Source organism: Candoia aspera, chromosome 1, assembly GCF_035149785.1.
Source record: "Candoia aspera isolate rCanAsp1 chromosome 1, rCanAsp1.hap2, whole genome shotgun sequence".
Lineage (NCBI taxonomy): Eukaryota > Metazoa > Chordata > Lepidosauria > Squamata > Boidae > Candoia > Candoia aspera.
In genome coordinates, this window is record NC_086153.1 from 341,086,875 (window position 1) to 341,158,426 (window position 71,552).

General features: G+C 47.4%; 1 protein-coding gene and 1 long non-coding RNA gene across 4 annotated transcripts; both read left to right on the plus strand.

Moving 5' to 3' along the window:
- The first annotated feature begins 1,883 nt into the window (after nucleotides 1–1,883).
- On the plus strand, nucleotides 1,884–23,253 carry LOC134488488 (vomeronasal type-2 receptor 26-like). Of its 3 annotated transcripts, none has more exons than XM_063290946.1 (8): nucleotides 1,884–2,128; nucleotides 10,926–12,028; nucleotides 14,258–14,549; nucleotides 14,823–14,923; nucleotides 15,041–15,868; nucleotides 17,787–18,005; nucleotides 18,540–18,669; nucleotides 21,846–23,253. In XM_063290946.1, exons 4-8 carry the CDS (start codon nucleotides 14,852–14,854, stop codon nucleotides 22,748–22,750), a joined length of 2,154 nt encoding a protein of 717 aa, XP_063147016.1. In that variant the 5' UTR covers nucleotides 1,884–2,128; nucleotides 10,926–12,028; nucleotides 14,258–14,549; nucleotides 14,823–14,851; the 3' UTR covers nucleotides 22,751–23,253. The 3 variants fall into 3 exon arrangements, with proteins under 3 accessions (XP_063147016.1, XP_063147017.1, XP_063147015.1); XM_063290947.1 differs by having other exon boundaries at nucleotides 14,375–14,549; XM_063290945.1 differs by having other exon boundaries at nucleotides 10,926–14,549.
- A 31,714-nt stretch (nucleotides 23,254–54,967) lies between these two features.
- On the plus strand, nucleotides 54,968–58,425 carry LOC134490961 (uncharacterized). Its single transcript, XR_010067264.1, has 3 exons — nucleotides 54,968–55,049; nucleotides 55,929–56,814; nucleotides 58,326–58,425. It is a non-coding gene; the product is annotated as an uncharacterized LOC134490961 (long non-coding RNA).
- Nucleotides 58,426–71,552: the final 13,127 nt, after the last annotated feature.

Consider the following 71,552-nt stretch of genomic DNA (forward strand, 5'->3'; position numbering starts at 1 on the left):
GCAGGTGCCCGGGGCCTGCTGAACACTTAATCCCTAAGCTTCCTTTGCTGATGCCTCAACTGAGTAATTCTGGGGGTGGAGGGGCAAGGAGAGGTTGAAGGGCTAGAAAACATGTCCAATGAAATCAACCCCTTTGTGAGTCAAATTCCGGAGATCATCCCACCCCACACTGCAGGGGCTTAGGACTCAACTGCTCCCTCCAACCAACAATGACTGGATCTGGACACACAGAAAGGAGGAGAACCACTGCAAGATCGTGCCGCTCCCTCCCAATCCCCAAAGCCAGTCCATAATGATACCATGGTCAATGGTATCGAAAGCCACAGAGAGATCCAGGAGAGCTCAGTCACTGGCACCACCCCTGTCCTGAGTCCTCCAAAGGGTCATGGGCAAGTGTGACCAATGCTGTCTCAGTACTGTACCTGGGCTGGAACCCAGAGTAAAAAGGATCCAGATAATCCACTTTATCAAGGGTCTTCTGAAGCTGAGTGTCAACCACCCGCTCAACAACCTTCCCCAGAAAGGGAGGTTGGAGACTGAGCAAAGGTTTTATAACATGGTTGGATCCAAGGATGGCCTCTTGAGAAGGGTGCACGCTATGGCCTCCTTCAAGGCAGACAGTACGACCCCTCCCATAAAGAGGAATTAACCATTGCTTGGAGTGATGGAGTAAACAAATACCTGAACAAGACCTCCAAACGACCGAGGCCCTGAATTCAAGTAGCCTCCTTAATCATTTGCTTAGGCATCTGCAGATGCTGGCTCACCAGTTATCTTAAATCAGCACTTGTATTGTTGAATGGGAACTAGGAAGTAGCTAACCACAAAAACTGTCTTGTGTCGACCTCCACTTTATTAACTGTGTATTCTCATTAGAATCAGAAAATGTAACCCATCTTATCAAAAATAGGATGATTGACACTGGACAACATTACTGGTCAGCATCTATTCTCCAACTCTATAAAGGTTGTTTGAACTCCTAAAGTCAGCAGAAAATTGTGGTCTGTCCCCAGCGCTGTTCAACTAAACTTGGCTCAAGCAGATTGTGTGGTCTCCACTTGTACAATGAGTCATGGAGAATGTTCTCCTTCAGGACCCAACCACATGCCACCTCCCAGGAGGCCTTAACCAGCCAGGAGGGGCAGGCATCCAGAACACAGTGGCTGAGCTCACAGTGACAACGATCCTTTCCACATCCTCACAATCAGCCAGCTCAAACTCCTTCCAGAAAACAGGACTCAGACATGGCTCAGTCACTTCCAAAGGATCTCCCCAGTCAGAGTCCAACTCTGAGCAACTTTGTCTGAAAGAAGCGGAGAATTCTTCACAGCAGCCCTGTAAGGGGTCCCCCAGCTCTTTCTTGCCCAGGAGGGACCTGGACCCTCGAAATAGGACTGCTCAGTTCCTATCTGCAGATACAATAAAGGCCGAGAAGTAAGTGTTCTTCACCACCCTTATCACCACATGATAAGTCCTAATATAGGCTCTGACCTGTGCTCCGTCACCTTCACTCTTTGTCTTCCTCCAGTAGTGCTCTAGGCATCTCTTGTGCCATTTTCATCTCTCGGAGCTCTGTGTTAAACCATGGTGTTCTATGAGATCCACATGCACAGAGAGTCTGCATAGGCAGAATTCAATCTAGGGCCCCCATCACGTGCTCATTCCAAGCCACCATGAGGGTTTCTGTGGAACCACATGCCAAAGCTACAGGAAAAACACAAAGCTTGCCCTGAAACCCCACCGGGTCCATCAGACCCCTGGGGTGGGCCAAATAGGCCTCACCTCCCTGCAGTGAGTGGTTACTTCAGTGGTAACTAGGGCCAAAAGGGAGTGATCTATCTATGGCAAGGGATTGATTTTAATTTCCCCCAAATTCAGATCCCAACACCACTGCCCCCAGGCAAAAACCAGATGCAATGTGTGACCTCCCGCATGAGTCGGGCCATGAAGAAGATGAACGAGGTCCATGGTTGCCATGGCGGTCATGAACTCCTATGCTACCTCAGACCCTGGACTCAGAGAAGGCAAGCAGGAGTCCCCCAGAACCATAAATCTGGGGAATTCCACTGCCAACCCAGACAGAATCCAGGAGCACAGGCATGGATGCTGCTACACTGCAGGAAGGAAGGTAAGTGAGCAGCAGTACCCATTGGTCCCTACTGTCCAACCTCACAAAGGTTTCACTCTAATCTGGAGTTATGGCTGATGCCTGTGACCACCACAGTGCCTTCCCTTCCTCTCTCCCCTCTCTCCCTATCTGAATGGAGTTGACACTGTACAGGTAGGTCTCGATTAGTGCAGTTAATATATCCCTTTGTTTTCTGCCTTTGGGGCTGGGTTTGGTCCAAGCGAGACTGGCTTTGTGTCACAGCAGCCAAGCCCAGCTGAGGTTTTGTTAAAACGGTGTCAAAAATGTCAGCTGCCTGTCCATCATTTTGAGGGAGACAAGAAAGCGCATCAGCTAAAAAGTTTCTCTGTCCTGGGAGGTACCTTAACTGGAAATTAAAATGGCTGAAAAACCGAGTCCAACGAATTTGCTTAGGGCTAAGTCGGTGAGGAGTGCGGAGTGCTTCTAAGTTTCTACAATCCGTCCACACCTCAAAAGGAAATTTGGCACTCTCCAGTAGGTGGCGCCAAGTCTCTAGAGCTGCCTTAACAGCAAAAGCTTCCTTTTCCCAAACATGCCAGTGTCGCTCTGCCTCAGAGAATTTCTTGGACAAATAAGCACAGGGTTGCAATTTATTTTCAGGGTCCTTTTGTAACAAAATAGCCCCAATGGAGGTGTCAGATGCATCCACTTGCACCACAAAGGGACGATTGGGATCTGGGTGCTGCAAGATAGGCTCAGCTGTAGAAAGCAGTTTGAGTCTCTCGAGTGCAGCCTGACAATTGTCAGTCCAGTGCAGCACAGCCCCAGGATTTTTAACTTTTTGGGTTTCGCCTTGCCCCTTTGTTTTTAATAAGTCAGTCAGAGGCAGCGCTATCTCCGCGAACCCTGGAATGAACTGTCTGTAAAAGTTGCTGAACCCCAGAAAACTTTGTAATTGCCTTCTAGTACGAGGTCATTCCCAAGCTAAAATTGCTTGTATTTTGGCTGGATCCATCTCAATGCCCCGTACAGATACCCTATAACCAAGGTAGTTGAGCTGTGTTTTATGGAATTCACATTTAGATGGTTTTGCATACAGCTTTGCCTCCCTAAGCTTGCTCAGGGCCTGCCTCAGAAGGCATTCATGCTCTTCCTCTGTTTTGGTGTAAATCAAAACATCATCCAAGTAGACCAACACCCCTTTAAACAGATGGTCATGTAGTACTTCATTGATTAATTGCATGAACACTCCAGGTGCCCCTGCTAGCCCAAAAGGGAGGACTTTGTATTGGAATGATCTCAATGGGCAATTAAAGCAGTTTTCCACTCATCCCCTTCTTTTATACGAATATGAAAATACGCCTCTCGCAGATCTAATTTGGAAAAGATTTTTCCTTTGGAGAGGTGAGCCAACATGTCCTTCATGACTAGGAGAGGGTATTTGTTCACAATGGAAACCGCATTTAACCCTCAGTAGTCCATGCAAAGTCTCAAAGTGTCATGCTTTTTTTCCCTGAATAATACCGGTGCCCCTACTGGGGAGTTGGCAGGCTCAATGAATCCACGCACCAAATTCTTATCGATAAAGTCCCTCAGAGCATCCAACTCCTGGTGTCCCATCTGTCGACAGCATGGTGGATTCCTTCTCCAGTGTCAGTGGGAATCGGTGCTTCCAGGATGTCCCTGATGTCCCTGTGCTGGTTCTCCCTTCGACACCCCACTGCTCTCTGACTCCCCCGAATCTGAATCTGAATCCGATGACTCTTTTGGAGAGTTCAGGGCAGCAGATGGCTCCGATGAAGTGTCTTGCCTTCCGCTCCCAATTGCAGGTTCAGGAGCTGAGCTGGTGGGCTCCTCAGGTCCTTTGGTGCTCATTTGCAATTCAGCCATCGTTAGCTATAATCCCTCACAAGAAGTGGTTCTTGGTAGGAGCTAACAGTTTTATAGGATTCTCAGCTTTATGTAGTGATTGCCTATTCAAAATCACCATCAGACTCACACAGGGCTTTCATGGATATCTGATTTAATAATGAATAGTATGCAGGATCACAAGCAAAGCTGAGAATAGTAAAAGCGTGGGATGTCTCCCAATAAATCCCCAAGCAACTCCCAATCCCTCCCCCCAAAGTCAGTACAATTCCATGCCCCAGGTGCCCCTAACGGTTCCTGCCGGTCTGCGGGAAATGTCCTTGACAAGGCGAGATAACCCAAACATGCATTCCTCATTCTTCACTCCTCGCATTGCAGCCTGGTACAAGGAACAGGAGCAGCCCCCTCCCGTACAGCAACTCATGACAGCCCCATGGCATGGGAACCCGTTACGATGTTTTTCAGGAACATTGGAACGGTAACCATGACACCCATGAAATGGTTGCATTATTTGAAATTGTACTATTTGAAGTGATATTTCTATGGAAGATATGGTAATTGGGGCCATCTCAACAGAAATAGGCAATGAAAATTTTCAGACATAGATGTTTATATGTATATTAATGAAATATTGCAGTAAAGGCTAAAAAGAATATACTTACAATTTAAATTTATTGTTAACAAATTCATAGAGTAGTTATAGCAAGAAACATAAAAACAAAACAATTCTAAATATCATTCCTAGAGGTAAGCTTATTTATTTATTTATTTATTTATCATATTTTTATCACCACCCATCTCCCTCATATGGGGGATTCTGGGAGGTTCACAATAAAACAGTTTAAAATTAATAAAATCTTAACAATATCATTAATCTACAAATATCTATATCAATAAATAAATATAAAATGAATGAGATCCAAGTAATGGCAGAATACCACCCAGAGGGGAGCAAGATTGATCTCGGCAGGACTAAGGAGCCAACCAACCCCAAGAGTGGCTCTTCCTCTCCCCACTCCAGGCATGGTGACAAAGCCAGGTCTTCAATCATTTCCTGAAGTCCAAAAGAGAGGAGGCTAGCCTCACTTCTGGGGGAAGAGTGTTCCAAAGGGCAGGAGCTGCTGCAGAGAAGGCCTGCCTCCTGGACCCCGCCAGATGGAATTCTCGTTCAGACGGGGTCCACAACGTGCCCTCTCTGCATGACCAGGTGGGACAGGTTGATGTAACAGGGATGAGACGGTCCCTTAGGTAACCTGGACCCATGCCATGTAGAGAGCATTACAGTAGTCTATATGGGAGATGACCAGGGCATGAGTGCCTCCATCCCGCTCCCACCAGAGATCATCCATAAGTGTGACCAATGCCGTTTCTGTCCCATATCCGGGCCTGAAACCTGACTGAAAGGGGTCTAGATAATCTGCTTCCTCCAGAACCCTCTGGAGCTGCAGTGCCACCACCTTCTCAACCACCTTCCCCATAAAGGGGCGATGGGAGACTGGACAAAACCTATCCAGCATGGTAGGGTCCAGTGATGGTGTCTTGAGGAGGGGGCATACCAATGCCTCCTTAAAGGCTGCCTCATCTCCTCATAGATGTTTGCAAACCACACAAAGCTGATACAAATTTTCCTTTTTTAAAAATTTCCCCTATGTGTTTTATAATATTGTGCAATGTAGATTCAGGTATTCCAACATCTTTCTCTTGTATGAGGATACAATAGGCTTCCCTTTAGTTTGTCCAGCTCTTCCCTTCCCTTCCCTTCCCTTCCCTTCCCTTCCCTTCCCTTCCCTTCCCTTCCCTTCCCTTCCCTTCCCTTCCCTTCCCTTCCCTTCCCTTCTCTTCATCACAACCATTGTGTTGGCAGTCTTCATTAAAAATTACAACACCCTGATCATCAAGGCCAGCAATTGAGATCTCACCTGGTCTCCCTCCTGTTCTGGTTCTTTTTTCTTTCCTCTTCATTGGTCAGCCCAGGAACCTCCTCATCTCCTTTGACAAAATACTTTTTCCAACATCTTCTCCATGGCCATTTCATCTGTGTTGGTAACATCTCTAATGGAGTTTGGGCCTTCGTGGCTACTAACCTAGGAAATTGGGCAAAGAAACTCTTGAGGAAGCAACCTACAATCTTGGCCTGTCCCTTTGTGCAAGCACCTCCTGGCTGGCAATCCCCCTCCCTATTTTGGACTTTCATTCTGTGGTGGGAGAAATTGTGATGGAATGCAATGAAGGGTTGGCCACCGTGTTTTATGCTGTCCTGGGCTACATGGGCTTCCTAAGCCTCATCAGTTTTATGGTGGTCTATCTGGCTAGGGTAGGGAGGGGACGCGGTGGCGCTGCGGGTTAAACCGCTGAGCTGTCGATCAGAAGGTCGGTGGTTCAAAACCGTGTGGTGGGGTGAGCTCCCGTTGTTAATCCCAGCTCCTGCTCACCTAGCAGTTCGAAAACATGCAAATGTGAGTAGATCAATAGGTACCGCTTCGGTGGGAAGGTAACGGCGTTCCGAGTCGTCATGCTGGCCACATGACCCGGAAGTGTTTATGACAACGCCGGCTCCAAGGCTTAGAAACGGAGATGAGCACCGCCCCCTAGAGTCGGATTCGACTGGACTTTACGTCAAGGGAAACCTTTACCTTTACTATCTGGCTAGGAAACTGCCTGACAGCTTTAACGAAGCCAAGTTCATTACTTTTAGCATGCTGGTCTTTTGCAGCATTTTGGTCTTCTTTCTCCCAATGTATTTGATCACCAGAGGGAAATCCATGGTGGCCATGGAGATCTTCTCCATCTTGGCCTCTGCAACTGGTCTCCTGGGTTGCATCTTTCTCCCCAAAGAGTACGTTTTAGTCCTGAGGCCAGATATGGACAGCAGAAGCAATCTAATGAGAAAAATTAAGTAGGAAATGTGACAAGTAATCAAGTTACACCTCTTCTCTGCAAGCCCATTACTTGTCAGTGTGCTTCTGTTTTCAATTCAGGGTGCTGTTAGTGACCTATCAAACCCTTCAGGGCATGGGGTTGGGTAACTTGAGGGCCGCCTCTCCCTGATTACGTCTACTCATCCCATTAAGTCCAGTGGGAGAGGAGTGCTCCAGGTCCCATCTATTAAGGAAGGTCATTGGCAGGCACAGGGAGAGAACCATATCTGTCATGGCACCCCTCTTTGGAGCATCATCCCCCCAAACATTAGATTGGCCCAGATTCAGCTGCCTTTCACAAGGCCTTACAGATATGGTTTGGTCACTGATCTTGGGGGTCCAAATGTGTGGCATGGCCTGTGCAATGGTTATATTGATTTGTTGTGGTAGATTTTTTTTAACCTCAGCTGTTGATTATATGTGGGTTTTCTTTTTAGTGTTATCTGTTTCATGGTATTTTGAACTGTGTTAGACACCTGGAGTCATGAAATTGAGATGGACGGTGGTATCAATTGCATAAATAAATAATGGACGGCACCGAGAGCATGAGCTGGTGCACCAGAGGGCTTGCCATTGCTCTGTGGATAACTCTGTATGTGTGAGGGTGTGTGAGTGGATGGGGGGACCTCTATTCCAAGCTGGGGACTCCGGAGGTGCAGGAGTGGGGCTAGGTGGACTTGGAGTCTCTGGGGGTTATAGGGTGGGTTGTTCTATTGAGGTGGTGACCGGTAGGGGATGTTACGGCAGGAGCCAGAGGGTGGGCCATCTTTGGGGAAGACACCCCCGGTGTTTGTTACCGGTGGCATGTTCCAGACCTCTGTGCTCAGACCCAGGCCCTGGTCAGCAGATTAATAGGGGCCCTGGTCTTCAGCTGCTGCTACTCAATGCCAGGTCTGTTAACAACAAAGCCCCCCTCATATGCGATTTGATCACTAAGGAGGGGGCAGACCTGGCATGTACTACTGAAACCTGCCTGGGCCTTGAAGGGTGGGGTGCCTCTTTCGGAAATGTGCCTGGCTGGGTTTATGGTATGGCACCAGCTGAGACCTCAGGGCAGGGGAGGAGGGGTGGCAGTTGTCATCCGGGAGTCTCTGGTGGCCTTCAGGGGCCCTGCTCCACAAGTGGCCAGCTGTGAGACCCTGTTCTTCAAGTTGGGTGCCTGAGAGCAGTTGGGAGTGTTGCTGCCATACCAGCCTCCCTGCTGCATGGCAACCTCCCTGCCTGAGCTGCTGGAAGCAGTCTCAGGGTTGGTGGTGGAGTTCCCCAGACTCATGGTTCTGGGGGACTTCAACCTGCCATCCCTGAGACATGCCTCAGAGGTGGCTCGGGAGTTCATGGCTACCATGGCAGCCATGGGCCTGACTCAGATTATTCAGGACCCGACTCTAGACAGTGGCCTCACCCCGGACTTAGTTTTCTTGACAGAGCAGTGTCAATGTGACCTGAGGGGAGATTTACAGCTATCCCCATTGTCATGGTCAGATCACGCCCTGGTGGCCCTGAGATTTTCTTATGCCACCCCCCTCCACAGGGAGGCTGGACCCATTCGATTGGTCCACCTCTGGCAACTGATGGACCCAGTTGGGTTTCAGAGGGAACTGGGGGTTATACCCGATGATCTGCTGCATGATCCAGCAGAGGTCCTACCCACTGCCTGGAATAGGGAGGCGGCTGGGGCCTTGGACAGGATCGTGCCTGTGCGACCTCTCTTACCTCAGCATACCCGATGCTCCCCGTGGTTTACGGAGGAGCTGAGGGTTCTGAAGAGGATTAAGAGATGACTAGAGTGCCGCTGGAGGAAGACAAAGACCGAATCTGACCGAACACTGGTTAGAGCCGCTATTAAGGCCTACCTGGTGATGATAAGCATGGCGAAGTGTCAATACTTCTCTGCCCTTATTGCGTCTGCAGAATGCCACCCAATGGCCCTGTTTAAAATCACGCAATCTCTGTTGGGGAAGGTGGGCACAGTGACCCACGTACAGGGCCGTGTAGAGGAGTTTTCGGAGCTTCTGCAAGACAAAATCACTCGGATCCATTCTACATTAGATTCCAAGTGTGAGGCATGGTCTGTGGAGATACCCAGGGATTGTACTTACCATGTTAACTGGGAACAGTTTGATCCTGTTGGACACGAGGAAGTGGACAGGATCCTCCAGACAGTAAATGCCACCACTTGTCATCTAGACCCATGTCCCTCCTGGCTGGCGAAAGCAGCTCGGGAGGTGACATGTGGTTGGGTCCAGGCGATGGTCAATACATCCTTGAGGGACGGGGTGTTTCCAACTGCCTTTAAGGAGGCGCTGGTATACCCTCTCCTCAAGAAACTGTTGCTGGACCCTACTATACTGGAGAATTTTTATCCAGTCTCCCACCTCCCCTTTTTGGGGAATGGTTGAGAAAGTGGTGGCATTACAGCTCCAGAGGGTTCTGGAGGAAACGGATTATCTAGGCCCCTTTCAGTCAGGTTTCAGGCCTGGATATGGGACAGAAACGGCACTGGTCACACTTATGGATGATCTCTGGCGGGAGCGGGATGGGGGTAGTGCATCCATCCTCGCTCTCCTTGACCCCTCAGCGGCTTTCGATACCATCGACCGTGATATCCTTTTGGGTCAGCTCAGGGAGTTGGGGGTGGTGGCGTGATTCTACGCTGGTTCACCTCCTTCCTCCAGGGCTGGTCGCAATTGGTGGTGATAGGGAGTGGGAGAACAGGGTTTGGTTATCTCTCCTCTCCTATTCAACATCTACATGAAACCACAGGGTGAGGTCATCTGTAACCATGGGATGAGGTATCATCAGTATGCTGACAATAATTGTATATCTCCATCCCAGGTGAGGTAAGTGATGCCATAGCTGCCCTTTCCAGGTGCCTGGGGGCTGTGGGAGCCTGGATGGGGAACAACAGGCTTCAACTGAACCCTGGTAAGATGGAGTGGCTGTTGGTTAAGGGCTCTTCCATATCTGAGACTTTGTCATCTTTGGTTTTGGATGGGGCTGCACTGCCCCAGACAGACCTGGTGCATAACTTGGGGGTCCTCGTGGACTCATGGCTCCTGCTTGAAGAGCAGGTGGCAGCCATGGCCAGAAGGGCCTTTGCACAGCTGTGTGTTGTGCACCAGTTGAGCCCTTTCCTGGATCGGGAGGCCCTTCGAACAGTCACTCATGTCCTTTTTATCTCTCATATAGACTACTGCAATGCGCTCTACATGGGGCTACCCTTGAAGAGTATCCGGAAGCTTCAGCTGGTTCAGAATGCGGCTGTATGGGCTATTTTTGGCACCCCTAGAAGGGTGCATATAGTACCTTTGCTACATGAGCTGCATTGGATACCAGTTTGCTTCTGGGTCCACTTCAAGGTGTTGGTTATCACCTTTAAAGCCCTACATGGCATGGGACCAGGTTACCTGAGGGACCACCTCTTCCCCACATCATCAGCCCGTCCCACCCAGTCATGCAGAGAGGGCATGCTGTGGACCCCGTCGATAAGAGAATTCCATCTGGCGGGGTCCAGGAGGTGGGCCTTCTCTGCAGTAGTGCCTGCCCTTTGGAACATCCTGCCCCTGGAGGTGAGATTAGCCCCATCGCTCCTGGCCTTTCGGAGGAGTGTGAAGACCTGGCTCTGCCAGCTGGCCTGGGGCGGGGAGGAGAGGAGTCATGTCTGGGGTTGGCTAGTGCCTTGAAGTGCCCCTCCTATACAACAACTGAATGAGACCATAGCCATCTGGATTTTATTATATTTGGTAGCTCTGAGAAATTGTTTTATAATGTGTTTTATATTGAAATCTTATTGTGTATTTATTGTTTTATATTGTAAGCCACCCAGAGTTCCTCTGCTCAGAGGAGATGGGCGGTGACAAATCTGACAAATCAATCAATCAATCAATCAATAAATGAACAGGAACCCCCAGACTGTACACCAGTCCCAATGGCAGCAGTGCAATGTCATGCAGGACCAAAGGCGGAAAGTCCCCCAGAACTGGGAGCATCAAGCCCTGACAATTTTGGTTTTGCTAGGATTAAGACTGACCCTGTTCTTCCCCATCCAGGTCCCATCAGCCTCTGGGTGCTGGAGCTAGACCTTGACAGCATCACTTGGTCAGCCAGGGAACAACAGGTGCAAGTGTATGACATCATCGCAGTGAGGATACCTGATCTCGGACAGAGGGCCTCCCTAGAGCCATGGAGTCCTGTGGCCCCCATCCCACTTGAGCAGCAAGTCTATCCTGGTTATTGATATTGACAAATGTCTCTGGCTCCAACCAGTTATCAGGGACACTGCTGCAGTGTTTAAATTAGTCTAATATCTTAAGTGACTGTGTACCCCCACCACCTGCCACATTGCCCCTCAGCCCTCGCTGTATCTCAACCAACTATGGCCCAGGCCAGACTCCATCTTGGGTCCAGGTGCTCAGTTTCAGGCATGCGAAATACCCACCTGCACCCTCACTCTCAACTGCATCTGCTCCGTGGATCAACTACAAACATGTTTTTCCCCTTCTGGTGTATGAAGAGAAGCTATTGCTAAGTGGGTAGGATGTTACCCTTCCTTGCAATTATCAGAAGAACAGTGATTATTAGTGTATTCCCAGTGGATTTCTACCCACAAAAGTCTTCCAAGATAAAACTTACTTAAAAGAAATAAGCTCTGAGCTCTCCCAAGGGGGCTGGACATGTCAGCTCAGCTTTTCTTGCAAAGCGGTCATTTCTTGCAATCAATGAAACTTAACTGGACTCAATTTTCTCTTTGGCAACAGCTCAAACACAGGTAGGACAAAGCACCCTTGATCTAAATCTGCTGCGAGGCCATCCAGGTGGCTCAGCCTGCTTCTTTTGTGCTCAAGCCCTGGTGAGATTTTGCGGGGGCCACCCGCAGTTCACGTTCTAAAGAGACATTGATTTTTGATCGAGGAGGGAAGGCAAGAATAATGAATGGGCTGCCTCACCTGCTGCTTCTCTTTTGGCTCCTGCCTTCAACGACTCGTAAGATAACGGAAACTGCATGTGTGTTGAGGAACCCTTTGCAGACTCCAGAGGACTACTACAGGCCTGAGGATCTCATTATTGGGGGGAATCTGCCCCTGGAAACCATTTTTGACACTATAATAAGGAACTTTCAGAAGGACCCATCACTGATCCCAATTATATCAGGGTAAATTTCACCTGGAGGGGAAAGGGATAAAAGATTCATCATCATCAGGTTTACTACAGCCCCAAGGCCAGATAAAATAAAAATATGTAATAATAGTAGTAATATATATATATACCCACACATTATTACATATATGTAATAATCCACACACACACACATGTATATTTTACACATACACATAGACATACATCAGAGGAACAAGAAGTATGAGAAGACCTAAAAATAATTATGAATAGAAATACAAAAATGAATCAAAATAAAATAATATTTTAAGAAATTCTAAATCTAAGTAAGAAATTCTAAATCTAAGCATATCGTCCAGATGATAGGACAGTACTGGGCAACCTGGGAGGATATTTTCAGGTCCTTGTCTGAAAGAAGTAGCATTAAATAGAAATCACACTCCCTGTCTGGAAATTTCTTCAATATAGGATATATAAGGGTCTGTCTAGAGTCCTTATATAGGGAACAGTATGATCACATATGGCTTAAAGTTTCTATTGAGCCATCACCACATGGGCACAACTGAAGGGGCATAGGAGAACCCTTGAAACATCCAGAAAGAGCTGCTGAGGACAGAGTGTCCAGCCTGGCTCAAGTGAAAGCTTTGCAGAATTTCAAAATGGTAATGGATGATGATTAGGAGGCTGGAACGAACCTTTCTGGAAGAAAATGACAACCATTGGGGTGTAGCACCTTACTTAAATTTGTTTGGAGATCTATATCCCAGATTCGTTGTTTCAGGGCAGTTCTAGCATTATCGAAACCTAACAAGCACAGACTTTCCATAGAGAAGCCCAGCTACTGGATTGTAACTAAGGCTTTTTAAAGCCACGACGATTTAAAAAGATCTCTGAATACTAATGGAGCTAAACATACAGGAAGTAGAATTAACTTTAGCCAGAAGGTAAGAAGAAGAAACCATGCTCTGGCATCCAGTGAAACTATACCTATTTCTACCTGTCGGATAGCATTTTTGATACGTTTGGAACCATCAATATGGCTCTAATGAACTTATTCTGAATGGTTTCAATAATATTAAGCTTTGCAAGGAAGTGAATTTGGGAGTCGTAGAGAAGCTGAGGGACTAGCTTAGCTGGAAAAGCCTAAAAGCTGCAGGAATATAATGGGCTCCTTTTGAATGGTAAAATCTTACAATAAGTGAAGTACGCCATGTGACACTTGCATTCCAGGATAAGGAAGCCTGGAACTGCACTGCAAGATACTCATAGGTGTGCATCTGTTCCAGGGGAGTCCTATTTTTGTGAATCTTATGACAGTGTTAGGCAAAAACTAAGATTTTAGTTTTCTGATAATTTATTGATAGTTTTTGTTCTGTGCCAAATAAAGCTGGTTCTGTAAGTGCTTTTCTCATCCCCACCTGCGAAGGAGACATAATGACTACACCATTGGCATACAGTAGTGCCGGAATCACACAGTCAGCCAAAATGGGTGGATGATGGGCTGGAACAGAAAGCACTTATGGGATTTAGATATAACTTCAAAAGTGGTGGAGCTAATATGCAACCTTGTCTTACACCTCTTTAAGTTGGGACTGTTTTAGATAAGTGTCCCCAAGGGGGACATCTAACTTTCAGAGAAGTGTTTGAAAAAAAGTGACTGGATAAGCAGAAGCAGCCTTCGGTCAATAGTGGAATGTCTCAGCCTGTCCGAGAGTCTCTCCCTTGGTATTAGGGAAATGACTGGCCTAGTGAAGAGGTTGGCTCATAATATTAATTTGGACAGAAAGTCAGGTTGAAAACTCAGAGAAAAAGCCAATCCATTTACAGTGTGGAGCTGCTGGAAAAAAAAGACAAACCCAGATTTGGAATCATTCGTGCTCTTTTGCAACGGCCTTTAGTAAATCTATGTTGTGACCTCCAGTGGAGTATTGGGAACAGCTGAAAAAGCTCTTCAGAAGGACAACCAAACTGTCCAAGCTACCTTAGAGGTTACTCATGTGGATGGGTCATGGCTGTTTAGAGTTGCAAATGTGGTACTTCTTAGCCCTGATCTGCATTTACCATGGTTCCAAGGCAGTATCATCTACATAGTATTCTTAATCACATTTATTCTGTCCAAAAGCTCACAACAAACTGATTCACCACCTCAAAGTCCAGGAGGAAACACAAACACACACACACACACAGAGACACACACAAGGAAAGGCAAACGCCACCAGCACACACAAGCCTCCCTGTCATATTCCCAAATGCTTTCTCATTGTAGCATTACGCCCAGGAACTACCAGCTGTTTCTGGCCTTGGTACTTGCAGTAACGAAGATCAACAAGGATTTGGTTCTCCTGCCCAACGTCACACTCAGTTTCCGTATCTCTGACAACAGCCAGTCTGTGAGGAGGATCTCCTTGAACAGCCTCTCTCTGCTCTCCACACGAGGCCGAATGGTTCCAGGCTACAAATGTGACAGGAGGGACACCCTGCTTTCCGTCATTGGTGGTCTCGACCCCAAATCCTCAAGGCAGATGGCCTCCATCTTCGGCATCCTCAAGGTCCCACAGGTAAGGATAGATAGAACAGAAGTGAACACAGAAGCCACAGATGAAGCCAAAGTTACTTGGAGGGAAAATTTGAAGTATGTGATTTTGGGAGGTCATATTATAGTTGAACTTATTTTTATACTTTTTGTGTGAGGATATCTTTCTTTATACCCCCATCCCAAAGCCTGTAAATAATAACAACATATTTCTGAAATACTTTCCTGGATGAATTTCTTCCTAAATGATTCTTTGTAAATGTAACCACCCTTCAATCCATTTTCTTGTCTGAATCAGGTTGATGATTTGTTCCCTTGGCTTCTCACATGCCAGAGCCAGGCAAACTAGGTCAGTGGTGGCTCTTCTTGAGGAGGGAAGAAGCATTGCTGCTGCTCAAAGTGAGTCAGCCTGACTGCTGGGCAATAAACCACAGAATGCTGACCCTCAACATCAGCATAAAATTTGACCTTGTCTTGAAAAATTCACTTGTAAAACAAGACTTTCCTTTTCTGCAGCTCGGTTTTGACTTCGAGTTCACTCAGGCAGACAGAACTGTTTTTCCTTCCTTTTTCCGGATTAACTCCAATGAACTTCCTCAGTATGTGGGTTTAGTCCAGCTGCTCCTACATTTCCAGTGGAATTGGGTTGGGCTTCTGGCCCCTGAAGATGACCGTGGAGAACGTTTCATCTCATCCCTGGTGCCAATGCTCAAGGAGAAGGAGATCTGCTTGGCCTTCAGTGAGATGTTGAGAGTTAATAACCTGGGTGTGTTGACATTTGTTCTTCCCAAAACATGGTTGAAAGCTGAAGTGATTCTTCTGTTTGGAGACTCCAGTAGTGTTACTACTATATACCTGGCTGTGGATCTTTATGAACAACAGACTAATATTTCATTTGGAAAAGTTTGGATCCTGACTTCCCATTGGGAGATTAGTTTTATAGCATCTCAAGGAACGGTGCAAACTTTAAAGCCCTTCCATGGGGCTCTGCATTTCAGGGACCACACTGGTGATGTCCCAGAATTCAGGCACTTCCTCCTGTCTTTAGACCCCTTGAACCCCCAAGGAGACGTCTTTCTCCCTCCCTGGTGGGAATGGGTCTTTGGGTGCAGTTTCCTGAAATCAGGCAAAATCCCTCAAGAGGGGGAAAAACCATGTACAGGAAAGGAGAATTTACAGAATATACCTTCTTACATTTTTGAAATGAGCATGACAGGTGAAAGTTACAGCATCTACAATGCCATTTATTCTGTGGCACATGCATTACATGCAATGTATGGATCAGGAGCACGACCAACCATGATGAGGCTTGGAAAGAGGATCTCCAATGTCCAGTCATGGCAGGTAATCTCTGGCTCTTTGTCCATTCAAAAGATCTTCAGAGAGCCAGCTTCCCATGGGTGTTGCTTGATTAACTTTTGAAATATTTCCATGCTTCCCATCTAACTAAATCTCAAAACAAATTGAAACAACAGTAATATGAATGAAGGATCGTCTTTTGATGAAAAAGGGCCAGAGGGGGTCAGAGAAGTAAGCCCAACCAGTTGTTCATCAGATCCATGGAGGAAAGACCTTCCTCTCAGGTCCTGCAAGGTCTCCAACAGTTGCCTGAGTTTCAGGAGGTGACCATTCCAGGGAGGAGGTGCCAGCCCAGAGGAAGGGGGCAATCTGGGTGCGTTTGCGCAAGATGCTCCAACAGGCCAGTTGAACTCCTACTGCCCACGTTTGCAGGACCACCTAAGTTTCCTTTAGCATGTAGCCTGAATCCAACCTCTAGAAAGACACTAGGCTCATATGTAAGTCAGGGACCCTGCTTGGCCCCTGGCCAGGCAGGGCTGCTACATTCAGAAAGCGTATCAATGACTGGAAGTTGGTGAGGACATGGGGGTCTAACAGGGTTCTTGCATCAATTATCTACTCTTTCTCAGAACAGGATTTGTCATTTATAAGATCTTGGGCCAAGATAGACATTGGTAAAAGTATGTAGCCAAGAATTACAGCAGCCAAACTAAACAATAACATTCTGAGTGTGGCATTAAAATCTTTTAACGTTAGGGATTATTCTATAAAAATTGGAGTTGAAGAAACCATGATAGGAACACCCAATGACAGAACCCTTTAGCAGTCTTGGGGTCAATCTCTCATGCTCCATGGCAGATTCCTGTGATTTGATGCTTCTCCAGGTCACTCAGATATCCACCACGCTAACATCTCCAGCTTTACAGACCTGTAATTCTCTCCTAAGATGATGGTCACCACAGATTGAGAGAAGCCTTGATGTCCCGTTCGTGATTTTCAGGCAGTTCCCTCAGTTCCTCAGGGTCTCTTTTCCTGCTTTTCTTTACATGAAAAGACCTGCTTTTCATGTAACAGATTCAAATCTGATTTCTGCCACATTTAAGAAGGATTGGGATTTGGAAAAAATCCTGGTTGAAACCCAGGGTGCAGTTGGAGAAGGCAACAGTGAATCCCATGTATCATTCCTGTTTAGCTGGAACAGTATGATTCTTTCTTCTAGAAAACCTGTAGCTCAAAGACACAGAGGAAGAGCGTAATAGTCCCCGCTTAATAACCATTCATTCAGTGAGCATTTGAAGTTACGATGGCGCTGAATGAACTGTGCTTACGACCAGTCCTCAAAGTTACGGCCGTTGGAGCACCCCCGCAGTCACGTAATCAAATTCACTATCTTGCCCCCATCTCTGCCCTTTTGGCCCCCTGTGCTCCGCAGTCCCTGCCCACCCTGCGCTCTGCCACCCCCAGCTGACCTTGGCCATCTTCTTGCTCCTGCTTCCGATAAAGCACACTGGGCCTGGCCCTTCACGGGGTGGCTGCTGGCTGCATGAGGCATTCTGCCAAAGGTCGTGCATGATGGTTTCCTCAGGAGACCTCAGGAGAAAGGGCCAGGCTGTATGTTCCTTGTCAGCAGCGGGAGGAAGAAGGCAGAGAACATCAACTGCGGCAGTGGAGTGCAGGGTGGCAAACCATGCTGCAAATTAGGGTCGTTAAGTGAGGACTACCTGTAGCTGCCTCACATGCAGAGTCCAAGTTCCAATCCCAGCACCAACTGGTTAGCGGGCAAAGCCACTGGTCTGAATTCCCCAGCAGATCTTCCTGGCTGATGTTTCAGGATGGCATACCTGTTCTTCTGAAGACTTTCTGAAGATGGAAATGTGGAAATGAATAAGTGATGCATGCATGATAGAAGCCAAGATGTCTCATTTCTACTCCCCCCAGTTCCTAAGGGTCTCTTTTCTTCCAGATTCTTCCCTATTTGAAGAACGTCCGGTTCAACAACAGTGCTGGAAGCGAAGTCTCCTTCTCAGAAGATGGACTGGGATCAGCTCGTTATGATCTTCTCAACTGGCTTTTCCTGCCCAATCAATCTTTCGTCCCCGTGACAGTTGGCCGAATAGATCCTGGGGCTCCACCAGGCCAGGATTTCACCATTAACTCTGAGGCAATCATCTGGGCCCCAGAGGTGGGCTGGAAGGAAATATTCTGAATAAAGGGAGAGAGTCATTCTCTCCTGGGATGCAGAATGTCCTCCTAGCTCAGAAGAGGTCTATCAGATCAGAATACATAGCAGCCATTTCATGAAAAAAACCCTTTGCATGCAATACATTCAAGTCTGATTTGTGGCATGTTGAAGAAGGGCTGGGATTGGGGAAAACCGCTGGAAACTCAGGGTGCTCTTAGAGCAGGACACAGTGATTTCGATGGGCAGTTCCCATTCAGTTGGATCCTCATGATTCTTTGTTCCGGAAGGCTGCAGCTGAATGTCACAGGACTTGCTTTGCATGCAGAAGTCCCAGTTCCTATCCTCAGCATCCATTGGTGGGTCAGGAATGTCACTGGCCTGAATTCCCCCAAAAGCTGTTCCTGCTTGATGTTAGACCATGCTGAACCAGTTCTTTTGAAGACATTCTGAAGATGGAAATGGGAATGTGGAAATGAAAAAATGATGGATGTTCGTTGCTTAGGCCATCTCAAGCATTCTCCTTTTCTCTCTTAGAAGGTGCCCTTTGCCAGGTGTGGCATGAAGAGGTGCCATGCGGGGGAGAGGAGAAGCGTTCCAGAGGGCAAGCAGGTCTGCTGCTACCGATGTGACCCTTGTCCAGGAGGGACCATTTCTAATCAGACAGGTAGGGCAAACCTGGGGAGCCCCTTCCATTGCAGAGCTTCCAGGATCAAGGAAGCCATTCAGTTGATCAGAATATGAAGTTTTGTCTTTCATTTCTGATTTTTCTGATGCATTTCTGATGCATCAAAGTATTCTTAGTTGTCAGAGAAAAGGTTCGCTGCATGCATCCAAACTGTCACATTCCCAGAGTCTCACTTTTCCTCTCCTGAGGAATGAGGACTGGCAGTCCTGCTCTCCTCACACAATTTAATGCAGTTGAAGGGAGGTTCAGGGCAGATTCAGGGCAGGAATCGGTGGGTTCACTTTGGGTGTTGAATTGGGTGTTCAAGACTCAATCATTGTTACTTACACTGTGCTGCTCTGTCAGGATTATTGATTTCTCAGGGAACTGATAGGCCTGTCAGAGAAAGAGGAGATCAATCTACCTAGGTCTGCTAGCTGCTCTTGGAAAAAATGTCTGAGTAATGGGAGAAACTGATTTGAAATACAAAGCAGAGAACTGAAGTTGAAAAAGCAGAGAAAGCAGATCATTTTAATTCCATTGTAGCTCCAGATCATTTTTTCTTTTATCCCTCCTGAAGCCAATTTCCCCTACGAATCACTGTTGATTAGACTAAGACCCTCTTCTCTCTCCTTCTTCCCATACTGCATCTGTAGGTATGTCCCTCTCATGTTATGACCTTCTCAGGACACACCAGCAGACAACTTACCCAAACAGCAAAGAGCAGGATTCCTGGTGACAGATCTCTATATATCCTGGGTGATCCAGTATAAAGTGAATTAGCCAAGTGCCAACTGGTCTCACAGCAACAGGCAAAACATCAGAATTACTAAGCCGGTTGGAGCTCAACAGATCCCTGTCTCTGACCAACTCATCCCGAGGCTCGTCCTGAACCCAGGATGATTTGCCTTTTTGTGGGCACCATAAGCTGCCCAGGAGGTCCCTCCATCACTTTCTTTTTGAGCTGGCCCCTGAAGAAAAGTCCACACCATCAAATCTCACAAAGAAGTCATGCTGTGGGTACCATTGGCTATGGAGCTGCATTTGGTGGTCCCAGGGGAGGTGCCTTCTCTTCCCTGGTACCTGCTCTATGGACTTTGGTTCTAGGTTTAATAGGGTTAAGATTGTTGTTGTTGTTTATTCGTTTAGTCGCTTCCGACTCTTTGTGATTTCATGGACCAGCCCACGCCAGAGCTTCCTGTCAGTCATCAACACCCCCAACTCCCCCAGGGATGAGTCCGTCACCTCTAGAATATCATCCATCCACCTTGCCCTTGGTTGGCCCCTCTTCCTTTTGCCTTCCACTCTCCTCAGCATCAGCATCTTCTCCAGGGTGTCCTGTCTTCTCATGATGTGGCCAAAGTATTTCAGTTTTGCCTTTAATATCATTCCCTCAAGTGAGCAGTCTGGCTTTATTTCCTGGAGGATGGACTGGTTTGATCTTCTTGCAGTCCAAGGCACTCTCAGAATTTTCCTCCAACACCACAGTTCAAAAGCATCGATCTTCCTTCTCTCAGCCTTCCTTATGGTCCAGCTCTCGCAGCCATCTGTTACTACGGGGAACACCATTGCTTTAACTATGCGGGCCTTTGTTGTCAGTGTGATGTCTCTGCTCTTAACTATTTTATCGAGATTTGTCATTGCTCTTCTCCCAAGGATTAAGCGTCTTCTGATTTCCTGACTGCAGTCAGCATCTGCAGTAATCTTTGCACCTAGAAATACAAAGTCTTTCACTGCTTCTACATTTTCTCCCTCTATTTGCCAGTTATCAATCAAGCTGGTTGCCATAATCTTGGTTTTTTTGAGGTTTAGCTGCAAGCCAGCTTTTGCACTTTCTTCTTTCACCTTCATCATAAGGCTCCTCAGTTCCTCTTCGCTTTCAGCCATCAAAGTGGTATCATCTGCATATCTGAGATTGTTAATGTTTCTTCCAGCGATTTTAACTCCAGCCTTGGATTCCTCAAGCCCAGCATGTCACATGATGTGTTCCGCATACAAGTTGAATAGGTAGGGTGAGAGTATACAGCCCTGCCGTACTCCTTTCCCAATCTTAAACCAGTCCGTTGTTCCATGGTCTGTTTTTACTATTGCTACTTGGTCGTTATACAGATTCTTCAGGAGGCAGACAAGATGACTTGGTATCCCCATACCGCTAAGAACTTGCCACAGTTTGTTATGGTCCGCACAGTCAAAGGCTTTAAAAAGGTAAAGGTTTCCCTTGACGTAAAGTCCAGTCGAATCCGACTCTAGGGGGCGGTGCTCATCTCCGTTTCTAAGCCATGGAGCCGGCGTTGTCATAGACACTTCCGGGTCATGTGGCCAGCATGACGACTCGGAACGCCGTTACCTTCCCGCCGAAGCGGTACCTATTGATCTACTCACATTTGCATGTTTTCGAACTGCTAGGTGAGCAGGAGCTGGGACGAGCAACGGGAGCTCACCCCGCCACGCGGTTTCGAACCGCCGACCTTCCAATCGGCAGCTCAGCGGGTTTTAGAATAGTCAATAAAACAGAAATAGATGTTTTTCTGAAACTCCCTGGCTTTTTCCATTATCCAGCGGATATTGGCAGTTTGGTCCCTCGTTCCTCTGCCTTTTCTAAACCCAGCTTGTGCATCTGGCAATTCTCGCTCCATGAATTGCTGAAGTCTACCTTGCAGGATCTTGAGCATCACCTTACTGGCATGTGAAATGAAGGGTTAAGACTGCTATAGCACTATTAAGTATAAAAGTAGATAACTTAAATGTTGTCATAATTTGATTTTTATTATAGGGGCCAGAAATATATAGAATAGTGGTAGGAAGGAAATATTTAAATAAATGAGTTCCTTTGCGGGGGGGAGTTGATTTACAGGTTTATATATTTGTTTATTTTTCCTTATATATAAGGGGAAGAAGCAATGGTCTTTAGTGATTTTTATAAGGTGTCTATGGAATTATTTATAGAAATAATATGATCTTGGTTAGATTTAGAGTAAGGGATTAATTATGGAAATTGCTGTATATTCTTGTTAAAAGTCAGAAGTCATCTTGCAATTTCTTAAAAAAAAATCTTTTTTTCATTTTATATTTTTTCACTTTTTTCTTTTTCTCTTTTTTGTAGTTCTTTCTTTGCTTTAAACTTAATAAAATTCTTATATAAAAAAGAAAACTAAGACAAAGGTTCTTGATTTCAGATGCAGTTCACTGTGATGCTTGCCAAGAGGATCAGTACCCCAACAAGGACAATGACCACTGCATTGCCAAGAAGATCCACTTCCTTTCCTATCAAGAGATCCTGGGATATGCTTTAGCTTCTCTGGCTCTTTCTCTCTCTGTGATCACGTTGGCAGTCTTGGGAATTTTCCTTAAACATCGCAACACACCAATTGTCAAGGCCAACAACCGAGATCTCACCTACATCCTCCTGGTCTCCCTCATCCTCTGCTTCCTCTGCTCTTTCCTCTTCATTGGTCAACCCAGGAAGCTCACCTGTCTCTTCCGACAAACTGCCTTTGCCATTCTCTTTTCCCTTGCGGTTTCCTCTGTGTTGGGAAAAACTGTCATGGTGGTTCTGGCCTTCATGGCCACCAAGCCAGAGAACAGGACCAGGAAATTCTTAGGAAAACCACTGACCAACTCCATTGTCATAGCTTGTCCCCTGATTCAGGCAGTTCTTTGTGCCACCTGGCTGGTAACCTCTCCCCCGTTTCCCCACTTGGACTTCCACTCCTTGGTAGGAGAGACCATCTTGGAATGTAAGGAAGGCTCAGCTTCCATGTTCTACACTGTCCTCACCTACCTGGGTTTCCTGGCCCTGGTCAGTTTCATGGTGGCCTTTCTGGCTCGGAAATTGCCCGACAGCTTTAATGAAGCCAAGTTCATTACCTTTAGCATGCTGGTCTTTTGCAGTGTTTGGATCTCCTTCCTCCCCACCTACCTGAGCACCAAAGGGAAGTCCATGGTGGCCGTGGAGATCTTCTCCATCTTGGCCTCTGGAGCTGGTCTCTTGGCTTGTATCTTTTCCCCCAAATGCTACATTATCCTATTGAGGCCCAATCTGAATTGTAGAGAAAATATAATAAGAAACAAGAATCTCTGAGTTATGCAGGGATAGGCCACATTAATTTAGTCTTTGAGGCATGTTTAGAATATGATAAGATTTCTAAAAAATTATGACATGAGTAGTGGTATGTATTTATTTGGTCAACGACCAGCACATTGAAAAGAACAATAACAGAGTAAAACAAATTAATACAGCAGTATACTAAAAGACAAATCATATAATACCATTACATAGACTCGTCTTGTACTGTATTAATGCTTTGATTACCCAAGTCATGGCAACTGCTATTGCATTATTATCATTCTATTTAATTTGCACCACAATGTTATTATTTTCAAGCAATGGAGATCGTTTCTGTTCCTACATGTTTGCAACGAGGTGCCAAAGTTAATAGTAAGGGGTGATGATCACTTTCTAAACATGCATCTATCTCCAACCACTGTAAGGTTTTTAAAAGATCATATGATGCTACCCAATAAACAAATATGGATCTTCTTCCTGTTCCCCAAAAGGTATATTCTGCTGGGTGGTTTCCATCCACCGAAGCATTGCATATATATAGCTCCACGTGAGTAATCATCTGTCTAGCACATAAACATGCTGAATTAGATTTTGAGTCCTTGAACTCTCTTGTATTCAAGGTTCTTCTGAAATGCTCTCCTCATAAAGATCTTGAATTGTCAAAATAGAGTGTGATTTGGTTCCATCCTAGCATTTAGGTCCCTACCAATTATTACTGTTGCTGCAAGGTAATTATCTAAACATTTAGAAATATTTTTTTCTATTTGCTCCCAACTGTCATTAATCTGAGCTTATGTTTTAAAAAGGGGAATATAGAGATTAAAAAGCAAGATTTCAACTTGGCTGGATGAGAGCATAGAGGCCAGTACCCAGGGTTTCAGAGAAGGCAATGAAACACATCTAAATTGTAAGGCTGTGCTAACTAAAGTCACAATACTGCCCTTTGATCTTCCTCCTATCTTAGTAGAGCCAGAATTGAGTTAACCCCATAACCATCCACCTCCACCTCTGTGGTAACCCATGTTTCCTGCAGGAAAAGAATATCAAATTGTGATAAATACTCAAAAAAAGGTTGGTCTTTGGATTGTACTGAGCAACCTGCAATATTCCTACTTAAAAGGGAGATTGCGTCATCATTTAGAGCCAGTCATGTGGCTTGATTTTGACAAGCTGATGTTATAAAATCATTGCATTGGTCCAAAGAACCATCAATGGGCAGCAGTGTCTCTGCCAAGGGCTGGCTTATCTTGTGCAAATCCTGTATCTGCCCCTGGGGAACTTGGTCTCGATAATCAAAGTTAGCACCTTCCAATGAAGCTTGCCTTAAAGGACCTTCATTCAGTGATGCTGGGCACAGGTCACTGACTGGTACTGACCCTGGAAGAAGGAGGAGAACCAGCGCAACACTGTGCCACCCACCCCCAACTCCCAAAGCCGATCCAGAAGGATACCATGATCGATGGTCTCAAAGGCCACTGAGAGGTCAAGAAGAGTGGGGATAGTCACACTGCCCCATCCCACTCCCACCAGAGGTCATCTAAGAGCATGATTAATGCTGTCTCAGTCCTGTAACCTGGCCTGAACCGTGACTGAAAAGGGTCCAGATAATCTGCTTCATCCAGGGTCCTCTGCAGCTGCCATGCGACCACTCTCTCCACAACCTTCCCTAAAAAGCGGAGGTTGGAGACCGGATGAAAACTATCCAGATTAGTTGGGTTGAGTGATGGCCTCTTGAGGAGAGGGTGCACCACCGCCTCCTTCAGAGCTGACAGAACCACCCATCCCTCAAGGAATTATTAACCACTGCCGATGTCCTAACAGCCAGGAACCACGCTGAGACAAGGAATGGGTCTCTAGTGTTTTATTACTGCTACATTAGAGAGAAAATCCTAACAAACTGAAGAAGTGTGGGAAAAACCCAGACATATAAACCCCAAAGGCTAAGGCGGTCCCGATCTGTGTCTCTTTGAATGGCTGCCTAATTCCTCAGTGCTACGCATGCGCTTGACAGTCTGGATGGGAGCCCCCTGCTGGCCATCCTTACTCATGACATCACCCTCCCCTCCAGATTCACATTCCATTTCAGCCCCCTCCCCTCCAGAGTCTTGATAAGATTCGCCGTCTGCTTCTAAGGTCCCATGGGAACTGGGCAACGATGGAAAGTCTTCAAAGGAAAACTCCTCCAAGGACGAATCAGTGCTGCTCTCCAGGTCTGATAATGCTTCTGGCCCAGGTGGCCACTGCTGGAAAATAGCTAGATAATTAGAAGAGTCATCCCCCCTCCCCCCTGGGAAATGCACGCCTGAGGTGGAGGGCTGCGGTTCCCCCACCTCCTCTGTAACTGGAGTCAAGGCTTCAGGCGGGGGTGGAAGGTGGAAACTTATGAATTCCTCTGCCTGCTCATCCAAGTGAGGAATCTCTGGTAGAGTGCGAGGCTTGGGCTTGTGAGGGAAAAGCTGATGGAATCGATGAACCAGTGCTGGAGCATGTACATCTCTGGCATTCTCCCATGTGCGCTCTTCCTCAGGGTACCCTTTCCAGTGAGGTGGCCAAGAGAGAATTGCCTGGACCTTAGAAGGATCCATGGATATGCCTTCTGTTGATACCTTATAGCCCAGGACATGTAATTCAGTTAAATCAAAGGCACACTTCTCTAGCTTGGCAAACAGCTTGTTCTCTCTCAGTCTTTGCAAGACATTACGTACATGGGTTACATGAGTTGGAGCATCATCAGAGAATATTAATATGTCATCTAGATAAATGACCAGATACTTATCTAGTAAATCAGAGAAAACTTGATTCATAAATCGGGAAAATATGGCTCCTGCATTAGACAAGCCAAAGGGCAAAACAAGGTACTCAAATTTACCAAACCTGGTGTTGAAGGCAGTCAGATATTTGTGCCCCTCTTTCATCCGGATCAGATCGTACGCACTCCTGAGATCCAACCTGGTAAAAATGCGTGCTTTCTGTAAGCGATCCAGCAGATCAGATATTAGTGGGAGGGGATAAGTTTCTTTTTTTGTGAGTTTATTTAAAAAACTGAAATTGTGGACTACTCTCATGGGTGTCTCCTGGTTTGCCGGTGCCAACGGGTCAGGCTTCTTTGGTACGAAGAAGGTAGGAGCAGACGCTGGGGAAGTAGATGGTTGGATGAAACCCTTTTGGAGATTGGAGTCCAAGTAATCCTTTAAGGTGGCTAGTTCCTTGGAAGACATGGGATATTATTTCCTTGCTGGAACCCTGGCTCCTGGTATCAACTCAATGGTGCAGTCACAGTCCCTATGGGGGGGTAGTGCTGTGGCCTCTTGTTCGCTGAAAACGTCTGCAAAATCTGCATACTTGGCTGGCAACTGGAACCCCCCCCCCCCGCTTCTGTGACTGCGTTGGTTGCTGTAGAGCGTGGAGTGGCTTGAATCTTGTGGTGCTGGCATTCTTTAGCTGGGAAGGAGATTGCTCCTGTAGTCCAGTTCAGCAACGGGTTGTGAATCCTCAGCCAAGGCATGCCCAGGATTACCGGCACATTAAGCGATGCAGTAACATAAAGCTGGATCCACTCAGTGTGGTCTCCCATTGTCAGTTGCACCGGTTCTGTGAGTCTTTTAATCGGCCCTGCCTTGAGGGGCTGGCCGTCAATGGTCTCAACTTCTATGGGACATGGCAATTCTATGGTCGGGATGTTGAGGTCTTGTACAGTCTGTACATCAATAAAATTGGTCGAAGCTCCGGAATCCACGATGGCCTCTAGCTTGACCTGGTGCTCTGGGTTGACGTGCATTATTACTGGTAAGTAGTAAAAGGCTTGCCTGGAATCCTCGGAATGAGCCCTCCTTAATTGATTGATGGTCTCCCTGCTGAGCTCTGTGGAGGGAGACCGACGGAGTTTCCCTGGTTGGAAGCAGAGGCGGAGATGGCTCTTGTTTCAGCTGCTTGCCTTGGGGGTCTTACTGAAGTTGCTTGGCTTCTCGCTGGGCAAGCTCTCACCATGTGCCCCTGGGCTCCACAGTAAAAGCAGAGGGCTCTCTCTCTCCTTCTCTGCCTCTCAGCCTCGGAAATAAGCCTCCTGCTTGCCCCGATCTGCATTGGCTCCTCTGGTCCTGAGTGAGTAGATGCTACGGAGAGAGCTGGAAATCCTGGAAGCGCTCTGAGGGCCCTGCTTCTCCCTGGCTGCATCTGTCTGAGCTCTTCTAGCCTGGCATCTATGACCACAGACAACTGATATAAGGCTTCCAGGTTAGCTGGTGTTCCCTGGCACACTAATTCGTTCTTAATCTCTTCATCCAGCCCCTGTTTGAATTGGTCTTTTAATGCACTCTCATTCCAGTCCAGATCTCCTGCTAACAACTTGAAATCAGCAATGTAGATTCCCACCCTCTTGTTACCTTGCTTGAGCCTCCGAATTTCCCGGCTGGCCGTGGCCTCTCTGATCGGGTCGTCAAAGTGTGCTCGGAACCCTGCCAAAAAGTTCTGGTAGTCATTGAGAATCGGGTCGTTGTTCTCCACCATGGGAATAGCCCATTTGGCTGCTGGTCCCTTTAGCAGGCTTAGGATGAAGGTGACTCTGGTTCTGTCTGTGGGAAACTCTGCCAGTCTGCTGTCGAAAAACATCGTGCACTGTGTGAGAAAGGTTCTCGACTGTCCTGCTTCTCCTCCAAACTTCTCTGGTAGACTGCCCTGGAATCTCAAGACCACTGGTGGAGCTGCTGCTGCTGCTGCTGGCGCCAGTTGTGGGTTAACCGGAGCTGGTTGTTGTAACTGCTGTAGCATGGCAGCTTGTAATGTGTTGATCTGGAGATCTACTTGTTGGTGGTGTTGTTGCAGGGCTGCTGCCAATTGTTGGATGGTGAGCCGCATTTCTTGGTTTTCTGTAGACATTTCCAAATGTCTCTCCTTAAATTCTTGTTCCTCCCTCTTTCGATGGGAGTAGGAGTTTGTTAGGATTGATGTCCTAACAGCCAGGAACCACGCTGAGCCAAGGACTTGTCTCTAGTGTTTTATTGCAGATACATAACAGGAATCCTAACAAACTGAAGAAGCATGGGAAAAACCCAGACATATAAACCCCAAAGGCTAAGGCAGGCCCAATCTGTGTCTCTTTGAATGGCTGCCTAATTCCTCAGTGCTACGCATGCGCTTTACAGCCTGGATGGGAGCCCCCTGCTCGCCATCCTTACTCATGACTGCCGAGACCCAGTCGTCGCGTTTCTCGGGTGGGTGGAGGGGAAGACAACCTCCTGGTTGGTTCTGCATGGTGAACTTTGCCTGGCGCTGCCTCAGCTTCTTGCCATCTCCGTCCTCGCCCCAGTTGTCTTGTCTCAGAGATTGGGGGGGGGGGTGATGAGTTTCTGGTGCCTGGTTTCGGCTCACCTCTTTCTCGGGCTTCCCACTCAACCGCCAGTCTCAGGAGCAGCTGTTCGATCGACTCCAGCCTCAATTCCACAGTGCTGAGCCGCTCATCTGTTTGGAAGCTGCCCTCGGCCCGTCCGCTCCGGCGCCTCCCCTCAGCTCCTGCAGTTGTTGGGGACAGCCATTCCCTCTGCTCTTTCGACACCCCGGACGCTCCGGGCAGGGATCCCGCTGTCTCGTCCAGGGTGACCCACTCGCCCTGCGACTCCCTGGTGGCTTTGAGAATCCTGCTCCTCCCGGTCTCCTCCTCTGAGCTTGATCCTGAACCCTCCCGGACTTTGTGCTGTCTGGGCGTATGGTTCGTGCCAATCGCTCATTCCATGGAGTTGGGTGACCTGTTGCCGGTCCTTGGGTAGCCGCCTCTTTGTGGGTTGAGTCTTTCCATTGCCAACTTGGGTCCCTCACAGATGAGATCTGGATTGGTGCTGGCGGAATTTTTTTTTTTTCGATTCCCGTCTTTATGTAATGGTTGCCTTGCTCTCAGAAAGACACGGACTCACTTAGATGGGGCTAAGGATATCCAGTTTAATGAGAACAGAGTGCATACACGCAAAAAGGTGGGAATGAGCACATGGTGTGCGGGGTACCCCGTAAATACCCCCGGTGCGGACCTGGCCCTTCTCCACCCCCCATTGTCCCACAGTCCAGATCCGGTTCCTTGATGGGTGATTGGGGTGCGATACCGGGGTCTTGATGGGCGATCAGGATGATTATCTCTGGTCTCCTCTGTCTCCTTCCCATGTCCGGTGCAGGTGTGTCCCCCGGGGTAATGCATAGATGACCGGGCGATATGCTGATGGCTTCTCTGGTCAAGGCAAAGGTATGTCCCCTTTGTCCTAGTGATTACACTGGTGTTTGAGTGTTTAAGGGATTAGGATGATTCCTTCCTCCTTCCTTCCCCTTTTCCTGAAAGGCATGTTCCCCGTTGTGATGCGTGTTTGCATTGCAACGGGGGTCATGACAAGGTCTCTCTTTTGTCCCACCGAGTCTGGCTTCCCACCAATCTTTGAGAATCCCCAGGCCAGCTCAGCTGATCTCACTCACTGCTGTAAGGAGAAACAGTTCCACATTCCAAGACACTTAAAGTGCGCTTTCTGACTGGGGGCCATCCAGATGTGTCGGCTTAATCACTGCCAGCCAGCAAAAGTCAAGCTGGCCAGGCATTCAGTTTAACTCACTGTAATTCACTGAAATCTAATTTATTGGATTTACAAAGCCACCTAATTCAAAATGGCTCTGATGGCATGATAGGTGAAGGGTGCCAGGTTGGGAAATTTGCTTGAGAAGGTAGGGAAGGACTTGTCGGCATGCAAAGACTTCCATGACTGGATGTAATAAAGTGCATAGCTTTATCAAGATAACAGCCACCTTTCCTTAACCGGATTGAAAGGTTCATCTTGGAAAAATCAATACTGACCTGAACTGGGTTCATGCTGTAAACTGTAACTTGCGCTTCAGCTCACAGAAATGTGCTGCTGAGAAAAGGGAGGGGAGGCTTTGTCATACACGACAACAGTAACATGATCAACTGATTGACAGGAACACTGTTTTTGGCAGCAGTAACATAAATCCACTAATTTGTATTTTATCTGCTTTATGATTAACTCCTTGAATTTTGGTAATGCTTTCTTAACCAAATAAAAATCTTTCTCCTGCTCCTGTCTAATTTTTCTCCTCAAACCCTTGCAACGAAGACCTATTCCCAAGAACTACCAGCACATCCTGGCCTTGGCATTTGCCGTCCAGGAGGTCAACAAGGATCCACGGCTCCTCCCCAACATCACGCTGGGCTTCCGCATCTACGAAGAGAACCAGTATGCCAGCATGGCCCCAGATGTTGGCCTGTCTCTGCTCTCCAGCCGGGGAAAACCGTTTCCCAACTATCAGTGTGACGCACGGGAGAACCTGCTCTCTGTCCTTGGGGGTCTCCACTCCAGGATCTCCTACCAGATGGCAGCCATCTTTGGCAATTTCAAGATTCCTCAGGTACTTGGACACATAACCGGATGAAAGGGGGAATGCAGACGTAATGTTGTAAGTTCTGCCCTTTACTGCCAACACGCCCCAGAGCCAATTCTGTGACCGGGAGGGAACACATCATGGAGGTGCCAAGATGGGGGCTCTAGGATGGGACGCCGTGCAGGGCTGGGTGGTCGGAGGTCAGTCACAGAAATTGCAGGTTCCTTTTGCCTCGCTTCATTCTTCCCCTCTCCTCCATCTCTACCCTCCCTTCAGCTAGGTTACCGCTTCACTGACCCGGTTTTGAGCGATAAGAGCCGGTTCCCCACCTTCCACCAGATCGATCCTCAGTATCAGCTACAGAATGCAGCAATTGTCCAGCTGCTTCTGTATTTCCAATGGAACTGGATTGGGATTGTTGTGCAGAAATTGGAGAGCGGCGAAAATTTCATCCAGATTTTGAAAGTCAGTCTTGCCCAGAATGACATTTGCATACATTTTGTGAAGCAGATCTTGTCCCGAATCTCAATGTTCAGTGAATTGCAAGAGAATCAGATAGATGTGCTTTGGACAATTATGAGCAGTGATGCTCAGGTTGTGATTGTCTCAGGGGACTCAAATACGCTGCAAAGCCTGATAGCATCCCTCTCCTTTTATGAAGAGGAGAACCACACTCCTTCTGGAAAGGTTTGGATCCTGACTACGCAGTGGGAATTTTCCGCTGTTGGCTATCACTACGAGTGGTGGAAACTGAAGTCCCTCCATGGAGCTTTGTCTTTCTCAGTCCACACAAAGCTGGTGCCAGGATTCAGGAATTATCTCTGGGCTCTGAATCCATACGGGCCACGTGGAGACGTCTTTCTCCCTCTGGTGGGAAGTCGCATTTGACTGTGAGGTTGTGAAGGCAGGTCTGGCCTCACCTGAGGGCAGAAGGATTTGCACAGGGGAGGAGAACCTGGACACCCCACCGGCCTCCGTCTTTGGTGAGAAGATGACTGGTTTCAGCTACAGCATCTACAACGCTCTCTATTCGGTTGCACACGCATTACATGCTGCGGATACGTGGGAATCACAACGGGGATTGAAGAGGGACAGAAAGAAGCCACACCTACGCTGGAGGAAGCCCCGGCAGGTATCCCTCCCCCTCAGATCTTCCTTTTTGGCCAAGGAATTCTTCTTCCTCTTGGGTTACCTTCGCTTTACTCTGTTTTAGGATTTATAAATCTGTGCTGTGTATATTCTAGAGTGACGGACTCATTCCCGGGGGAGCTGGGGGTGTTGACGACCGACAGGAAGCTCTGGCGTGGGCTGGTCCATGAAGTCACGAAGAGTCGGAAGCGACTAAATGAATAAACAACAACAAATCTGTGCTGTGATCTCCACTGCCTTGCCTTTTCCCTAACTAGGGTTTTTTCCCCTTTATTTAAACCTGATACCCATCTTGAGATTTACCGAATTTTCTCTGCTTGTCAACACGAGTTTCATAAGAGAAATCCAAATTGTCCAAAGCACATCTATTTGATCCCCTTGAAATTCACTGAACATTGAGATCCGGGGCAAGATCTGTTTCACTAGTAAACAAGTCTGAGCAATAAGGTACGTAATGAGAATATGAAATAAAGCCATCATCTGAATGTGGGAGAAAAGTCATCTGTCCTAATAGGGTCCCCAACTCTACTGCTCTGGGTTGTGCTTTTAGAGATGGAAGCCCCCTCCCCTAATTTCAGCTGCCCGTCTTCTGGGGAAGCCGAACTGGGACGTTTCCAGTATTTGGCAGGTTCGTCTCTTGCCACTGGGAGAACAAACCATGTTCATCCACTAACTATTGTTAGTCAATAAAATGTGGGGGAGATGGAGGGTGATAAAAATATGATTGATAACTAACTAAATAAATAAGATTTCATGGGATGGTGAGTATTTAAGGCAAAACTAGAATCTGTTGCACTTTTGGATGTAGCGCTTTCCAAAATGGTGGAGCTTCTTGGTATTGCCACCAAAAATGATGAAGCATTCCCGCTTCTTTATCCCATTTCCATTCTAGCAATCATAGCTGAACATAGTCTTATCCTGTTTTTCTCTAACAATGCTGGTCGCTGTAGATTAGATTGAGTTTTCCACTGAAATTCCCACTGCTGTATTTCATTGAAATAAGAAATTAATTTCTTGAAGTATTATTTAAAGGTTCATCAGAAGTTGCAAATCTGGAAATTTGCTCCGTATTTTTTAGTTAAATCAATCACTTTTTCAACTGAATCTCTAGGCTAAGCAATAAAATGGTATTTAAATAATCAGCAACTTTTTGAACTGTTTCATCAGCCTACAATTTAAACTGGTTCCCCAGCAGCCATTTTTAAACCCACATTTTTTCCTCATGGCAAACTGCATCTGCCAATGGTTCTAACGCCTGACTAAATCATAAATGAGAAAGGGGACAGCTCCGTCCCACCCCTTTTCTTTCATGCCACATTGCTCAGAGTCAAAGCCACTTAACCGTATTTTTGGCTTCTTTTCTGATGAGAAATAAGGTTCACCATTCACCTGGTCTGTGGGTATTGGCATTTCTGGAGGAGCTGGCATGGCTGCTGAGCCCTGCCACCCTGCTTTTGGCTGCTTCTGGGTCTGAATTCCAGCCTGATTTTCCTGCCCCATCACTTGCTCCCTCAACACTGCACTGAGTCACCTCTCTTCTGGCAGTTCCCCATCTCTCATCGGCTGCCTGTGTTCTCCTGCTGCCCCAGACACGAATGTGACCTCCCCCAGGTGCTAAAGTAGCAGGACCCTCCGGTTATGGTTGCAGCACAGGATGGTCCAGCTGTTCCCACGGCCTTCAAGTTTGTGGGGGTGGGGGGAGAAAACAAGACGGACCCACAGTGACTGCTGCAAGGGTCCTTCTTGTTTTCTCCCCCCCCCCGAACTTGAAGGCCATGGGAACAGCTGGACCCTCTGACGCAATAAGGCCATTCCACCTGTCAAAAGCCTTCTCGGCATCGAAAAGATCAGAGGTGCTTTCTTACTTCTAGAATGGTTAGAACTGATACCATCCACCGCCCTTGGTGCTCTTTCCTTTCCCTTCTGGGAACACATTTGGACTGATCTCAGTGAATCAGAACTGCTCTTCTCTCACCTAATCTCTTGGCTATGATTTCCTAAAAATCCACTGTCAACAATGCGACGGGACCTTCTGTAGCAGTGAAGGAAATGAGCTCCACCTGCCAAGATTGCAGCAACATGCAACATTGACGTATCTCATTCATTACTTGGGTTGACAGCTTAACCAGTAAGATTTTGCAGAGAAGTTGCCTGGCACAGGAGTTTTATTAAGCTGAGTTTTCCGGAGCGCCTCTTTTTTCCTTGCAGTGATTTGTAGCTCCAGCTCTTGAAGCTGAATTTGTAGCAGCTCCAGAAATGGAACTTTGCCTCAGTTTACAGCTCAGTTATGACTCTGGTATAACAACATATCATATTTTAGAAACTGAATGAAATCTGATTTCAGTAGAGGGATATTTCTCACCCTTCAAACTCCCATTTATGGGGGATTTTTTTTTCTTAATGCGAAATATGTCTGCCCATTTATTCATCAAATATTCTTTTCTCCATCAAATAACAGCACACTTGGTATTGCAGTTCTGCAGCAGTGTATAACAAACTAAAAGTATAAACATATTGCATGTTAAAAGCCTATTGGGAAAATACTGGGTTGTTCAACTTTAAAAATGGACAACCTCATCTCTGTCTCATCCCAGTTATTCAGAAAAACATTGATTCCACATTTTGCAATTTAAAATATCTTTATATCGACTCTCTTCAGTGTCACGGACTGTTTGCTTGCTTGCTTGCTGTTTTGCAATTTCAGATCCACACCTTCTTGAGAAACGTCTGCTTTAATAACACCGGTGGGGATGAAGTCTCCTTTTCAGAAACTGGGATGAAATATGCAGGATTTGATATTCTAAACTGGGCCGTCTTTGCAAATGAGATGATCGCTCGACAGAAAGTTGGATGGGTTGATCTGGAGGCTCCTTCGGCTGCAGGTTTCAGCATCGACCCTGATGCCATTGTGTGGGCAAACCAGGTGGGGACCAGAAGCTGCTTCCAGGGTTAAGGAAAACTGAGAGGAGGGAACAGGCTGTTGCGCTGCAAACTCCCATCAGAATGAAGAGGAAGGGGCAAACTGGGCTCATTTTATACAGAGCCCGTAACCAAGCTGAATGTTGCTAATCTCTTCCTTTCCAAGCTAACCTCTCTCATTTCAGACAAAGCCTTTCTCCCGGTGTGTGCTGTCTTCCAGGACAAGCCAGGAAAGTTGTGGAGGGGAATCCCGCCTGTTGCTATGGATGTATTTCTTGCCCAGAAGGGACACTTTCTAATCAAACAGGCAAGTTGCTCAGGAAGTTCCTCAAAGAGGAATAAGGTGTCTGGCATAGCTGCAGGGGGAGGAGTGAAAGAGAACAGGATGTAGCAAACCAGCTGAGCAAATCAATATGATGAAAATCATTCAGAACTTTAAGAGTGGCCCCCTGGAGGCAGCAGTTTTAAGCAACTGGCAGCAGTTCTTCAGGATTGTGGTGGTGGCTTCTCCAGTCTTTTAGGACAGTGGGAAAGACTAGCCTTAGCCCATCTTCCTAAAGTAGCCCTGCGTGTATGACAATTTTGCAGCTATAGAAACAAAGGAAGATTAGGATGGTTCTCCCCTGGCAGAGATCATGTTCTTCCTGAATGAACAAATCAATGAATGAATGAACCAATGGGCAATCACGTGCAGCCCCTGCAGTCAAAGGATCTTAGCCCTGCCAATCAGAAGGATTGTGTTGCTCTTCTGCATTTTCCCCTTGCCAGGTTCATCTGCCGAGAAGAAACAAACATGACCACCAGAAAACTACGGAGAAGAGATGGGAAAGTTAAAACAGCTTAGGAGAATTTCAGGGGGTTGCGCAGGAGGCTTTGGAATGTACCCACCAGGATACTGATCACCTTTAAATAACCTACCAAAACACGTTTTTGAAAGGTTAAGCCTAGAATTTGCCTCCAGAATAGCCTTCTTGGATCAGGCCAAGGCCATCTTACTCCAGCGTTGCCTTTCAGGGTGCCCAACCAGATGCCTCTGCATTGACCACAAGCAGGAGAGAGAAACACACCCCTCACTCCCCACTGCTCTCCTCTCCTGAACTGCCATTCAGAGGCATGTTGTTCACAACTCACACATGACACTAAGTCATCAAGACTGATAACCCTTGTTTGCCAAAGATTTTGCCAATCCCTCTTCAGAGATCAGTAGCTGCTATCACATCCTGTGAGATGGATTCCACCAGTTACTTCTGTGTTATGTGCAGAAGAAGTAGAGAGCTGGGGAGTATGGGGCATTCCACCTCTTTCACTGGGAAACCAACTCCCCTCAAAGATAACCCTTGGACTGTCTGATATAAGCTGGCGCTTGCTCTTTCCAGATGCGGCTCAGTGCATTCACTGCCCAGAAGACCAACACCCAAGCAGGGACCAAGTCCAGTGTATTTCCAAGGCCATGAACTTTCTCTCATATGAGGATACTCTTGGCTTCATTTTAGTTTGTCTGGCTCTTTTCTTCTCCTTGATCACAATCCTTGTGCTGGCAGGCTTCATTAAACATTGCAACACACCAATCATCAAGGCCAACAACCGAGGTCTCACCTACATCCTCCTGGTCTCCCTCCTGGTCTGCTTCCTCTGCTCCTTCCTCTTCATCGGTCAGCCCAGGAACCTCACCTGTCTCCTCCAACAAGCTGCTTTTGGCATCCTCTTCTCCATTGCCATTTCATCCGTGTTGGCAAAAACTCTAACGGTCGTTCTGGCCTTCATGGCTACTAAGCCAGGAAACATGGCAAGAAAACCCTTGGGGGAAGCAGGTGATCAACTCTGTTGTCTTGGCCAGTCCCCTTGTGCAAGCAGCTCTTTCTGCCTCCTGGCTGGCAACCTCCCCTCCATTTGCTAATTTGGACTTTCATTCTTTGATGGGAGAAATTGTGCTGGAATGCAATGAAGGGTCAGCCACCATGTTTTATGCTGTCCTGGGCTACATGGGCCTCCTGAGTCTCATCAGCTTCATGGTGGCATTTCTGGCTAGGAAACTGCCCGACAGCTTTACCAAAGCCAAATTCATCACTTTTAGCATGCTGGTCTTTTGCAGCGTTTGTATCTCCTTCCTCCCAACGTACGTGAGCACCAAAGGGAAGTCCATGGTGGCCGTGGAGATCTTCTCCATCTTGGCCTCTGCGGCTGGTCTCCTGGGTTGCATCTTTCTCCCCAAGTGGTACGTTATAGTACTGAGGCCAGATCTGAACAGCAGAAGTCATCTCATGAGGAAAATTAAGTAGGAAATGTAACAAGTAATTAGTCAACTTACATTGCTTAGTTTCTCTAAGCAATGGTGCTGGTAGAATTCTGGATATAATCAAAATGTATGGGACCTGCTGTAACCAAAATACTGACCCAAGAGCAACAGCGGTCAGGCTACTTTTTATCCTCTAAACATGCACAAATTTTCCAGTGCAGCACCCATCTGAAGATGTGCCTGTCATTTATACCATAGCAACTTTAAAAGAAGAGATCTAGTCACAACTACACAGATTAATATAGACTTTTCCACCCCAAGCATGTCCAAACAAAAACAAGCACGTACTAGGTAAAAGTGACACTGAGGCTTTCATGTATTTGCTGACTCTGTCTGACTCTAACTATGTGGCCTACCTAGAATGGTCTGCTAGAAGTCTTTAAACTTTGTTCAAACATACAAACATTTTAACGGAAGAATTTGGTTTAGCCTTAAATCTCCCTTTTTTTGATCCTGAAAAGATCAAGGTTTCATTATTGTGCTTTGTATAGTTGCCTTAACATTTTCTCTTCACTGTTTGCAGTTCTTCTAACATTGAGCAACTGATCTGGTGTTCTTACCACTCAACTTAAGATGTTGCTAATTATGCCCATTGTAGTGTTGGTGTGTGTGTTTTCTGAGCATGTGCAGAGTACTGCAAAGGGTTTGGCATGAGAGATTAGAAAAAGACACCATGCATTACAACAAAAATAAAGTTGTATTCAAGCAAACAAAGAACATAAACAGTTTTCTCATCCAGATCCCTGGATGGTTCAAAATCTTACAAATACAAAAAGCGTATTTACAATCTCTCACACATGAGCTTAGCAGAACAGAAACTGGAACAGCAAGTCCAGGCAAGTTCCCTTCAAATGCAAAACAAGCAAGCAGGTTTCAAAATACAGCTTCCCTTATATGGTCATCTGACACGTAACCTTTTTTACATTTTAACCTGAGAATAATGATGCCTGACCTTTTGACTCTGCTGATACTTAAGTATTATTTAGTCACCATGGCACTAAAGCATTTCTGTGGTTTATTTCTTGCAGAATAATGATATACCAACACTCCTCTTTATTATGCTCAGGTGTAAGCCAGAAACCAATATTCCCTGTTAATTCCTTGTGTCTCACTGCAGCAAGGGGTTTTGTCAGAATGTCAGCAATCATGTCTTTTGATTCACGATATTTTAACATGATTTCACCCTTGGCTATCAAATCCTCAATATGAAGATATCGATATGCTTAGTTCTGTTCTTACAACCTTCAGATTGTGCCATGTGGATACAAGCTTGATTATCTTCATAAACAGTTACAGGCTGTTGCAGTGCCATGCCTATAACTTTGAACAGCTGTTTAAACCATATAACTTTATTACAGACTTGTGCTAGGCTGTAAAATTCTGCTTCTGCTGCGGAAAGAGCAACAAGTGTTTGTTTTCTAGAGTGCCAGGCTAAAAATGAGCCAGTATATTTAATTAAATTCCCAGAAGTCGATTTTCTATCACTGAGATCTGATCCCCAATCTGAATCAGCATATGCCTGCAATTCTTCTGGTCCAGAGGCAGAGAGCCTCAAACAGAAATTCTTTGTTTCTTGCAGGTACCCGAACAGTCTTTTCAATGCTGCTTTTCCAGCAGACGTTGGCTCTTCTACTTGTCTACTTAAAATTGACGCAGAATTTGAAATATCCGGGCGAGAATGATTTGCAATATACAGTAAACTTCCAATTGCAGATCTAAATCCACCTGCCTCAGATAATAATTCAGGTTCTCCCATTTCCTTCTGGAATTCAGGAAGCATGGGAGCGGAGACTGACTTACATTCCTGCATATTAAACTCCTCTAAGAGTTTCTGAATTTTATTGCATTGGCTTAACAGAAAACCACCATCTTTCTCTCTGTGTATTTCCAAGCCTAAATAGTTTGTTGCTTTGCCAAGGCTTTTTAATGTGAAATTACTTCTTATACAGGTTTCAAAATCAAGCCTTTGTCTATCTGTTGATGTAAGTAGCAATAAATCATCAACATACAGGCACAGATTCATGAAGCCTTCTTTGTCATTCTTAACATAAACACATGGGTCTACTCTTCCTTTTTCAAAACCAGAGCTCTGCAGTGTTTCATCTAATTTTAGATTCCAGCACCAAGCAGCCTGTTTTAAACCATAACTCAATTTTTGCAGTTCACAGCTAGATCACCTTGTTCGTAACCAGGTGCTTGTTGCATGTGTATTTTCTGGTCTAACTCACCCTACAGAAACGCAATTGGAGTGTCATAATGATGAACTGACATCCCTTTAACGTGATGGAGGAACACCTTTATCACTCCTCTGAGATCTACGAGGTAATACAGGGCTGAAGTCTTGACTTCCATCACTTTCCTGAGAAGCATCTGGCTCATCAGATAGTTTTAAGTTTGTTTATTGTCCTCATTAGGCGAAAGATCTTGCTGACTATTGTCAGCAAGTCCTTGCTGTTCCCTTGTAGTTAAATCAACTGGAGAACTGGAATTTAGACTCCTCCAGTTTTGTTCTGCAAAGGAAGCACTTTTGCTAATTATTAATTTATCACCTATTATGAACCTGTAGCTTTTTTTGACTTTGTTCATATTCAACAAAACAGCTGTCTTTGTTGTGGAATCTGCTTTCCTTCTCTGCTGTTTTGGTACACGAACCCATGCAGTGCTACCAAACACTCTGAGATGGTTCACTTTTGGTTTCATGTCGTAAAACAAATGAAATGGGGTGTCCTGAATCACACAATTAAATAGTCTGTTTTGAATGTAACTGGCAGTAGATATTGATTCTGCCCAATATCTGAACGACAATCTGGAATCTTTAAGCATGCATTCCATCACATTTTGCAAGGTTCTGCCCTTTCTTTCAGCAACACCATTTTGCTGAGGGATGTACGGGTTAGAAAGAATTTGTTCTATCCCCTTTTCCACTAGGAACCTTCTGAATTTGTGAGAAAGGTATTCTCCTCCTCTATCACATTGGAGTGCAGATACAGGCCTAGGGAATTTTCCATTTGCCCATCTCACAAAACTTTTAAATTTCTCAAATGCCTCATCTTTATGTTTTAAGATGTAGATAAACGTGTATCTTGAGAAATCATCAGTGACGGTCATTGCATACCTTGCTTGTCCAAGACTTGGAGCAAAAGGACCAATAATGTCAGAGTGTACAATTTCCAAAGGTCTAGTTGTAACTCTGTCACTGTGCTTAATCACAGGAGCTTTTAGTGTTTTGCACTCTTTGCAAACTACACAGTCTAAGTATTTGTCACAGGGTTTTATCTTTAGGTCAGCACACAGCTGTGGCATTTGTGCTATATACTTGAAATTAGCATGGCCAAATCTCCTGTGCATCAGGTGTACACATTGGTCATGATATGGCGTGTCGCCAACCGCAGCCTTGCAGCTTGGCTTCCCTGGATTTTGCACAATGTACAAGGAGTCTTTTAATATACCAGTAGCACACAATTTCCCATTTTTACGTATCTCACAACCATTTTTCTTAAATGTTATGACATACCCTGTTGCAGCCAATTGTGCCACAGATAAAAGGTTTGACTGTAGATTTGGCACATACAACACACTTTTCACAGTTTCTCCCAAACAGGATAAATACAAGTCACCTTGTCCCATAATTTTGGTCACAGACCCATCAGCCAAAGATACACTTTGTCTTTCAGTTTTAGACAGTGACACAAAAGAGCTTTTACAATTACATAAATGACAATTGGCCCCAGGATCTAACACCCATACATCAGAATTACCCTTCTCAGCAACCTGTGCAATTTGGGTTGTCTGAAGAGCCTTCTTCTGTGTTGCCCTTGTGTTCTTCTTATCTGTCTTTCTACTCTTGGGTCTCAAGGAACAGTCTTTCTGCAAATGTCCAGCTGAACCACAAGTGAAGCATTGCTGGCTGGCTAGTGCTGTAACCTCAGCTTCTTTTCACTTCTTTTCCCTTGATTCCTGGTACTGCAGCTTTCCAGAAGAGATGGGGGGGTTCTTTCCCATTCAGTGAGTAAGCGCTGTGTAACATACGATGGGGGGAGTCCTGCTTCAGGCATAGCCTCCAGGGTACAAATCAGCGTGTCCCACGTTGCATTCAGTGAGGACAGCAGGATATATGATTTTGTGAGAGGTGTAAATTCCATTCCTCTCTCCTGCAACTCAACAAACAGCTGCTGAAGATAATGCAGGTGCTCAGGAAGGCTATCTCCTTCTGCAAGGTAGGCTCTGTACAGCTTTTTTGTCAGGGTAACTTTACTCCCTGCTGTTGCCTTTACATACAAGTCTCTCAAAGCGTCCCAAAGTTGCTTTGCAGACTGCATGCCTCGCACGTGGACTAGCTGATTGTCCTCAACTCCCAGGATAATGGTGGCTCTAGCCCACTCATCCTGTCTCAGCCATTCAGTACTGGGATTCTGGGGGGTTTGCTCACCAACTGGCAGCCAAAGATACTGTGAAGATACATTTCCATCTTCTGGGCCCAGTTCAAGTAGTTGGTCTCTGATAGGTGCTCAAGAGGCATTGCTGAGGGCTGGGAGGTAGCCATGGCTTCTTCCTTCTTTTGCAAGTCACCTCAGCTGGCTTCTTTGTCCTGCAGACCAGCAGTGGCTGGAAAATCTCCAGGTGGCTCCAAAGAAAATCTTCACAGGTCTTTGCTATCTGCCTTTAAAAATGTGCATGAGGTATGGAAGTGATCTCTCTGCTCTCTCTGGGGTTTACCTGGGCTGCTTACTGGGTCTCTTGCTGGGCCCATAACCTGTGGCAGAGTGCTGGAAAGTGTTTGGACCAAGAGATCAGAAAAATCACACACATATTCTATAAAAATGTATTTACAGAAAGCACAAAAACATATTTTACAAGCTACGCATTCACACACGCTCAGAGAGCACTGGGAAGAGAGGCTGTGTAGAAAGAAGGAAACTGAAACTAAGACAAGTCCAGGCAATGTTCCTCCCCCAGGCAATGCAGCTTTTAACACCCAAATTGAGGACAATTAAGTTCAACCTCTTCACCCTGCTGATACTTAAGGAAGTACTCAATTACCATGGTAACATTAATTTCTGTAGCAGAAAACAATATACCAACATGCCCATCTTACAGCACTACCCTTCAAAGGCAGTCCCATGGAGAGCCTGTTGCAATAATCCAGTGGGAGATGACCAAGGCAGGAGGGACAGTGAGGAGAGCCCCTTGATCCAGGACAGGCACACCTGTTTCACAAGCTGAACCTGTGCAAAGGCCTTTCTTATCAGAGCTGCCATCTGCTCTTCAAGCAGCAACTGAGAGTCCAGGAAGAACAACTCAGACTTTGCACCAGTCCTGAGGGTGGCTGTGGAACCCCATTTGGGAGCAACGATGGAAAATCCTCCACAGGGAGGATGAAGCACCCACAGTCCAGGACTGAGGTTGAACCTGTTCTGCCCCATCCAGCCCCCAGGCACCGGAACATGACCTTTACGGCATTGCTTGGATGGCCGGAGGTTGAGATGCACAACTGAGCATTGTCAGTATACTGATGATACCTGACCTCAAGCCAACTGATGAACTCTAGGCAGCCTCCTATGGCTGTTAAGCAGGAGGGAAGAGAACACCCAGCCTGAGGCACCCTGAAAATCACGGGGTTCTGGCCCAGCCTCTCCCGTCTGACTGAAAGCAGCTCCAGAGAGAGGAGGAGAACCACGTGGCCTCATGCACTCCACTCTCACTCTCTGCAGCCAGTCCAGAAGGGCCCCACTTGTTCCATCCAAACTTGGCATTATTGCTGCCACTTCCAAGGGCCCAGCTGTTTACCATGCTGCCCTTGTGCCCCTTCGCCCTCCCTCCATCTCAGCAGACTATGGCAGAGGCCGGACGCCATCCTGGCTGCAGGTGCTCAGTTTCCCATTGGAGAAACAGTCGGCTGCTCCCTGGCTCTCCAGTCCATCTGCCCCCTGGGTCAGCAACCAGACACACAAACATGTTTAACTTCCTGGCTTGTGAACAAAATCTATTGCTAAGTGCATAAAAAATTACTCGTCCCTGGAATTATCATAAGAACAATAATTCTTCACGTATCCCCTCTGGATTTTTACCCACAAAAGACATCCAAGCAAAAACCTGATTAAAATAAATCTGCTCTGAGCTCTCCCAAGGGGGGCTGGACAGGTCACCGTAGCTTGTCTTGCAAGGAGGTGATTTCCTTTGAGGGACGAGACTCAATTTTCTCTTTGGTCTCAGCTCAAACACACATAAGACAAAGCACGCCTGATATAAATAGGCCCCGAGCCCATCCAAGGGGCACAGCCTGCCTCTTTTCTGCAGGTTCTGCACAAGCCTTGATTTTTTACCCAGGAGGGAAGGAGAGAATGATGATTGGGCTGCCCCACCTGCTGCTGCTGCTGCTCTTCTGGCTCCTGCCTTCAACGACTCAGAAGAGGATGCAAACCATCTGTGTGTTGCGGAACCCTTGGCAGACTCTGGAGGACCACTACAGGCCTGGCCATCTCATTATCAGGAGCAATTTGCCCCTGAGAGTTTTTATTTCCATTAAGTTGCTAGACTTTCAAAAAGACCCATTCCTGTCAGACACCAATGCTTTGTAAGTTTGAGCTGGAGGGGGAAGGGGTAGAGGATTGCCTGCCTTGCTTTGGATTCAGGGCCTGCTTTCAGAGATTCTTGTTCTGGTGATGTTTGCAATGTCCTGACACAGTTCAGGAGCCTTCGTGCCTTTCTCGATAAAGAGCCAAGCTCACAAAGTAGGCAAGAATGTTCCAGTTTCCCAGGACTCTTCAGCAGGAAGAAAATAGCTTCAAAAAATAGAAAGGAGGATAGCTTAGAAACTGTGGTGACCTAGTGAAGAAGTTGATGGGGGAAAACTCAGAGAAAAAGTCAATCTGTTTACAGGGTGGAGGTACAGGAAGGAATGGGAATTCAGTTTTGGAATCCGTAGTGCTCCTTAGTAACAGCCTTCAGTAAACGGATGGTGTGGCCCCCGCTGGAATATTGGGAAGAGCGAGGGTTATCCCAGCTGAAGAAGCTGCTTGAGGGGACAAGCAAAGGGATTAGGGGGCCAGCAGAGCGATTGGGAAAGAAGGCAGCCGCCGGAGCAGAGGGAAGAAGGGGCGGACGGTACAGGGGTATGAAAGAGGGGGGGGGGGTGAGGAGGAAGAGGAGGGTCTCTCTGCTTTCTCAAAAATTCCTCCAGGCTAAAGGCAAAAAGATTCAAAACCAATACAAGGAAGCCCTTCTTGAAAAACCAGGCTCAGTTAAGTGGTGGGACTTGCCCCAGCGTGTTGTTTGGATGGTTTTTTAAGGGGGTGGATCGATTTGTGGAGGAGATGGATATCATGGGCTGTGTGAAAAGCGCAGCACCCAGGCAGCAGGCTCTAAATACCAGCTCCTGGGGAGAGACTGGCTTCAATGCACCTGTAATGGTTTCTCACCATCTTATGATATCACATACCTCCATCATGGCTTGTTCCCCAGCTCCGTTTGCTTGCACTGAATGGCAGAGGCAGCTTCCCAAAGTGGCGTTACTATTGACAAGTGCAGGAGCTGTGAGGTCAAAAGCTTGGCCTTCTGTGTGCGAAGAATGTGCCCTGAATGCTCAGCTGTGATCCTCCTCTGACAAATCACCTTGGATTCTCATTCCCATGGATCTGAACCAGCGGTCTGTTGAGTATTGCAGAAGCTACCTTAGAGCCAGCTACCTGAGAGCCAGTGTGGGGTAGTGGTTAAAGGCATGGAGCTAGAAACCGGGAGACCCTGAGTTCTAGTGCCGCCTTAGGCACAAAGCCAGCTGGGTGACCTTGGGCCAGTCACCCTCTCTCAGTCCCAGGAAGAAGGCAATGGCAAACCACTTCCAAAATCTTGCCAAGGAAACTGCAGGACCTTTCCAGGCAGTCACTGGGAGTCAACACTGACTCAAAGGCACACACACACATATCTTAGACCACAGATTACTCACATTTTGAGACTGTTTGGATTCTCAAACGTAGTACTTCTCAGTCCCTAGCACTGTTTCAAAGGAGTGTCATCCAGATAACATTCTTAATCAGATGTTTTTGGCCAAAGCCTCAGAACAAAATCAAAAGTCCAGGAGAACATCAGAAAAAGGCAAAACAAACTCCATCAGCACACATCACCTCTCCTGTAATGTTCCCTGATGTCTTTCTCATTGTAGAGTCATACCCAAGAACTACCAGCAGTTCCTGGCCTTGGTATTTGCAGTCAGAGAGGTCAACAAGGACCTGGTTCTCCTCCCCAACGTCACACTCGGCTTCCGCATCTACGACAATAGCCAGACTGAGAGGAGGATCTCCTTGAACAGCCTCTCTCTGCTCTCCACACGAGGCCGAATGGTTCCAGGTTATAAATGTGACAGGCAGGACACCCTGCTGTCCGTCATCGGTGGCAGTGACTCCAAGTCCTCAAGGCAGATGGCCCCCATCTTCACCATCCTCAAGGTCCCACAGGTAAGGGGGTTCTATTGGATATCTGTGTGGGGGAGACACAGAACAGAACTGAACATAGAAGCAAAACCAGTCCAATTAGTTTGGGGGTACATTATTTATTTATTATTATTTATTTAAATGTATTGGCCACCCAAATCCAGTGGGCTCTGGGTGGTGTACAAAACTAGGGAAAACATAAGAACAGCAAGAAACATTAAATCAGCAGGCATCCCAGATGAAAATACTCTGCTGACACAGCCAACAGAACAAAACAGGGGCCATTAAACAATGGCAAACATCAGCCCCAGGCCTGGGACCAAAGCTGGGTTTTCAAGGCTTTCCAGAGCCCCAGCAGAGAGGGTGCCCTCCTCATCTCTGGGGAGATGCTGTGCCAGATGGTGAGGGCCACAAAGGAGAAGGCGTAAGAGAAGGCCGCTGCATTCTGAACCAGCTGCAGCTTCCAGGTGGTCTTCAAGGGCAGCCCCATGTAGAGCGCATTGCAATAATCCCAGTGTAGGGTGAGCAGGGCATGAGTGACTGTCTGAAGGGCCTCCCGATCAAGGAAAGGGCGCAACTGGCACACAAGCCGTACCTGTGCAAAGGCCCTCCTGGCCACAGCTGCCACCTGCTCTCCGAGCAGAATCTGTGGGTGCACAAGGACCCCCAAGTGGTGCACCAGTCTTGACTGGGGAAGGGCAGCCCCATCCAAGACCAAAGGTGGCGACAAACCCAGCCCAGGGGGTCCAACAGCCACAGCCACTCAGTCTTGTTGGGATTGGACCAAAGTCCGTTCTGCCCCATCCAGACCCGGACAGCCTCCAGACACTGGGTCAAGACATTGGGAGCTCCACCTGTGCCACTTGGGTGGAAATGTAGAGCCTGGTACCATCAGCATACGGATGCTGCTGCACCCCAGACTGGCAGAGAACCTCACCCAGTGTTTTCATGTAGATGTTGAACAGGAGAGGGGAGAGCATTGAGCCCTGAGGCACCCCACACATGAGGGGCCTCAGATATGATCCCTCCCCACCATTAACCCAGACTGGAACCGACCACTGAGGAAGGAGGTGAACCACGGGAGGACAGTCCCTCCCACTCCGGACCCCTGAAAGCGGTCCATAAGGGTCCTGTGGTCAACAGTATCAAAAGCCACTGAGAGATCCAGGAGCACTAGAGTGGATGCAACACCCCCACCCGGGCTCCCCCAAAGGTTATCTGCAAGCATGACCAATGCTGTCTAGGTACCGTACCCTGGTCTGGAGCCAGACTGAATCGGGTCCAGATCATTCATCTCCTCCATGATCCTCTGTAGCTGTCTTCCAACCACCTTTTCCACAGCGTTCCCCAGAAAAAGGAGATTGGAAACAGGTTGATAATTCTCCAACAGGGAAGGGTCCAGCAATGACCTCTTGAGGAAGGGGCATACCTCCGCTTCCTCCAAGGATGGTGGGGCCACCCCCTCTCTCAAAGAGGCTGAAGCCACTTCATGAACCCCCCCTGTGGTCACCTCCTGGGCTGCTTTAAAAACACAGGAGGGGCCAGGATCTAAAAAACAGGTGGCTGGACAAACAGACATAAGGATCCTGCCCGCTTCCTCAGTGTGACAGAATCAAACTCAGTCCAGATAACATCAGAAGGCTGTTTCCTCATGAGGACTTGCCCAGTCAGAGTCCAACTCTATCCTGGTCTGAAGCCAGACCGAAACGGGTCCAAATAATTTGTGTCCTCCAAGGTCTTCTGTCGCTATCATCCAACCACCTTTTCCACAACCATCCCAGAAAGGGGAGATTGGAAAGTGGCTGATAATTCTACAACTGGGAAGGGTCCATCAATGACCTCTTGAGGAGGGGGCAGACCACCACTTCCTCCAAGGATGGTGGGGCCACCCCCTCTCTCAAAGAGGCTGAAGCCACTTCATGAACCCGCCCTGTGGTCACCTTCCAGGCAGCTTTAATAACGCAGGAGGGGCCAGGGTCTAAAAAACAGGTGGCTAGACTGAGAGACATAAGGATCTTGCCCACTTTCTCAGGGGTAACAGAGTCAAATTCAGCCCAGATAAGGTCAGAAGGCTGTTTCCTCATGAGGACTTGCCCAGTCGGAGTCCAACTCCAACATCAGGAGTACGTGACTTGGAGACCCCATTCTACAATTGAATTCATATTCGTATTTCGTGAGTCAGAATATTATAACCCCAAAGGACAGATAGTGAGATATTTCAGAAATACTCCCAGAGAAATTCCTTCTTAACTGATTCTTTGTAATCCCCTTTTAATCCAGTTTATACTTGGTTTCGGGGTACAGTTTTGCTCCCTTGCTTCTCACCTGTGACAGCCAGGTATAAAATGCCACTGGGGGGTCTTCTTTGGGGGGGAGGATTAACCTCGTCACTCAGAGTGAAGCTACCTCTATTTCAGCCCACCTGGTAGGGCCACAAATCGTATGATGGATATACTTAAAGCCATCAGAAAACTTGACCTTGTCTACAAAAAATGGTTTGTAAAAAAGCATCTTGCTTTCTCCAGCTTGGTGTTGGCTTTGAGGTCACTCAGGGAGGCAGAACTGCTTTTCCTTCCTTCTTCCGGATTAATCCCAATGAACATCCTCAGTATGTGGGTTTAGTCCAGCTGCTCCTGCATTTGCAGTGAAACTGGTTTGGGCTTCTGGCCCCTGAAGATGACAATGGACAACATTTCATCTCATCCCTGGTGCCAATGCTCAAGGCGAAGGAGATCTGCCTGGCCTTCAGTGAAATGTTGGACTGAGAACCTGTTGGTAACAGCTGATAAACCATTGAAATTTTTTCAGATTCCCAAATCATGGCTTAATGCTGAAATTATTATTCTGTTTGGAGATTCCAGTATTGTTAAAATTTTATGTGTAAGGCAGGTTCATTATGAACAATTGACTAAGACATCATTTGGGAAAATCTGGATCCTGACTTCCCATTGGGATGTTAGTGTGATGGCATTTCAAACAACATTGCAGATCTTGAAGCCCTTCCATGGTGCTTTGCATTTCAGGGACCACTCTGGTGATAGATCAGAATTCAGGCATTTCATCCTGTCTTTAGACCCCTTGAACCTCCAAGGAGACGTTTTTCTCCCTCCATGGTGGGAAAGGGCCTTTGGCTGCCAGTTCCTGAAATCAGGTGAAATCCCTCCAAGGGGGAAAAAACTATGTACAGGAAAGGAGAATTTACAGAATCTGCCAGCTTCCATTTTTGAAAAGAGCATGACAGGTGAAAGTTACAACATCTACAATGCCATTTACTCTGTGGCACACACACTACAGGCAATGCATGGATCAGGAGCCCAACCAGCCTTGATGAAAGAAGATCTCTGATGTCAAGTCGTGGCAGGTAATTTCTCTGTCTTGTCCATTCCAAAGATCTTTAGAGGGGAAGATTCCCACATATATTTACTAAATTATTTATTAAATACCTGTACGCTACCCAATTAACTGCATCTTAAAACAGAATCATAGTCAACAACAATTTGACCACATATAATCATTCGATCAGTCAATTAGTCAGTCAAAACATATTAAAAGAGGAATTATTAAAATATGCAATAAAAATGCAGGAAATATAATGTTTTGATGAAAAGGGGACATGGGGAGGAAAAGAGAGGACCCAACCAGTTGTCCATAATGCCCAGGTGGGACAGGCCTCCCTCTCAGGTCCTGAAGGGCCACAGCTTCTTCCGCAGCTGCCTGAGTTTCTATTCCTGACCATCCCAGGCAGGAGCATCAGCCGAGCAAGATGGCAATCTGGCTGTGCTTGTGCAAGATGCTTCCACAGGTCAGTGCAACTCCCAGTGGTCATATGTGCCCAAGTTGGCCTTAACATGTTTAATGCAAAGATGCTCTTTTGGGCCTATGTTCCTACGGGCCTCCTGGTCCGAAATTCGTCAAGTTGTTCCATATCAAAGGCTAAATCTTGGACCTCCCTTGATCACTATCAAGATTGGGGCAGGCACTTCCTTCCACTGGGTTGGACCTGGTACTACATTCTGCATTCTTTGACTATCATCTAGAAAGAGTTAGGCAGGTCCTGGGCAATCTGACAAGGTTTTTGTGGAAATCATTGACTCATTCCCAGAATTGAATATGTCATTTACAAGACCATGGACCATGATAAACATTAAAAAAAATTATATAGCTAAGGATTTCAGGAGTAGAACCAAACAATGACATTTGCACTATGGCATTAAAATGTTTGTATGTTGGTGTCTTTCTTGCAAAGCTGGAATCGACTAAGCCATAATCCAAATGTCCAAGATAGAATCTTCTTGCAGTGCTGAGATTAATTTCACATGCTCCAGGATGGATTCCTGTGATTCGGTGCTGCTCATGATCACAAAGATATTCACCAAGTACAGACACACAACGTCTCTCCGTGGCCCCCAGAGAGTGATACAGCCATGATGTCCCGTTTGCAAGTACCCCAGTTCCTAAGGGTGTCTTTCCTTACAGATTCTTCCATATTTGAGGAATGTCCAGTTCAATGACGGTGCTGGAAATGAAGTCTCCTTCTCAGAAAATGGACTGGGTTCAGCTCATTATGATCTTCTGAACTGGGTTTTCCTCTCCAAACAATCTTTTGTCCCTGTGAAAGTTGGGCAAATAGATCCTGGGGCTCCCCCAGGCCAGGATTTCTCCATTAACCCATATTCAATCATCTGGGCCACTAAGGTGGGCTGGAGGATATGTTCTGAATCTAGGGAGAGATTCATTCTCTCCTGGGGATACAGAATGTTCTTGTAACTGGAAAAAAGGAGTCTTGAAGCACAAAAGATGACAATCATTTGGAATCTTGGAACTCCCTTGCTCACTACTACATAGGGTTGGGATTGAGAAAAACTCCTGCTGGAAACCCAGGGTGCAATTGAAGCTGGAAACAGTGAACTCCATGGACCTTTATTGGACCTTTGTGATTCTTTCTTTCAGCAAGTCTATAGGACATTGTCACAGGCCTTGCTTTGCACACAGAGGTCCCAGTTCAAATCTCCAGCATCCATTGGTGGGTTGGGATTGCCAGTGGCCTGAATTCCCCCAGAATCTGTTCCTGGTTTCTGGTAGACCATGGTGAATCAGTTCTTTTGAAGGCATTCTGAAGATGGAAATGGGAATGTGGAAAGGAATAAACAATGAGTGCTCATTGAATAGCCCATCTCAAGCATTCTTCTTTCTCTCTTAGAAGGTGCCCTTTGCCAGGTGTGGCATGAAGAGGTGCCATGCAGGAGAGAGGAGAAGTGTTCCAGAGGGTGAGCAGGTTTGCTGCTACCTGTGTGTTCCTTGTCCAGAAGGGACCATTTCTAATCAGACAGTAGGGCAAACCTGGGGAATTTTCAACTGCAGATCTTCCTGGGTCAAGGAAACTATTCAGTTGATCAAAATATTAAGATATTTTTGGTTGAGATTGTGCCTCTGGATCATTCTTTCCTCCCTCCCTTCAATCTTTTATGTTGTCCTCACCTACCTGGGTTTCGTGGCCCTCCTTGGTTTCACGGTGGCCTTTCTGGCTAGGAAATTGCCTGATAGCTTTAATGAAGCCAAGTTCATTACTTTTAGCATGCTGGTCTTTTGCAGCATTTGGATCACCTTCCTCCTCACCTACCTGAGCACCAAAGGAAAGTCCACAGTGGCCGTGGAGATCTTCTCCATTTGGGCCTCTGGCACTGGTCTCTTGGCGTGTATCTTTTCCCCCAAATGCTACATTATGCTATTGAGGCCCAATCTGATTTGCAGAGAAAATATAGTGAGGAAAAAAACTTCTGAGTAATGCAGAGATAGAACACATTTAATTTTGCTTTGGGCATGGTTAAAAATTAAACACAAATGATGAAACGAGAAAGGGATGTGCCTGTTAAATAATTAGTTACCAAGTTGTGTGACTGATTACTAGGGCGAAGATTTCTATGACATGTCATATTTTTTCTGGAACCTTTTTCTGGAACCTTTAAAAGAGCTCAGTTCTCTTTTAGTCCTGTCCTCCCTTGCTCCAGTTTCTCTTCCTTGTAATTCAATTTTATTTTGTGCCAATCTCTGCCTTCTTGCTGTATGCCAGCCAGCCCGGATAGTTCTTTCTTTCAATGGGCTTTTGTGCTGCTCGCCCCGGAGGTGCTAATGGCTGTCTAATCACTCTTCTGCTGCCTTGCAGGTCTGCACATCGTCCCAATCTCCTATTGTTCTTCATTCCTTACATTCCTTTCCCTCCAAACCCATGTAAGGTTGGAGCATCCAGATGCAACTGACCATTGCGCCTGTATTTTCCATCCTTACACAGAGAAAGGATAGCCACGTAGCACTCACTATGCAGCGAGTCTAGAACAATATCATGGTTGATGGTATTCTTCCCCCACCAGCTGACAGCAGACAAATTTCTTGGGCTCTGACCGGTTAGGCAACACTCCCGCAGAGGTCAAATTAGGCCGACATTTAAGTGACCCCCATGCTTCTTTCTTTTTTAAGCTCTATGGGAGAAATTACCTTCTAATGTCATCCCTGTCATATGGCATAGATAAACCAAGTGTTCCATCCAAACACTGGCATTATTACTCACACTTACAAGGTGTAAGGATGGAATACCCAGTCGCAATGGCTAATTGTGACTGGGTGCTCCAGCCTTACACAGAGCTAAAGAAGAAGACTGACGGGCAACAAGCAAATGCATTTGGAGCCGGAGGCATGAGCAGCCATTAACTGTCAGAATGAACAGAACAAGCTGTCACCACAGAGGAGAGCCATTAAAGAAGAAGAGGGGAAGGGGCAGGGTGGAAGCAGAAGGCGGGAGGCTTAAAAGAGAGGGTGGAAGGAAGTAGGCCCCATTCATGGCTTTAACAGAGTTTGATACTGTTCCAATAAAGAACTATGCATATCTCTAGTGGCATGCTGTGAGTTGCTGGATTTGGGGCATAAAGATCAAGAACCTCACACAAGGCTACAGCTGATTCCCACATTGCCCCTTAGCCCTCACTCTATCTCAACAAACTGTGGCCCAGGCCAGACTCCATCTTGGGTGCAGGTGCTCAGCTTCAGGCAGGGCGAATATCCACCTGCATCCTGACTGTCAACTCCATCTGCTCCGTGGATCAAAAACAACAGACACAAACATGTTTTTCCCCTTCTGGTGTATGAAGAGAAGCTCTTGCTAAGTGGGTAGGATGTTATTCTTCCTTGCAATTATCAGAAGAACAGTGATTCTTAATATATCCCCTGTGGATTTCTACCCAGAGAAGTCGTCTATGATAAAACCCGCTTAAAAGAAATAAGCTCTGAGCTCTCCCAAGTTGGGTTGAACATGTCACCTTAGCTTTTCTTGCAAATAAGCAATTTCTTGCTATCAGTGAGACTCAACTGGCCTCAATATTCTCTTTGGTGACAGCTCAAACACAGGTAGGAGAAAGCACCCTTGATATAAATTTGCCGTGAGGCCATCCAAGGGGCTCAGCCTGCTTCTTTTGCTAAAGCTCTGGTGAGATTTGGTGGAGGTGGGGGGGAATCTGCATTTCAAGTTCGCAAAAAATGATTTTTGATCGAGGAGGGAAGGCAAGAATAATGAATGGGCTGCCTCACCTGCTGCTTCTCTTTTGGCTCCTGCCTTCAACGACTCGTAAGATAACGGAAACTGCATGTATGTTGAGGAACTCTTTGCAGACTCCAGAGGACTACTACAGGCCTGGGGATCTCATTATTGGGGGGAATTTGCCCCTGGGAACCATTTTTGACATTATAATGATGAAATTTCGCAAGGAGCCATCACTGATCCCAATTGCAACTGCGTAAGTTTCACCTGGAGGGGAAAGGGGTAGAAGATTGCCTGCTTTGCTTTGGATTCATGGACTCCCTTCAGAAATTCTTGTTTTAGTGATACTTGAAAACTCCTGGTACAGTTCAGGAGCCTTGGTGCTTTTCCCGATAAAGAGCCAAGCTCATAAAATAGGGTAGAGTGTTCCACTTTCCCAGGACTCTTCAGCAGGAAGATGATAGAGAGCATCAAAAGAAAGGAGGGAGGATAGCTTAGAAACTGTGGTGGCTTAGTGAAGAAGTTGATTGCATATTAATTTGGACAGAAAGTCATGGTGGAAAACTCAGAGAAAAGGCCAATCCATTTACAGTGTGGAGCTGCTGGAAAAAAAAGGGAAATCCAGTTTTGGAATCATTCGTGCTCTTTTGCAACGGCCTTTAGTAAATCTATGTTGTGACCTCCAGTGGAGTATTGGGAACAGCTGAAAAAGCTCTTCAGAAGGACAACCAAACTGTCCAAGCTACCTTAGAGGTTACTCATGTGGATGGGTCATGGCTGTTTAGAGTTGCAAATGTGGTACTTCTCAGCCCTGATCTGCATTTACTGTGGTTCCAAGGCAGTATCATCTACATAGTATTCTTAATCACATTTATTCTGTCCAAAAGCTCAGAACGAACTGATTCACCACCTCAAAGTCCAGGAGAAAACACAAAAACACACACACACACAAGGAAAGGCAAAACCTACCAGCTCATACAAGCCTCCCTGTAATATTCCCAAATGCTTTCTCATTGTAGCATTACACCCAAGAACTACCAGCTGTTTCTGGCCTTGGTACTTGCAGTAACAAAGATCAACAAGGATTTGGTTCTCCTGCCCAACGTCACACTCGGCTTCTGTATCTATGACAATAGTCAGTCTGGGAGAAGCATTTCCATGAACAGCCTCTCTCTGCTCTCCACACGAGGCCGAATGGTTCCAGGTTACAAATGTGACAGGAGGGACACTCTGCTCTCCATCATTGGAGATCTCATCCCCAAATCCTCAAGGCAGATGGCCTCCATCTTCGGCATCCTCAAGGTCCCACAGGTAAGGGGGCTCCATATGGAGCAGACACAGAACAGAAGCGCACACAGAAGCCAAAAATAAACCAAAGTTATTTGGGGGTCACATTGGGAGTATGTGATTTGGGAAACCCATGCTACGGTTGAATTCATTTTTATCTTTGTGTGTGAGAATATGTTCTTTATGCCCCATCCCAAAGCGGTAAATAATAACAAATTTCAGAAATACTTTCCTAGATGAATTCCTGTCTGATTCTTTGTAAATGTGACAACACTTCAATCCCATTTATTGTCTGAATCAGGTTGATGGTTTGTTCCCCTGGCTTCTCACAAGCCAGAGCCAGGCAACCTAGGTCAGTGGTGGCTCCCCTTACGGAGGGAAGAAGTATTGCTGCTGCTCACAGTGAGTCAGCCTGACTGCTGGGCAATAAACCACAGGATGGTGACCCTTAAGATCAGCATGAAAGTTGACCTTGTCTTGAAAAATTCACTTGTAAAACAAGGCTCTCCCTTTCTGCAGCTCGGTTTTGACTTCCTCAAGTTCACTCAGGGAGACATAACCGTTTTTCCTTCCTTTTTCCGGATTAACTCCAATGCATTTCCTCAGTATGTGGGTTTAGTCCAGCTGCTCCTGCATTTCCATTGGAACTGGGTTGGGCTTCTGGCCCCTGAAGATGACCATGGAGAACATTTCATCTCCTCCCTGATACCCATGCTCATTGAGAAGGAGATCTGCCTGGCCTTCACCGAAATGTTGAGAGTTAATAATCTCAGTGTGTTGACATTTGTTCTTCCCAAAACTTGGTTTAAAGCTGAAGTGATTATTTTGTTTGGAGACTCCAGTAGTGTTACTACTATATACCTGGCTGTGGATCTTTATGAACAACAGACTAATATTTCATTTGGAAAAGTTTGGATCCTGACTTCCCATTGGGAGGTTAGTTTTATGGCATCTCAAGGAACAGTGCAAATTCTAAAGCTCTTCCATGGTGCTTTGCATTTCAGGGACCACACCGGTGATGTCCCAGAATTCAGGCTCCTGTCTTTAGACCCGCTGAACCCCGAAGGAGACATTTTTCTCCCTCCATGGTGGGAATGGGTCTTTCGGTGCAGTTTCCTGAAATCAGGTGAAATCCCTCGAGATGGGGAAAAACAATGTACAGGAAAGGAGAATTTACACAATCTGCCAGCTTGCGTCTTTGAAATGAGCATGACAGGTGAAAGTCATAACATCTACAATGCCGTTTATTCTGTGGCACACGCATTACATGCAATGTATGGATCAGGAGCACGACCAACCATGATGAGGCTTGGAAAGAGGATCTCCAGTGTCCAGTCATGGCAGGTAATGTCTCTGTCTTGTCCATTCCAAAGATCTTTAGCGAGGAAGGAGGCAACAGTGAACTCCATGGATCATTCCTCTTTAGTTGGAACAGTATGATTCTTTCTTCTAGAAAACCTGTAGCTCAACGACACAGAGGACAAATATAATTACAGGTAGTCCTTGCTTGTTCAGATGGCACTGAATGAACTGTGCTTATGACCAGTCCTCAGAGTTACGGCCATTGGAGCACCCCCGCAGTCACGTAATCAAATTCACTATCTTGCCCCCATCTCTGCCCTTTTGGCCCCCTGTGCTCCGCAGTCCCTGCCCACCCTGCGCTCTGCCACCCCCAGCTGACCTTGGCCATCGTCTTGCTCCTGCTTCCGATAAAGCACACTGGGCCTGGCCCTTCACGGGGTGGCTGCTGGCTGCATGAGGCATTCTGCCAAAGGTCGTGCATGATGGTTTCCTCAGGAGACCTTGGGAGAAAGGTCCAGGCTGGATGTCTATTGTCAGCAGCGGGAGGAAGAAGGCAGAGAACATCAACTGCGGCAGTGGAGTGCAGGGTGGCAAGGGACTCAGAGAGCAGGGTGGCGAGGGTGGCTGTGGCTGGGGCTTTGCACTGTGCTGCAAATTAGGGTCATTAAGTGAGGACTACCTGTAGCTGCCTCACATGCAGAGTCCAAGTTCCAATCCCAGCACCAACTGGTTAGCGGGCAATGCCACTGGTCTGAATTCCCCAGCAGATCTTCCTGGCTGATGTTACAGGATGTTGAACCAGTTCTTCTAAAGACTTTCTGAAGATGGAAATGTGGAAATGAATAAGTGATGCATGCATGATAGAAGCCAAGAGGTCTCATTTCTACTCCCCCCAGTTCCTAAGGGTCTCTTTTCTTCCAGATTCTTCCCTATTTGAAGAACGTCCGGTTCAACAACAGTGCTGGAAGCGAAGTCTCCTTCTCAGAAAACGGACTGGGATCGGCTCATTATGACCTTCTCAACTGGCTTTTCCTGCCCAATCAATCTTTTGTCCCCGTGACAGTTGGCCGAATAGATCCTGGGGCTCCACCAGGCCAGGATTTCACCATTAACTCCGAGGCAATCACCTGGGCCCCAGAGGTGGGCTGGAAGGAAATATTCTGAATAAAGGGAGAGAGTCATTCTCTCCTGGGATGCAGAATGTCCTCCTAGCTCAGAAGAGGTCAATCAGATCAGAATACATAGCAGCCATTTCATGAAAAAAACCCTTTGCATGCAATACATTCAAGTCTGATTTGTGGCATGTTGAAGAAGGGCTGGGATTGGGGAAAACTCCTGCTGGAAACTCAGGGTGCTCTTAGAGCAGGACACAGTGATTTCGATGGGCAGTTCCCATTCAGTTGGATCCTCATGATTCTTTGTTCCGGAAGGCTGCAGCTGAATGTCACAGGACTTGCTTTGCATGCAGAAGTCCCAGTTCCTATCCTCAGCATCCATTGGTGGGTCAGGAATGTCACTGGCCTGAATTCCCCCAAAAGCTGTTCCTGCTTGATGTTAGACCATGCTGAACCAGTTCTTTTGAAGACATTCTGAAGATGGAAATGGGAATGTGGAAATGAAAAAATGATGGATGTTCGTTGCTTAGGCCATCTCAAGCATTCTCCTTTTCTCTTTTAGAAGGTGCCCTTTGCCAGGTGTGGCATGAAGAGGTGCCATGCGGGGGAGAGGAGAAGCGTTCCAGAGGGCGAGCAGGTCTGCTGCTACCGATGTGACCCTTGTCCAGAAGGGACCATTTCTAATCAGACAGGTAGGGCAAACCTGGGGAACCCCTTCCATTGCAGAGCTTCCAGGATCAAGGAAGCCATTCCACTGATTGAAATATGAAGTTTTCTCTGTCATTTCTGATAGACTTGAGATGCATCAAAGTATTCTTAGTTTTCTGAGAAAAGGTTTGGTGCATGCACCCAAACTGTCACATTCCCAGAGTCTCACTTTTCCTCTCCTGAGGAATGAGGACTGGCAGTCCTGCTCTCCTCACGCAATTTAATGCAGTTGAAGGGAGATTCAGGGCAGATTCAGGGCAGGAATCGGTGGGTTCACTTTGGGTGTTGAATTGGGTGTTCAAGACTCAATCATTGTTACTTACACTGTGCTGCTCTGTCAGGATTATTGATTTCTCAGGGAACTGATAGGCCTGTCAGAGAAAGAGGAGATCAATCTACCTAGGTCTGCTAGCTGCTCTTGGAAAAAATGTCTGAGTGATGGGAGAAACTGATTTGAAATACAAAGCAGAGAACTGAAGTTGAAAAAGCAGAGAAACCAGATCATTTTAATTCCATTGTAGCTCCAGATCATTTTTTCTTTTATCCCTCCTGAAGCCAATTTCCCCTACGAATCACTGTTGATTAGACTAAGACCCTCTTCTCTCTCCTTCTTCCCATTCTGCATCTGTAGGTATGTCCCTCTCATGTTATGACCTTCTCAGGACACACCAGCAGACAACTTACCCAAACAGCAAAGAGCAGGATTCCTGGTGACAGATCTCTATATATTGTGGATGATCCAGTATAAAGTGAAGTAGCCAAGTGCCAACTGGTCTCACAGCAACAGGCAAAACATCAGAATTACCAAGTTGGTTGGAGCTCAACAGATCCCTGTCTCTGACCAACTCATCCCCAGGCTCATCCTGAACCCAGGATGATTTGCCTTTTTGTGGGCACCATAAGCTGCCCAGGAGGTCCCTCCATCACTTTCTTTTTGAGCTGGCTCATGAAGAAAAGCCCACCCCATTGAATCTCACAAAGAAGTCATGCTGTGGGTACCATTGGCTATGGACCTGCATTTGGTGGTCCCAGGAGAGGTGCCTTCTCTTCCCTGGTGCCCACCCTATGGAATATCCTTTCCCCTGAGATTAGATCAGCTCCAACACTTCTGATATTCCAAAAGGCCCTCAAGACCTGGTTATGTGATCAGGCCTGGGGCTCCCAGGGACACGGAGACTTGCTTAAATGGCTCCATTGCTGAGGGGCAATTTTTATCCTCCCTTCTCCTATGGTATGTATCTTTGGTTTTTAGGATATGTATTAATATGGTTTCTATATTTTTATTGCTGTTTTTATATTGGCCATTTTATCTGATTGTTATTCACTGCCCAGAATCACTTTTAGTGAGATGGGCAGCTATATAAATTTGCTTAAATAAATAAATGAATAAATAAGAAAATAAACATCCATGTCACTCTTGAGACATGTGAAGAGGGATGGTTTGTGTGCACTGGATATGCACCTGGAAGACTTAGACAAAGACTCTTGATTTCAGATGCAGCTCACTGTGACCCCTGCCCAGAAGACCAGTACCCCAACAAGGGCAAAGATCACTGCATGGCCAAGAAGATCCACTTCCTTTCCTATCAAGAGGCCCTGGGATGCACTTTAGCTTCTCTAGCTCTTTCTCTCTCTGTGATCACGTTGGCAGTCCTGGCAATTTTCCTTAAGAATCGCGACACACCAATCGTCAAGGCCAACAACCGAGATCTTACCTACATCCTCCTGGTCTCCCTCCTGCTCTGCTTCCTCTGCTCCTTCCTCTTCATTGGTCGACCTGGGAAGCTCACCTGTCTCTTCCGACAAACTGCCTTTGCCATTCTCTTTTCCCTTGCGGTTTCCTCTGTGTTGGCAAAAACTGTCATGGTGGTTCTGGCCTTCGTGGCCACCAAGCCAGGGAACAGGAGCAGGAAATTCTTAGGAAAGCCACTGACCAACTCCATTGTCTTAGCTTGCCCCCTGGTCCAAGCTGTTCTTTGTGCCACCTGGCTGGTAACCTCTCCCCCATTTCCCAGCTTGGACTTCCACTCCTTGGTGGGAGGGACCATCTTGGAATGTAAGGAAGGCTCAGCTTCTATGTTTTATGCTGTCCTTGCCTACCTGGGTTTCCTGGCCCTAGTCAGTTTCACAGTGGCCTTTCTGGCTAGGAAATTGCCTGACAGCTTTAATGAAGCCAAGTTCATTACTTTTAGCATGCTGGTCTTTTGCAGTGTTTGGATCTCCTTCCTCCCCACCTACCTGAGCACCAAAGGGAAGTCCATGGTGGCTGTGGAGATCTTCTCCATCTTGGCCTCTGGAGCTGGTCTCTTGGCTTGTATCTTTTCCCCCAAATGCTACATTATCCTATTGAGGCCCAATCTGAATTGTAGAGAAAATATAATAAGAAACAAGAATCTCTGAGTTATGCAGGGATAGGCCACATTAATTTAGTCTTTGAGGCATGTTTAGAATATGATAAGATTTCTAAAAAAATTATGACATGAGTAGTGGTATGTATTTATTTGGTCAATGACCAACAAATTGAAAAGAACAATAACAGAGTAAAACAAATTAATACAGCAGTATACTAAAAGACAAATCATATAATACCATTACATAGACTCATCTTATACTGTATTAATGCTTTGGTTACCCAAGTCATGGCAACTGCTATTGCATTATTATCATTCTATTTAATTTGCACCACAATTTTATTATTTTCAAGCAATGGAGATCGTTTCTGTTCCTACATGTTTGCAACGAGGTGTCAGTTAATAGTAAGGGGTGATGATCACTTTCTAAACATGCATCTATCTCCAACCACTGTAAGGTTTTTAAAAGATCATATGATGCTACCCAATAAACAAATATGGATCTTCTTCCTGTTCCCCAAAAGGTATATTCTGCTGGGTGATCTCCATCCACTGAACCATTGCATATATATAGCTCCAAGCGAGTAATCATCTGTCTAGCACATAAACATGCTGAATTAGATTTTGAGTCCTTGAACTCTCTTGAATTCAAGGTTCTTCTGAAATACTCTCCTCATAAAAGATCTTGAATTGTCAAAATAGAGTGTGATTTGGTTCCATCCTATCATTTAGGTCCCTGCCAATTATTACTGTTGCTGCAAGGTAATTATCTAAAGATTTAGAAATATTTTTTTCTATTTGCTCCCAACTGTCATTAATCTGAGCTTATGTTTTAAAAAGGGGAATACAGAGATTAAAAAGCAAGATTTCAACTTGGCTGGATGAGAGCATAGAGGCCAGTACCCAGGGTTTCAGAGAAGGCAATGAAACACATCTAAATTGTAAGGCTGTGCTAACTAAAGTGTCAGGGTCAGTCTCGCTTCGCAATAAGGCACGGACTCAATAGGTATTAAGGATTTCTGGTTTATTGGAATGGTGGCTGACAGAAAGAAAAACGGGAATGGGGGTGTGGTGGTGAGGAGCCCTGTTTATACCCTCTTGCGGGGTCTCGTGCTTCTCCACCCTTCATTGTCCCCATTCTCTCTGATGGGTTTCTTTATGGCTGCGTGGGTGTTTTCCCGGTGGCTCTTTGTCTTCTTGGTTCCTGTGTGTCCTCCAGGGCACCCGGTGCTGCTTATCTCTGCTTATCTGCAGTCCTTCTATTCAGCTGCATATGGTTCCATGGGTGTGGGTGCTTTGGGTGCTTGGTTTAAGTGCTGATTTAATTCTCTCCTTCCTCTTTTCCTTAATGCTCATGATCCCCGTTGTGAGGCTCTTTGTGCCTTGCAACGGGGTCATGACATAAAGTCACAATACTGCCCTTTGATCTTCCTCCTACCTTACCTAGTAGAGCCAGAATTGAGTTAACCCCATAACCATCCACCTCCACCTCTGTGGTAACCCATGTTTCCTGCAGGAAAAGAATATCATATTGTGATAAATACTCAAAAAAGGTTGGTCTTTGGATTGTACTGAGCAACCTGCAATATTCCAAGTTAAAAGGGAGATTGCGTCATAATTTAGAGCCAGTCATGTGGCTTGATTTTGACAAGCTGATGTTATAAAATCATTGTGTTGGTCTAAAGAACCAGTGACAGGCAACAGTGTCTCTGCCAAGGGCTGGCTTATCTTGTGCAAATCCTGTATCTGCCCCTGGGGAACTTGGTCTCCATAATCAAAGTTAGCACCTTCCAATGAAGCTTGCCTTAAAGGACCTTCATTCAGTGATGCTGGGCACAGGTCACTGACTGGTACTGACCCTGGAAGAAGGAGGAGAACCAGCGCAACACTGTGCCACCCACCCCCAACTCCCAAAGCCGATCCAGAAGGATACCATGATTGATGATCTCAAAGGCCACTGAGAGGTCAAGAAGAGTGGGGATAGTCACACTGCCCCATCCCACTCCCACCAGAGGTCATCTAAGAGCATGATTAATGCTGTCTCAGTCCTGTAACCTGGCCTGAACTGTGACTGAAAAGGGTCCAGATAATCTGCTTCATCCAGGGTCCTCTGCAGCTGCCATGCGACCACTCTCTCCACAACCTTCCCTAAAAAGCGGAGGTTGGAGACCAGATGAAAACTATCCAAACTAGTTGGGTCGAGTGATGGCCTCTTGAGGAGAGGGTGCACCACCGCCTCCTTCAGAGCTGACAGAACCACCCATCCCTCAAGGAATTATTAACCACTGCCGAGACCCAATCACATGGCCCCTCCTGGGCAGCCTTAACCAGCCAGGAGGACACAGATCTAACACACAGGTGGCTGAGCTAGCAGCTGCAAGGGCCCTGTCCACTTCCTCAGGTGCAACAGGATCAAACTCCCCCAGATAACCATGCAAGACTTAGCCCCCGTAGCCTCCACTGGTGCTGCCTTAGAGCTGGAGTCCAACACAGAGCAAATGCAAGTGACCTTATCTACTAGATGTGCAGCATATTCCTCACCCTGTGAAATATTATCCTGCTCATTCCTTGGCAAAGAGCCAAAGGCCCTAGTGAGACCTGCTTCAGCTGGGTCTGAAGAACCTTCATCAAGTGGGGCTGACAGACTCCCCCACCCATGTAGGTGACACGGAAGCAAATAAGGGTTTAATCTTTTCCTCCCAAAACGCTCTGGTGGGAAAAGTTTGGAACAAAGCTAAATATGCCCCCATCCTAAATAACATCAGTGCAATAGTGGATTATTTAAAAGACAAAGGAATCCGCTTGCGATGGGGGACGCTTGGAAGCCATTCGACAGCACATAAATCAAGCTGGCCGTATTGGCAATGAAGAAGTTGTCCTAAGGAAATTACAACTGCTCTCCTAGTATTCCAGTGTCCGGTGCTATATCTATTCAGGGAAATGCTGAGAGCAACCTGGTGTGTTTGTAATATGCGATTTGGTTCCATAGGGAATGCTTCTTCTTCGACATCCAAAGGGGCTTTGACGTGTGAGCAGTCCCTGTTTCTTACCTCTTCCGGCATAACAGAGTTATTAGTGCACCCATTTAGTTGCTGCGGCACTTCGCCAAGTTGTTTTACTTTATCTTTCGTCGCTTGCTCTTTGACAGCACACGTGCCAGGGATACGGGGCTTAATCGGGGCTGTTGCAGGAGCTTTAGTAGCAGTAAAAAGTCCGGTTTCCTGCTTTCGAAATTAGGCCTCTATACCTCCCTTGAACACTTCCAGATCGTATTTTATGGGTGACAGCTGCTCAAGTATTGAAACAACAGTTTGTGCTGTGAGCAGACATTTTTCTGCTATAAACTCCGTTGAGGTTTCCCAAGGAAGCTTCTCCCTGAACTGCTTTCACTTCTTACCTTTAAAGTAATTTTTGGTTTCCCCGAGGCTGGCAGTTGGACAGTGTATTTGCAGTGGTGACACACAATGAGAGCCCAGAGAGGAATCCCGGCTCCCCTCTAACTCTTCCCTGACGGATAAAGAGAGCTCTAACAGCTGCTGTTTTTCCAATTCCATTTGCAAATCCCATTCCAATACTTCAGATTTGTTGGAAGTAGAAGGGAGGTTTGTTTTACCCATGGATCCTTTTTGTGCAAAGTGTTCCTCAATCATTGATTGTTTCGTTGACTCCCATGAGGGGAGATGTCCTGGACTGGCGCCGTGCCGTTTCTTTCTCTTTCCCATATTGTTTGAAACAGAAGACCATTGCTCTGTACCCTTGCCTTCACTTCTGCTTCACCTAGAATAGTGTAACTTAAATTAAAAAAGAGTCCAAAAATAATTAAGAATCCATTAATATAATTGAACAAGGGAGAGCTGTGAAAATGTGTGTTCCTGGGCTGATGTCTCATGCTTATCAGATGCTGCCACTGGTTGCAATATACCCGTTGTCAGCAAAGATCACCCACCCTTTTGTCTTCCACGTATTCCAGATGTCCCCACTGAGGCCCAGTGCCCTGTGTGGAAATAAAGCTTGCTGTTCAAGATGTGCGCATTATTTCAAGGAGGACATTTTCCCGTTTCGTTCCTCTCAGTGGACATTTTTAAAATGTTAGTGTTTTAAAGGGTTGGTTTCAGGATCAATGTTTTTAAGCATGTATTTCTCTAGGCTCCTGAGGCTTTGTAGAATTTCCTACTCCTCCTCAATTTTTTGGAAATTGTAGAGTTAAAATCCCCCCCAGTGTCTGCTGTGCTGCCTCATTGAGGCAGGGAAGTTTCCTGCAAGGGATGAGTGAAGAATGTCGGTGGCATATGCAGTGTTCTAGCCACCTCTTGTGCCGTTTCATCTCTTGCGGCTCCTTGGTAAACCACTGTGCCCTATGAGATCTGTGTGCACAGAGAATCTTCACAGGTGTAATTCAATCCAGGCCCCACAATGGAATCAAAGCAGGGTCATCTGAGCTGGCTAGCTAAAGAAAGGAGGCACCTCCCAGGGAGGGTTGGTGGTCCCACAAATCACACAGCCCCGTGCCATGTAGTGCTTTAAAGGTGATAACCAGCAAATTGAATTGGACCTGGAAGGAACCTGGGAGCAAGTGCAGCTCACGCAATAGAGGTTTAACATGGGTGAACCTTGAAGTGCCCAGCACTGTGTGCACCACTGCATTTTAAACCAGCTGTAGCTTCCAAGTGGTCTTCAAGGGCAGCCCCATGTAGGGTGCATTGCAGTAGTCCAAACAGGAAGTGACCAAGGCTCGAGTGACCATGAGAAAGGCCACCAGTCCAGGATAGGGAGCAATTTGCATACTGATGATACCACATCCCTTGCCATTGAATGGCGTCTCCCACTGTTTAATGTAGATCTTAAAGATACCCACACCCTGAGGCACCCCACACTGCAGGGGTTTAAGGCTCAACTGTTCCCCCCAACCAACTGGCTGCTCCTTACCCAGGAGGGACATGGTCACATGAAACAGGAAGAAAAAAGGCAGAGAGGCCCTCTGTCTACAACATCCCACTCAAACTTTCCACACACAACTCTCCAACAATCAAAACTTCCCCTTCCACCTCCCTGTCCCCTGTTCTCACCAGAACAGTGGAGAAGCCATACACCCCAAAGGGACTACGTGGAAGCACTCTGAAGCCCACTCCCACCTCTCCCTTAAGGAGAGCAGGGGGCCCCCACTCCAACCACCAGCCCACATGAAAGATCCCAGTCCATACAAACATTTTTAATCCAGGTGCCAGCTGCCCTGATGACCAACAACATGGATCCCAGGTAGCTTCAGACCAGAGTCCTCCAAAACAAGCAAGAGAAACTGCCAAAATGGCCACTGTACCATGTGGCTGGTTGAGTGAGAGCTGCAGGGCACAAGGCAGCCCCCACACCCACAGATCTGCTGTCTTGCTCCAGCTCCCACTACCACAAACCACCTGGCCACCCCCCTCCACCCCACTGAGGATTCCCAACACCAGGGCTCCGCAGCCACCACCACTCCTTTGTGCTCTGCCTGTCCAGCCTGTCTCCGTCTTCTCTGCAGCAGCAGACTCATGGTGGAAAATGGAGGCCAAGCCACTAATCCACTGCCACTCACTCCATTGCCCTGATGAGTCCTCTGGAGCCTGTTCTGTGCCCCCATCAGCTAGACAAAAGCAGCTGATCCACAGCACTGCTGAGTTCTGCTGACTGCCAGCTGTTCGCAAAGGAACCTCCACAATGGAGGAACTGCTGCCTGACACAGTCCCACTTGGCTACTGCCCCAGGAGGTGCCATTGGGGCTCTGCTAGCCCTTTCCAGCCACTTGATCTGCTGCCACCACACCAGCCACCTGCGCCACTGCCGTGTCTCCCGGAGGTCCAGGCAAGCAGCACTATCATTTCTGGCATTGCACCGATCCAACCGGGACCACAAGCCACCACCACACTCCACCTGCAGCATCCTAAAATCACCAACAAAGGTGAGCCTGTCAGTTGAGCATCCACCTCAGCACCATCTTTAAGTAAGTAAGTTGTTTGCTTGCTTGTTTGTGTTTTGTTTATAGGACTTCCATGGCCGCTTATCTCATATGATGACTCTAGGTGGCTTACAAGATATCTGAAGCATAATGGGACAAAATAAAAAATGTCCAGAAGCTGACTGGCAGCCAATGTAGCTCTCATTGCATGGGCGCAGCGAGATGCGCCTCTTTCTGCTTGTGCCGCTGCAGTTTGGACCAGCTGTAGCTTCCTGACTTCAACCTGTCTCATCCCACGGTTTCCATAACCCCTCTGAATTCCATCCAAATGCATAGAAATGACCAGGGAACAGAACCCGATTAAGCACCAGGAGAGTCTTCTCCAGAGTAGAAAGTCTTTGCAAGTGGAACAGATTTCCTCAGCAGTAGGAGGAGGACCCTCCACCACTCGAGGTCTGGAAGCAAAGACGGGATGGTTAGGACCACGCTAGTTGCAAGATCCTGTGTGGCAGTAGGAGGATTGGGTGTCGGAACTGTCAGTCAAAGAGAGGCAACACCTCCTCCTTTAAATTGCAGCGGGGAGGGAGGTAGAGAGAGGTTTTGGGGAAGGGGTGGGTGGAAGGATGGGTCTGAGAGATGCTCAAATCCTAACCTTATGAAACCTTCCAAGGATTGAAATGACAGGTATTGAAATACTTGTTTACAATATGGATGACCCACTCAGATAACAGGGACACTTGGCAGAGTTCAAGAAAGTCATCAACAAAAAAAGAAGGCATACAATTATTAAAGACCTCTTAGCTACCCTCCTCTGAGGGCCCAATGTCTGCTGAAACACCCCTCCTTTGGCTAGTTTAGGAAACACCACTAGGATAGAGGCTGTCTGTACCTTGGGGGGAGAGTAGTCCACCCAATGGGGGCTCCCACTGAGATCACCTGAGATATATTTATGGCCAGGTCAACCAGCAGCTTAATTGCATCTGGAAGCCAACTGGTAAACAGGGTAGAGGTGTTGATGAGACAGTCTGTTCTAACTCAGTTTGATTCATGCATTTTATCCATGTATTGATTATTATTTAGCACATAGGAATAGCCATGATGTTTTGTACCCATTAAAAGTGCCTTGACTAGTGGTTGGCCTGTTTGTTAGGCAGAGAGGACAGGAAGAGATGAAAACCAGCCCACCTGCCTTTTCCTTAGGAATGCCTGCTCCTTAAGGTGATGGGTAAGACCCTGGTACCAAACTTCTCGGGAATATGCAGGAATGTTACAGTTGAGATAAAAGCCTTAGTGTAGGCTTTTACCTTTACTCGGTTGAAGACCAAATAGACCTCCTCCAGGGCATTATGCAGAGTCTGGAATGTATCCATTGAGGCAAACACCTATTCAGGGACAGCAGTTAACCCAGGGACAGGATCCCCAGACTACGCTTGTTCATGATCCATCCTCTACTGCTGATCTATATAATTGGAAAAGTAAGCTTCCTCTGTACCGGGAAGATCCAAAAAGAATCTGGTCAGCTCAATCTTTAAAGCCCACTCTACTAATTGGGCAGATTGTGAAAGTTTGCTAGGCATCCGATCGACACCCGAGGAAAAGAGAATGATAATTGACAAAGCAAAAGTGGAAGCTAAGGCTAGAAGAAATCATGATCCAAGATTGCCAGAAGCAGACCAGCTGTTTCCCCCAATGATCCCAATTGGAATCTATGAGGCAGCCGAAGGAAAAGACTTCCTGTCTGAAGGAACCCTGGACTGCAAGTCTGCTTTCCACCGAAATCAACAGAAGTTGATGTCCGCTCCTGCCTAGGATTTGCCTGATAAGCAGCGAGTCTGGAAGAAGATCATGGTTGATGGCACTCTTCCCCCACCAGCTGACAGCAGACAAATTTCTCAGGCTCTGACCAGTTGTCCTGCAGAGGTAAAATTAGCCCAGCATCTTAAGTGATCCACAAGCTTCTTTATTTTTAAGCTGTATGGGAGAGATTAGCTTCTAATGTCATCTCTGTCATATGGCAAAAATAAACCAAGTCTTCCATCCAAACACTGGCATTATTACTCACACAAGGCTACGACTGATTGCCACATTGCCCCTTCGCCCTCGCTGTATCTCAACCAACGATGGCCCATGCCAGACTCCATCTTGGGTGCAGGTGCTCAGCTTCAGGCAGGGCGAACACCCACCTGTCCCCGACTCTCAACTGCATTTGCTCTGTGAATCAACAACAAGAGACACCAACATGTTTTTCCGCTTGTGTGGTATGAAGAGAAGCTAAAGGTAAGTGGGTAGGATGTTACGCTTCCTTGCAACTATCAGGAGAACAGTGATTCTAACTATATCCCCTCTGGATTTCTATCCACAAAAGTCTTTACAATAAAACATGTTACAGTAAATAAGCTCTGAGCTTTCCCAAGGGGGGTGGACATGTCACCTTAGCTTGTCTTACAAAGCTGAGACAGTTTCTCGCAATCGGTGGAACTCAGCATTCTCTTTGGTGACACCGCAAACACAGGTAGGAGAAAGCACCCTTGATCGAAATGTGCTGCGAGGCCATCCAGGTGGCTCAGCCTGGACCTTTCGTCCTAAAGCCCTGGTGTGATTTGGGGGGAGGGGGCGCACCTGCAGTTCAGGTTCTGAGCAGGTATTGGTTTTTGATCTAGGAGGGTGTCATGAGTGCCGTTGAGCTGAAGACATCAGCGCAATGGCACACATGACAATAACAAGGAAACAGGGGAAGGGGCTCAAGATAAGTAGCCATCAACTGACAAAGACGGAAGGACAAGAAACAATGGCTAAATGGATCGCGAGGCACACCCAAGCTGTTAGCGCTAACGCAACGGAGATCGCCCAGCTGACAGCAATCACCAGAGGAATAGAGAAACCGATGATGGGCGATCCCGGAACGCCAGCGGGGCCTCGCAACTCCTCACCTACCGGCAGGACAACGTGTTGGACAAAGGGGGGTGACGTAACCACGAGCGAGGGGGCGCTGACCGGCGCGGGGTATTTAAACCCCGCACCGGCGCGCTCCTGTCACTCTCAGCTTTTTTCCTATACTGTACCTACACTGCGAATAAATCAGAGCCTGTTCCACAGAATCAGCGTCTGAGTATTATTCGGAGGTAGGCAGCGCATGACATAAAGCTGAGAGTCATAAACTCAGCCTCGCCGAGCCCCACCGGACGACAACGAGCCGCGGGAGGAGTAGACGGCGAGAAGACCAGGAAGATGAGGCCGGCGCGACGCGGACAAGGAGGGCGAGCCGCACGGCAAGAGGCAGAAGAGGACCGACCGAGGCCAGAGGCACCACGGACTCCCGGAGCCATGGACGCCCACCCGACCCAACCCGAGCCTCAGCTCCAACCCCAAGGGGAGATGGCGACGGAGGCAACCCGACCACGGGAGGGAGCAACATACCTCCCGGGACCAGCGGAGAACCCCGCGCCCCACATCGGACCCCAGCAACGGGCATGGAGCGACAGCCCAACGGCGGTAAGCACGGAGGAGGACGATGGAGCAACCCAGCAGATGGCGGAGGAAGCGGACCAATGGCCGAGAGAGACTGCACCCCACCGGCAACCCACCCCCGCCGACACACCGACGGAACCGGCCCCAGCGGCGGCGTGGATCGTGGACGAGGACGCACGAGCTAGACTCGCGGCCATGGAGACCCAACTGAAGGAACTCCGGACCATGCTTCAGTTGCTCATGCCCCCCGCGCCGCCCAACGATGTCCCCGCACAGGTCCACACCCCGAGCGAAGCGGCGAACCCCCACGGGCCAAATGAAGGCCAACAGACGGCCCAGGCGGACGACACCACAGGCCGGGAAGCGAGAGGAAGGGGCGCACAAAACGCCCAGGCCCCAAAGGACTTCCCCATCTTCTTTGATGGGAACCCCGCGAAACTGTCGTTCTTTATCACGAACGCCAGGGAGTTCATGGGGAGGCACGGACACTCCTACGACTCCGAAGCGGACAAGATCGCTGCTGTGGCGATCAAGTTACAAGACCGGGCGGCGGACTGGTACGTCCAACTGTACGAGTCCAGCTCCCCCGCCCTCGCCAACTTCCCCGCCTTCATCAATGAGATGAAAAGCTACTTCGAGGACCCACTAGCCAAAGTGAGGGCGAAAAGCGCACTCCAACGACTTAAACAGGGCACACGCACTGTCCCAGACTACGCCCTCGAGTTCAAAGCCCTCGCGGGGAAGGTCAACGACTGGTCCGAGACCACCCTGCTGGAAATGTTCAAAAGGGGGCTCAACCGTGACGTACTTCAATGGGCCCTCTACCGCGACGACCCAGAAACTCTACACGGGTGGATCCACCTCGCGGGGAAAGCCGAACACGCGCACCGCACCTTCCTCATGACAACTATGGAAGACACGAACTACACCTGCAAAAAGGTACCCGCACCACACGTGGGGACGGCCGGCCCCACATACCCAAAGAAGAAATTTAATCGGGAGCCCTGCGGGAGGTGTGGACAACTAGGGCACAAGACGGCAGATTGCTTCGCCAACCGACTGCCGACCAGTGCGCCTAAACCCACCCCGAAAACTAGCCCCAAACCACCTAACCCGGCACCGCCCCCTCACCACCGAATGACCGGAGCCACAGCGACACCAGAGGAAGGCTGGGACGCCTACTGGGGGGAAGAGGACAATGTAGACCCAGACCAGCCGGCAGGAAACGCTCCCCGCCTGCCCTGAAACGCGTTGCGAGGCAGGCGGTGGGACAGCAGCGCGGACCACCTCGACGGAACGGTGAAAGCTCCGTGATAATGGCGGCAATTAAACTCTCTGCCGGCAACGGAGCCACCACGGCCGCGGCACCAGTGGACTCGGGGTGCTCAAAAAACCTCATCCACCCCAACTTAGTCGCCAAACTCGACCTCCGCTGCTTCCCCCTCCCCACGCCGTTGGCATTCCACCAGCTGGACGGCTCTACAGCAGGAGGGAAACCAGCTACGATGCAAACCGAGCCGGTCACCCTGCAAATGGGCACTCACACCGAACGCACATCGTTCGTCGTCACCCACATCGGACGGCCCATTGCAGTCCTGGGAATGCCATGGCTCGCGACAAACAACCCGCGCATCAACTGGGAGACCCGCACCTTCACATTTGGCGACGGAGAATATCGGGCACCAGTTCCAGCGGGCAGAACCAACCCCACTGTGGGACGAGCAGAGGCGACTATACAGGACAACGCCGCTACCACAGCAGACCTACCGGAACAATACGCCGACTTCTCCGAGGTCTTCGGAGAGGCGGAAGCTGACCAACTACCCCCCCACCGCAAGACGGACTGCCGGATCGACCTGCTGCCCGATGTCCCCTTACCTAGACCGAAGATCTACTCGATGACCCCGAAGGAGATGGCAACCCTCCGGGAGTTCATCGATAAAAACTTAGAGAGGGGATTCATAGAGCCAGCATGCTCACCGGTTGGAGCCCCCGTCTTATTCCGGGAGAAGAAAGACGGCACCCTACGGCTCTGCACCGACTACCAGGGCCTAAACGCGGCTTCCCTGTCCAACAAATACCCCTTACCCCTGGTGAAAGACATGCTCGCCCACCTGTCCACGGGCAAAGTCTTTTCCAAATTGGACCTTCGCGAGGCATACTACCGCATCCGAATCAGGGAGGGGGACGAATGGAAGACTGCATTCAACTGCCCCCTAGGTGCCTTCCAGTATAAAGTGCTGCCGTTCGGACTCGCGGGGGCCCCCGGGGTGTTTATGCAGCTCATCAATGAGGTACTGCATGAACACCTGTTCAAAGGGGTCCTTGTCTACATAGACGACGTCCTTATCTACACTAAAACGCACAAGGAACATGTGACCCTAGTCAGGCAAGTCCTCGACAAGCTCAGAAGGGCGCAGCTCTATGCCAAACCTACAAAGTGCGAATTTCATAAAGCGCGCCTAGACTACCTGGGGTACCGAATCTCCGGAGACGGCATAGAAATGGACCCCGCAAAAGTCGAGGCGGTGCTGAACTGGGAACGCCCCCGCAACAGACGCCAACTCCAGAGCTTCCTCGGCTTCGCGAATTTTTGCAGGTCATTCGCCCGGGGGTTCGCAGGTCCGTCAGGTGGCTCAGCCTGGACCTTTCGTCCTAAAGCCCTGGTGTGATTTGGGGGGAGGGGGCGCACCTGCAGTTCAGGTTCTGAGCAGGTATTGGTTTTTGATCTAGGAGGGTGTCATGAGTGCCGTTGAGCTGAAGACATCAGCGCAATGGCACACATGACAATAACAAGGAAACAGGGGAAGGGGCTCAAGATAAGTAGCCATCAACTGACAAAGACGGAAGGACAAGAAACAATGGCTAAACGGATCGCGAGGCACACCCAAGCTGTTAGCGCTAACGCAACGGAGATCGCCCAGCTGACAGCAATCACCGGAGGAATAGAGAAACCGATGATGGGCGATCC

Bases quoted from the DNA above. Each gene is read 5' to 3' on its own strand.
- LOC134488488 (XM_063290945.1), top strand. From the start codon at position 14,852: ATGCCAGAGCCAGGCAAACTAGGTCAGTGGTGGCTCTTCTTGAGGAGG. The intron at 18,006-18,539 runs GTGGGCTGGAAG...TTTCTCTCTTAG, and splicing joins CAATCATCTGGGCCCCAGAG to AAGGTGCCCTTTGCCAGGTG. The intron at 18,670-21,845 runs GTAGGGCAAACC...TCTTGATTTCAG, and splicing joins GACCATTTCTAATCAGACAG to ATGCAGTTCACTGTGATGCT.